We start from the raw sequence: 66,516 nt of genomic DNA on the forward strand, positions 1-66,516 counted from the left end.
TTTTTTATTGTTTCCACACCTGACCCTTCCCGGTGGAAACTTTTTTTTAAGAAAAATTGGTTTAACGTGTTTGTGTGGGGCCCCCTCCTTTACAAACCCCCCCCCCCCCCCCCCCCCCCCCCCCATGGCTGCCTCTCCAACGGCCTTCCCTAGCCCACATTCCCCCACCAAACGGTCAACACCTCACTTTGGCCTGACCTGACTACGTCTCGGGCCAGCCAACCACCTCGCAGCTGCTGACCTCCAATCCGAGTCTTGCCCCAGACTTTTCGGACTGCCAAAACGTGCCGATGCGACCTCGCATTGATCCGTGTCCCCTAACAGACGGCACCCGCGGCTCGGTAGTCTAGGCAGCTGTTGCGCCTTCGACCTCACTCACCGACCTCAGGGCTCGCTCATCTTGCTTGGTCGGTGTATCGACACTCCCCAGAACGCAATGAGCGTGGACGCGGCCGCGGCGCGCCCGCGGCTGGCGGCCTGCATTGTCTGCCGACGGAGCAAGATCAAGTGCGACTGGACACCTGGTGAGGTGCAGTGCAAACGGTGCATCCAGCTGGGCAAGGAGTGCGTGCGGCCCCATGTGCACGTCGGGCGGCAAAAGGGCATCAAAAAGTACGTGCGCGCTGTCCGTGCAACACATGGGCGAGTGGACTGACTTTGAGGAAGCAAGCGCGTAGGTCTCGACAAGGCGCTGTATCAGATTGAGCAGGTTGTGAGACGCGGCGGGAGCGGTGACACGTCCCAGTCGGGGGATGGAGGCCGGATTGTCGCGCGGCTCAAGGAGCTGCTGGACGAGGCGCAGGCAAGGGAGCATCTCACAGAGTCATCGGCAAGGACCAATCAGCTGGACTACCAGCACATGGACGAATCCAGTGATGCCGAGCCGCTGGCTGAGGACGGCAGCCAGGACGACTCCACGCCAGATATGCCACCGGCGAACGCAGACACGCTTGCCATTGACGACGCGGAGAACCCGCTGCAGTTGCTGGCGAGAGCGTCGTACTTCCAGCCGCCTGAGGAGCCGCGGAGAAACGACGTCGGACATATGCCGACAGCCACTTTACAAAATCAGCAGCAACAGCCGCCGCCGCCAACGCATCAGCATCAGCACACCCGGCAGCCGCCGCGCGCAAGGCAGCACACGCACTCGGACAAGGCAAAGGAAGCGCGCGAGCTGCAACAGTTCTTCGGGTCGGCGGCCAGCGTCAACCTGGACATTGGCGACGACATTGATCCTCTCAGCCTGGGCCTCGTCACAGTCGAGGAGGGGGAAGCCTTGTTCCGCTTCTTCTACGATAAGCTCGCACATACACGATGGGGCCTGGACCCCCGACTATACACATTGAGCTACACGCGGTCACGCTCCGCGTTTCTGTGCACATCCATCATGGCTGCCACCGCGCTCTTCTGGGCCTCGGCCGGCGCTCTGTCCAAACGCCTCTCAACCCACGCGAAGATGCTGGCCAACCGCATCACGCCACACCGCCTCAAATCCGTGGAAATCGTGCTCGCCTACCTGATCAACGTGCCTTGGATGTTCCCTGGGTCGCACTCTACCAACGACGAGACGTCGGCGTACATCAGCATGGCCATGACGATTGCCATTGACCTGAGTCTACACAAGGTGCTGATGCCGCAGGACTTGCTTGGCCACGGGACGGGCGTGACCGTGGCGCGTGGCGAGTGTCTGGACCCCAAGACGGCATTGGCTATGGACGGCTTCCCGGACGTCGACCCCCTGTCGGAGCAGGGCACGCTCCTCCTCCGAAGCCGCGAGCGGTGTTGGATCTCGCTCTTTGTTCTGGAGCGGGGCATGTGCCTGGCGAGAGGACGGCCATTCCTGGTGCCGGTCACGCGTCTGCTGAAAGACTGCGACATTTGGCACAAGAGCTCGCTCGCGGAAAAGCAGGATGGCCCGCTGCTGTCCATGGCGGTGCTCCGGCGTGATCTGGACGCGACGTTTGCGACGGTGAGGGCGTACTGCGATGGGACACAGGGGGTCAGCAGCGATGGCAGCCTTGCCGCGCAGTCGTGAGTTCTTTCGTTCTCTCAAGTCTCCTCGATCATACACTGACGCTCAGCAGTATCGAATCAACAATTGAGAGCTTCTTTGACCAGTGGTACGCCAACTGGGGCGCGATGATCGGCGCAGGGCCGGAGCGGCGCTTGCCTCCCTACGTCGAGATCCTCGTCACCCACACCCGTCTTTCCATCTATGGCAGTGTCATCAACCATCCCACGGCCCCTCTCGAAGTACGCCGTTTCTTCCGGACAGCGGGCCTGTCCTCCGCGCTGGCGGTCCTGCGCACAGCCATTCAGGGCGAGGCGCAGCTGCAGTCGATGCCCAACAACACGACAATCATGATCTCCTTTGCGGCGTGCTTCGCGCTGACGCTGAGCGCGTACACGGCTGGCGGGTCGACGTTGGCGCCCAGCGTGCGCAAGCTCATTGACGAGACAGCGAGCGTGCTCGAGAGGATCGGCGCCGTCACCGAGCACCGCAACGGTCTCTCCAGTCTCTACGGCCGACACTTGCGGCAGATTGTGCGTCGTGCCGCCAAGGGGGGCATCAAGGAAGGCCTGCGCATGCCAACGGCATCGCCCTCGGTGCCGACATCACTGGGTACGCCGCCCATCGCGACAGGCGTTGCAGCTACACAACCAATGGACCACCAGGCTGGTCCGCCTCTGCCGCATCAGCATCATCCTCCGCTCCCACAGCAGCAGCAGCAGCTCCTGTGGCCTGAAACGCTGCAGTTCTCTACCATGTCCGACGACCAGATCATGCAGGTCCTGAACCAGCCGGGGAACGACTTTGAGCCCTCGTTTGGTGGGCTATCCTGGGACGACATGAGCAACTTTGACTGGCTGCATTGGCCCGAGTTCGCGAGCTGACACATGTTCCCTTGCACTTTTCCCCGCACGAGTATAGAAGAGTTCGGAGAGAAAAGAAAAGCTGGGGAATAGGAGGAGTGCGATAACTACTTCTGGATGCCGACGTTGCCTGTCCCGCACACGGACGTCGATCTGGACTCCGAGCAGCGACGGGCATCAGAACAAGGACCGGCGAGCTTGCATGCACATTCTCCAAAACGAGGTGGCCGTCCTGCCTGCATTGCATTGGAACCCAGTATTTCTTCATTCCCATGATCGCATAGTCTCAGCAGCTGTTACCATGTCTTCCCTTCGCTGTCTTGCGCGCCCCAGAGCGCTGGCGCCGACCTGTCGCTTCCACAGCATCCGTCTGCTCCCACTGCAGCCCACGCGCCGCTTTGTCAAGACAAGCGACCCCGCGGCTGCCAGCAGGCGAGGTGGCTCCAAGCTGTTCAAGACCGCCGATGAGGCCGTCGCCGATGTGAGGAGCGGCTCGACGATTCTCAGCTCGGGCTTTGGCCTTTGCGGTGTCGCCGAAACGCTCATCTCGGCATTGGAGCGTCGCGGCGCGCAGGACCTGCACTCGCTGACGGCCGTGTCGAACAACTCGGGCGTCGAGGGCAAGGGTGGTCTGGCCAAGCTGTCCAAGAGCGGGCAGGTCAACCGTCTCATCCTGTCCTTCCTGGGGAACAACAAGGTGCTCGAGAAGAAGTATCTCACCGGTGAGATTGCCGTCGAGCTGTGTCCACAGGGCACACTGGCGGAGCGTATCAGGGCGGGCGGTGCTGGCATTCCGGCCTTCTATACGCCCACAGCTGCTCGTAGGTGTTTTCCTCTTCGCTTAAGTCCGCACAAAGGCTAACCAATGACCCGTAGACACACTTGTCGAGAAGGGCGAGATCCCCGTGCGTCTCGATCCCTCCGGTACCGTCCTCGAAAAGGGCCGCAAGCGCGAGACGAAGGAGTTCAACGGACGCACATTCCTCATGGAGACGGCGCTGACGGGCGACGTGGCGATCATCCGCGCCTGGAAAGCCGACAAGGCGGGCAACTGCATCTTCCGCTACACGACCAAGGCGTTTGGCCCCCTCATGGCCAAGGCCGCCAAGACGACCATTGTCGAGGCCGAAAACATTGTCGAGGTCGGCGAGCTGGACCCCAACGACGTCCACCTGCCGGGTATCTTTGTCGATCGCATCGTGCCCGCCACACAGGACAAGTTGATTGAGATGAAGAAGACGCGGGACATCTTGTCGTCCTCGTCCGACCAAGCCCCCAAGGCCAAGGACGAGGCGCAGGAGAAGAGGAACCGGATCGGGCGCCGCGCCGCCGAGGAGCTGAGAGAGGGATACTACGTCAACCTGGGCGTCGGCATCCCGACCCTGGCGGCCACCTTTCTCCCAGAGGGACGCAACGTCTGGATCCAGAGCGAGAATGGAATCCTCGGCATGGGCCCGTACCCGACGCCGGACGAGGTGGACGCCGACATTGTCAACGCGGGCAAGGAGACGGTGACGCTGGTGCCGGGGGCGTCGTGCTTTGACAGCGCCGAGAGCTTCGGCATGATTCGGGGCGGCCACGTCGACGTCTCGATCTTGGGGGCGCTGCAGGTCGCGAGCAACGGCGACCTAGCCAACTACATGATCCCCGGCAAGGTGTTCAAGGGCATGGGTGGGGCGATGGACCTGGTCGCCAACCCGGACAGCACCAAGATTGTAGTGGCGACGGAGCACGTGGCCAAGGACGGGCGTTCCAAGATTGTGCAGGACTGTAGTCTCCCGTTGACGGGGGCGCGGGTGGTGAGCACCATTATCACGGAGCTCTGCGTGTTCCAAGTGGACAGGACGGGCGGACGGGACTTGGTGCTGACCGAGTTGGCGCCCGGGGTCACGGTGGACGAGGTGAGGGCCAAGACGGATGCGCGGTTCGACGTGGCGGACGAGTTGAGGACGATGACGTGATACCCTGATGAGGAATGAAATAGATTTGGTGCGTTGTCTTGTTAAGTGAAGTGAAGTCTGGCTGCCTCGTTGTTCGTGTCAGCAACAGCTGCCTTGATTGTACAACAGCTAATGCATATGGTAGCCCTCAACAATCGACATACTCACTGGCATCCGGGCCACTCTCCCCCCCGTCTCGAGACCTTGGAGTCACGAGGCAGCGTCAGCGTCGGAGGCACGGACAGCTCCGCGGTCAGCGTCTTTGTGGCCCTGGCCAGCAGCGGCTGCAGAGACTCGGACTCTCTGTTCCGGAACGACGACAGCACGCGTATGAAGCCGTGCAGATACTGGTGACCCGTCGAGACCGCGTCCCTGTCGATTTCGGCGGAGCGCTGGAGCACGTCGGACACGCAGCACGCAATGGCGAACAGCTTCTGCTCCACGCCGATGCCGTGCGCCTTGAGGGCCTGCCGGTCCGCACGCGTCACCACGCCCAGCGTCTCCCTGGACACGACAAAGGGTACGCGTCGACTCCTCGCCGCCTGCGCGCCCTGGAACTGCCACGCCAGGAGATGCAGCCACTGCTGCGTCACGGCAATGTCGAGCCGCTGCACCTCGACGAGCTCGCCGTCCACGCGCTGCCCGGCCACCACGGCGGCGCACAGGGTGCCCTGCAAGGCCGCCTGGCCCGTGTCGGAGGCTACTGATGGCGCAGAGGGTCTCTCCCAGGTGAGCACGGCGCGGCTCGTCCTCCAGAGGGAGACAAACTTGTCGTCGACGCACTTGAAGAGGTGGACGAGCGAGACGAAGCCGAAGATGAGCTTTGGCTGCGGCGAGGTGAAGACCTGCGGCAGGGGGATGGTGGACCGCAGGAGGACGCTGCCTCTGTGCTGCAGCGCGTAGAAGCGCTCGGTGATGAAGAGCAGCCACGTCGGCGGCGTCGGCCTGATACGTGTCCGGGTCGTCGAGGGCGAGGGCGAGGGCGAAGCCAATGGCCTCCCGGAGGTAGTAGCCGGCCTTTTGGGGCTGCTTGACGTTGTCGTGGTAGACGAAGAGAAAGAAGGACGTCATGATGGTGGACTCTGTGGGCGCGCTCATGTAGTCCCACGCCTGCCGGGCCTGGAGGGCGTGGTCGGCCCATACTTGGCCTGGGAGATGGTGCTGCTCCATTGACGTTGCTGACGAGCACAGGGCTGATGATGCGGAGGAACTGGAGGGGCGGTTAATGGTCGAGGGGTCGACCAAGTTGAGCTGGGCGGTGATGGCTGCGCTCAGCGAGGAGACGAGGGCGTACTGGTCGCAGGACGCGGTGCTGTCTAGCTGGTGCCCGTCGAGTACGGAGAAGACGGGATATAGCCTGTCAAAGTAGAGCTGCGTGTAGGGGGTTGAAGATGTCAGTGGGGACTCTCCAGTCGTCTGACGGTGCAGCAGGTGTTGGAGGTACCATATCAAAGCTGGGCGTCTCAGTGGTGCTCGCGTCCGCGGCGAGGTCAAAGAGGAGGCCGTTGTTCAGCGAGGGCGAGCAGAAGTTAGGGATGGGATAGGAGGACCGTGGGGTGGTGGGCCTGTCGTCTAGCAGGAACTACAGTCGGTACGGTTGGCTGTCTGCTATAAAGTCTGCCGTCGCCACGTCTGGCTGGAACAGTGCACGATATGATTCTTCTTCTTCGGCCCGCTCATATGTCCATGTAGCCGACCACGTCTGCGCTGCTGCGCCGTTGCCACGTCCAGGACTCTGCGATGGCACGGACGGGGTCACAGGAGGAGGAGGAGGAGGAGGAGGAGGGCATGGACCCTGCGGCGAGCACCGAGGTTTCCTTGGCCTGCGACCCGCTGGCTTTGAGACGGTCCTGTACGAACACTCCACCCCGACGAGCAGGCCGGTCTTGCAACTGGGCTGGCCATTGCAGCGCGTCTTGCGCCTACGGCACCTGTCGCAGGCCTTGCGCAGCGCGGGCGCGAGGAGCTCGGAGGACGAGCGCAGACTGAATGTGAGGCTGGCCATTGTCGGCTGATCCAGGGTTCCGTGATCTAAAGAGGTAACTTTGCGATTAAATGGACATGGGGATGCAGAGCATTGTCAGGGCAGGTCGAAGGCGAGATTTGATGGATTCGCCGTGGGGAGCTCCGACGTTGGAGTGCGGAGAGACGCGAGACGGACCCGGAGAATGACCAGAGACCACGAGGCGCTGCTAACTGTATCAGGTAATACGCCGGCCCCTGGTCTTATATATGCAAATTCTAACTTCTCGGCTTGATCTGAGTCGGACCACAGCCTACATGTACAGAGGGACGTGGTTTGATGTCTTGCCGCCTGGGCCCTGGAGTCGAGGAAGAGGCTGACAGGGTCTTGTTGGCGCTTCGGCAACTGGCTTGACTGGGCAAATACGTCTCTATATGCCTTTCATCGCTTCTAGACATCGCGGAGAAGCCCAGTACTGAAGCTGTTCATTCACGAGTCTCTTACCCAAAGTATCAAGCATCCAATATGAAGGCAACGCCTTGTATCCAGATGCGATACAGCAACACCCAGCCGCTACCTCAACGTCCACTTGCCATCCCAGTGCTCGTCAAAGTCAATCTGGCCCAGCTGGCCCCTCCGCCAGTTGTCATTCTCAAAACCAAACTTCTCATCGCCCACGTAAAAGTCCTCAATGACGAGGCCAATACCACCAGGCGACTGGGCGCCCAGCTGCACTTCATTGCCCTCCTCATCTATGAACACCCGAAACGTACTCTTACCGACGTCCGTGACCTCGGTCGGCAGCGTCTCGATCCAGATATTCTTCATGAGAAACGTATCAATGTTGAGCGGGTTGATGCCCACGAGATTGGGGCATATGCCCTCGCACCGGGCGTTGGTGACGCTGTAGTTGGACAGTGTCTTGCTCACGTCGGCCGTGCGCGTCGACGCCTGGTCCAGGTAGGAGACGGCGGAACCGGCGATGCCGCGCGGCCAAAAGACCTGCTGCGTCTGGCACCGCGTGTGGACCACCTGGACAGCGTTGACGGTGACATTGTCCACATCCCGCGTATACCAGCCAAACTGGATCATGGGCGCATTGTTGGTCTTCCAGACCGTCATGTGCTCGCACAGCACGTCGCTGTAGTACGTGTTGATGCTGTCGGACAGCGAGGGGTGGTTGAAGCCCGTTAGCCAGTACACACCAGGGGGAGTAGAGTGTCGACTTCTTGACCTGCGTGAGGTCGGTGACGAGACCCTCGGGCACCGTGTACGTGTCCCTGGTGAGATCTGGCACATACTTGTCTGCGGGAAGGGGCTCATGAAGACGAGGAGCGCGTTGAGCGGCTCGACGCCCAAGATGGGATTCAGCTCGTCGGCGTACTCCTCGACGTAGCGGGCCCCGTTTGGGTTCTTGTTCTGCACGTAGTGGCTGTTGGTCATGTTGCCTGGGTCGCCGATGCGGTACTCCCACAGGTTATCGTTAAACTCGACCAAGAAGCGGTGTCCATTCTCGTTCAAGGGGACGGTGATCAGCACGGCATCGCCGTCGACCTCGACGTCAAAGTCCAGCGTGGTCGGACGGATTATCCCCTCCGAACCCTCGACGGGGCCGCCCTCGCGCCGTGTCACACGGACAATGGTGTCTTGGGTGGTCAGGTACTGCGTCCAGGCCATGTCGACGCCAATGTCGACCTAAATCTCAATCTGGTCCTCGACGTCGCAGAACGAGGTGAGGTCGTCGGGCTTGCAGATCTTGCCATGGCCGTTGCGGGGGATGGACTCGCAGAAAGGAATCAAGGAACCTGTCTGGCGAGGAGGCAGAGGCCACCTGGATGTCGTAGAGTCTCGACAATGGCGGCTGCTTTGACCATCATGAAACATGTGGATTCATTATAAGCTCAAATCCATCCGCTTCTTCTTTTCTAGTAATTGACCGACGGTACTTGCGTCCGTCTGGCGAGTGACGGACCGACGAGAGTTCAGGGGTTGGCGAGTCGGTAACTTTGGGCTCTTTGATTCGAAATGTTCCGGGTAGCCCAAATGCAGGCGAAGCCGGACGGAGAGCTCTGGCTTGGGGGAGAAGAAGACGACGTGGCGGGTGGGGGCCACTGTGAAGACTTGTTGGATGAAGGTGAGCAGTTGTGGTTGTGAGCATGGGAGGGCCCGCGACTTCGTCGGCTGAGTGACGGTGCTATCTGTGAAGATCTGATGCCGTGTGACCAGCACAGCCCAAAAGAAAGCATGCTTAGTGTGCGGCGTCAGGAAGTCATGTTAGCAATGCCTCGCTTGAAATATGCAGAACAAGTCACACATAACATGTTGAGCGTCCCCAGGCTCAAACAGATCCATGGGGCATCGTTCGAGGCACAAGTTGAAGCATGCTTGCCGTGACTGCAGACCTCGTGTGCCATTTCGCGCCTACAGCTGTATCTGAAAACCGGTAGCCATTGAAACCCGTTTTATATCGGTCGACCATGATCCTTTTCTCACCCATCAAACTCCCTCATCTGCACCAGGTGAAGCGTCCTACTAATTCGGTCACCATCACAAGCCCATCTAAACGTTGAGCTCGGCAGTAGCAGAGCCGGAGATGTACTCCTGGTATGGCGCGAGGGCCTTCTCCACAGGGCCGGTGGCACCGCAGTACTTGTCGACAATCTGCACGCTGCGGCCAATGTACAGCTCCGGCTTCATCATTTCGTCGAGCTCGCCCCAGATGGGCTTGAAGTACTCGCTGTTGCGGATGCGCTCAATCAGGTCGTTGGGCTTGCCCTACAGGGGGGTGGGTTTGTTAGCAATCCGACGAAGACTCAAGTGGAAGATTGAGAGTGCTCAGGGGAATGGTGCACGTACCTCAACCTTGACCACCTTGGCCGCTTCCTGCGAGAGGACGCGAATGTGCTCGTGCGCTCTAAGCCATGGTCAGCACCGACACTCGAGAAAGTTCACCACACCACGCACTCTTGACGGGAGGCGCCCTTGGCAACCAGCTTCATGATAATCTATCGAATTTGTCAGCAAGTGACCAATTCCATTCCCGTGCGAAGCAACGTACCGCCTCGGTCAGCATGAAGGGTAGCTCGGACATGTAGTGGGCCCTGATGCTACCCGGGTACACCACCAAGCCCGCTGAAACGTTGTCTAGGCCGATCAAAATGGCTTCTGCCAAGAGGAACATCTCGGGAATGTCAATGCGGCGGCAGGCACTACTTTGATGTTAGCAATGACCAACTTGGCAGCTTCATCATGCACTTGCCTGTCATCCAAGCTTCGCTCCATCCACTGGGTGGCGTGGGTCTGGTTGAATGTGACCGTCTTGGACATGAGGACGCGAGAGAGCGAGGAGACGCGCTCACAGCGCATCTGCGGGGGTCAGTCAATTGCCCAAAAGAATATTCGGTGAGAAGGACGAACCGGGTTCTTCTTGTAAGCCATGGCACTGTGGACAAGTAAGTATAAGGAGTAGCATGCGCGAGCTTGGGGGACGTACCTGGAGCCAATCTGTGACTTTTCGGAAGGTTCTTTGCGGAAAAAGAGTCAGTATATTCTGCCATGAAACGGGGTGCAGGATCGCGAACCGTCGATTTCCTTCCAGGAGGCAAGATGCCTCAAATCGCCCGCTGAATCATGTTAGCATTGGTAGAACGGTGGGAAGCGTACGAGTAAGTACCAATCTTGGAGGCTGATGCCCCGATACCGGCAACGGCATTGGCGACAATGGTGTCAACCTTGCGAGTACTTTGTTGGTGAGGTCAGCAAACGGTCTTGAACGGCACGATAAATGCGGATTCGGGTGCAGAAACATACTAGGTCTGCGTCGAAATGTCGTAGCAGCTGGGGAATCCAAAGCGTTGACAGAGCTTCTCATTGAGCGCGAGGCATTTCTCGTGGTCCCCCTCGAAGCTGTTTCTGCGGTCAGTCGAGTGCTCACATGAGCCCGTGTTCGTGGAGCTTACATCTCCAAGAAAGAAGCCTGGGTTCCGGTTGTCCCTGTTTGCTGTCAGTGTCATGCTAGATGCCTGGGCAGGGGTGGACAGGAAGCGTCTACGTACCCTGGGCGCCACGGAACCGCAAGCCCTTGCGAACGGCCTCGAGAGCTTCGAGATCCATGACCAGGTCCTGGACCCATTGCGCAGCTGATGCCGTTAGGTAAATGGAACCTAGCAGGCTGGCTGGACAGTGTAGACTTACAACGACGTCCAACGGTGATGGGCCTGGCGGGACGTCAGCTTCTGGGTATCAATGGCAAGGCAAATACGTACTGGGCGCTCTGGAGATGAGTGTAGGCCAGTGTCGGCTCCGCTGCAAAACGACACACGTTAATAATGTCTCCTCCAACGATTGCGATGAACCAAAAGTGACACCTACATTTCCACTGGAGAGAGAAAGCCTGGAGGTTGGAGATGACCTTGGCCATCTTGTTGATCAAGATGTCGAGAGCATCACGCATGAGAATGAGCTCGGCGTTGTCCGTGACAAAGCACGAGGTGGCGCCCAGATGGATGATGCCCGCGGCAGCTGGAGCAACCAGGCCAAAGGCGTGGACGTGCTGATGTGAGGTTCAGCGATTGGAGTGTGTTGTCACGCAGACAATGTAGACTTACAGCCATGACATCCTACAGATCCATGTCAGCACATCGATTCACCCCTAGAACAAAACCTAGCCTAGAAGGATCGCAAACTTACATGACGCCTGATCTTCTCCTCGACCTTGGCCGCCTCAAAGTCCTTGTCGGTCACGGTGAGGGCCTCGCGCATCTGCTTCAGGGCCTCTGGGGTGATGCTCGTGACGCCCAACTCCAACTCGGCCTCGGCAAGACCCAGCCAGAGCTTACGCCAGGTGGAGTGCCTGGACCTCTGGCTGAAGAGAAACGTAAGCTCCTTGCTGCAGTAGCGGGATGTCAGACTGGTGCTGTAGACATCAAAGCTGCTCGTTGTCGAGCCTTGGGCCTGTTGTTGGAGGTGCTCAATCTGCTGCTGCAGCTCCTCGATCTTGGCCTGGGCGGCCTCGTTGGTGGGAGCCATGTCGAACAGAGAGGGTTGAACAAATTCGGTTGTCTATTCCGTCCAAGTTTTCACGAAGACAGTGGTGAATGGGAAAATTTTGTTGAGTGGGCATGCAGATGGCGATAATAATTATTTAAACTCTCAACCATTGACTGGAGTTTTGGTGCGGGGAGTCACTGAACGGCGTTTTTTCGTGACGGCTCGGCTTGAGCTGCCCACTATGAGGCCTGTGGCTGTGATAGCGATAGGCTCACTCGGCTGGCTTGACATGACCCCCAAGGTAGTTCTACTTGATTGTTTCCCATGGTAGATGATATTGCATCGAGAAGCTACTTGATCGTCCTCGTGCAGTTATTAATCGTCATGAATTTATCCCTGCAGCCACAAAGCCACACGTCCCCCGACCGTACCAGCCACAACTGGCCGGCCCTGAGGCTTGAGCCACATCACATCTTAGTGGCCGTTATAGCGCAACATGTCGAGCGATCGTCCAGCGGCGCGTAACGTCATTTATCTGATAGTCCTATCTTGTGATACTCCCATTTTATTTGCACAGATTTCAAAGTCCCAATTGTCATGACCGTTTTTGGGTTGTTGCGCTACGATCTTGATGACACGTTTAATCCGCGGAGCTGTCACGAAAAACGCCGTCGTAGAGGACTACCCGGTACGGCATCCGACGGTGGGGCATCATCACTCACTCGTCCGCAATGACCCGACAGTGCCATCGACCCAGCTACAAGATCGACCTAGAGCACATTGCCGACATTTACGTGTGTGGCGGAGGCGCCCGCAGCCCCGAGATCACCAGGTACTTCAAGGCCGAGATGCCATAGGCGGAGACGTCTGAATGTACACGAATATTTCAGGTCTATAGTACATAGTCAAGATACTTTATCCGGCATGCTACGTCTGTAAAGGTACATGTTCAAACAGCCTCGTGGAATAGTGCGAGTCAATACCTACCCAAATGACATGTTGTCGATAGTTCTGAGTTTGTCTAAGCGGTTTGTGGTGTAGGTTAGAGTGTATTGCTCAAGTGCGTGCTGCTATGCTGGCCTTTGGATAGGAAGTCTAGCCCTTTTTATACTTTTCTTTTCACCCAGACCACGCTGTACTTGATACCAGGATCGCCATACGAACGTAGATCATGAAGAAGATGGCGTCAAAGGAGATTCCAAGCGTCCAGAGACAGCAGGACCCTACTTACATACGTACGCGTCTCACCTACTATCGCCCAGTGCCGTTGAAGGCAACGCAGATCATGCTCAACATGAACAACCGCTTCTGACATGAGGTAGACTTACTTGTAGGTGAAGGTCTCGGTGTGGCGGTCAATCTATTCATATTGCTATTCACCCAGCTGCATGGCCATCCTCTTGACATACCGGTGCTTCACTTCTTGAGTCGGATATTAGGAACAATGGTGCCACGGTTCAGTGTAGGGCATTAGATATCAATTAATATTACGCAGATTATGTTCAAAGACAGCCATGCGTATCCAGGGCTAGTTCCCAAAGATCCTATAGACACCCCACGTCCAACTTTCCTGGAGTCCTGGACTCTAGACTAAGCCGAGCAGTACGACTTGCACATGCCGTCGACGGTGACCTTCTTGTTGACGGCCAGGCAGTCCTTGTACTGCGCGCGGCAGCGCTTGCTGGCGGCCCACTTGGTGTTGGCGCCCTTGCCCCAGCACTGGAGGGCGTCGCAGCCCTTCTTGAACCACTCCTTCTTGTCGTCACGCGCGGCGCAGGTGCTGGGCAGGCCGCTGCCACCCCACTTGGAGGAGCCGGAGAAGGAGAAGCTCTTGCTCCACCAAAAGGTGCGTGCCTCGAGATCGCTCGTCTGCTCCTCGGCATCGTCCTCATCGCGACGGCCGTGGCCGTTGCCGCGCCACGACGTGTTCTCGCACGACTTGACGTAGGTCTCCTTGCATTCCTCGTACTGCTCCTCGCAGGCCTCGGCGCAGACGTTGGGCCGCTTGTGCCAGCTGAACGAGGGGCAGCTGCGGCTCTTGGCGTTGTTGTAGAACTTGAAGGGGTTCTTGCCAAAGTCCTCCTTGATGTCGTTGCAGCCGACGACGGGGAGCGCAATGTCGGCGACGGGCTTGTCGGGACCGTAGCCGTATTTGTCGTTTGTGGGCTGCTTGCAGATGTTGGTGGGCTCAGGAGGGCAGGCGGTCTGCGTGGGGACAATGGTGGTGGTCATCATGGTGGTGGTGGTGGCCGCGCAGGGGAATGTGGTCGTCTTGGTCGTGGGCGCCTTGGCGCCGGCGCCGGGCTTGTACTTGTCCCAGCACTGCTTCTTGGAGCACTTGTTGAACTTGCAGTCCGAGTCGCATGCCGACTTGACGTTTGAGCACCAGCGGGAGAACTCGAAGCACTGCGTGACCTCGGGCCACCCGGCGTGCTTGAGGCACGAGGCCACCTGGAGAAGGCACGTCTTGGCGGCGGACTTGCAGCCAGACTTGTCGGTCCAGTCGGGCAGGGCAGGGGCGCACCACTTGCCGCACTTGAACTCGCAGTCGGGGGCGACGGTGCTCGTCGCGGTGCAGATGGCATCGGTCGTGGTCGCGGAGACGCTGGGGCCGGTCGTGGTGGTGACGGCCGGGGGCTCGACACCACAAGGGGCAGGGCCAACCAGGCTCTTGGCGTAGTAAAGCGTCAGACGCTCGGGGCCACCGCAGTTCACAGAGTCGTCGCCCTGGCAAGGTGTGTTGCACTGGTTGGAGTCGGACTTCTCGGCTCCGGCGCCGAGGTCGGTGCCGCACCAGCACTCGTTGCCAAACTGCGTGCCGGCGTAGGGAAGACCCTGGGCCAAGCAGGCGCTCAGGCAGGTCTCAGTGGTGAAGGTGCCGGCGTCAACGTCGACCTTGAAGGCGAGGGCACGGTCCTCCGAGTCGTCGGTATAGCAGCCCAGCGACTCGTAGTCGTCCAGGCTGACGTCGGAGGGGACGGTGGAAAAAGTAGGGTCCTCGTAGATGACCGTCTGATCAACGCCACCGCAGATCTCCTCGTTGTCGCCGCTGCAGGGGATGGAGCACAGGGAGTCGTCGACCTGGGGCGCGTCGTAGGAAGAGCCGCAGTAGCAGACGCCCTCGTACTTGATGCCGGCGTAGCGGAAGCCATTGCCCTTGCACTCGGAGGTGCACTGCTCAATGGTCATCTCTCGCTGGTTGGAGAGCGAGCGGTAGATGAGAGCCGGGCTGGCCGAGTCGTCATCCTGGAAGCAGCCGACCTTGGTGAAGGGCGTGTAGTCATCTGTGCAAGGAGGGAGAGGCGCCTTGGGGCCCGTGGCCAAGACCAGGGGCACGACGGCCAGAGTGGCCAGGAAAGCCTTCATGGTGAAAGCGGGGGTAATTAAAAAACGAATGTTGTGAAGTGAGAGTGGTCAATAACAAGAAACGAGAGACTGAGCGAGAGTAGGCCGTTGACTAGGGGGAGGGGGAGCAGGAAAAGAGAAAGAGGCCATCACGACCAACTTATACGGACGGACGGTCGACGACTGACACTCTCCCCAGTGCCATGGGTCTCCCCGCGCTTGCACTTGCATGGCAAATTATCGAAAACCCACCTGCAACAGCTGCAACAGTAACACTCGTGTTCAGCTCAGCCTCGCCGCTCGCCATGTTCCGAAGCAGGCCAGGCAGGGCTGGGCCGGGCTGGCAGTCTGGGGGTCTGGGCTGAACATGCAGCTGAAGTGCATGAAATTGCTGACGCTACCGGGCTAAGCTAGTGCCCGTTCAGCAGATCTCATGGTCCTCTTGGCTGTTTTTCCGTCATAAACAATACCCTGTTGACGATCAAACAAATTCTCCACTGATGCGCGGCTCTAAAACGATTCATCCTTGAGACGACTGTTTTTTGTAGATCCCATCGATGGTTTTGGTCAATGTGACCAACGGCATCGTAAAAGAAGATCACAGTGCACACGGCACGACCACGCCTGACAACCCAATCTCCACAAGCACACTCGGAGAGATGTAGCGTCGTCCCTGTTCCTGCGTTAGCGTACAATATCGATAGTTAGTTGCCCGACTAGTTTTTCAGGTCTACCGCTCGACGGTCGCAGGCCGAGCTGGGCATGGAACGAGTAATGCATGCGCGTACCGCCCCAGAGAGAAGCCAGCGAGGATGGAAAGGAGAAAAAGTCTAGCCCCCGGTAGTAGATCTCGGCTCACCTGAAGATGGCTTTGTGCTGTCGTCCTCATTGGCCGACGCTTGTCAGTTCATGGCAACGCGTGCTCTGGTATAATACCGTAGACAGGAACCTTGTTGTGCAGTCGCTAATTACTCGCTCATTCTTACTCGACCGTGGCGTGTCGGCATTGTTTCTTTGACAGGAACGCGGCGAATCGTCATGAATAGTCTCTTGGGTCTGGTTCCAGGTCTGGTACCGGCTGCGCGTGGCCGTCGCCTTGCCAGGCCCTCGGCAATTGTTGGAGATGCAGCAACCCGGTGCTCGCGATGATGGTTCCGGATCCCGCGGTTGTGGTGGCCTGGGCTCGTTCGCCAAGCAGAGTCGACGCGGGCTAGCAGTGATGATGCTACCGTGGCGGTGGTCACTATGCACAATGGCGGCGGATGCGCGTAGAATGAAAAGGATGCGCCAAGGTGAAGAGGGGCCGACCGGCTCGCCTTTTTGCAAATAGGTCGTGTCAGGTGCTGGTGATAGTCTAAATCTAAGAAGCAGCTAATCATAGAGGAGAGGAGAGGTCCGAGAGAGAGGCTCGATGGTGGCTCAGTATCGCGTCGTGGACTCTGCTGGCGAGCAAGGATTGTCGATTTGGCAGCTGCCACGATGCGAGGCATCGCGAGCCCGCAGTCAGTGCCGGGAAGGAGCTGAGGGCAGCACTTATCTTACTTCACAAAGACAGGCAGCTGGCCTACCCTGCACTGTCGAAAGACTGATTTTGCTGCGTAGCTCAGGGGGCCCGGCTTACCATTCTCGTGATGATACTGTTCGACGATGATTGTCTCGTGATTGTAGAAGAAAATATGGCATGACAGTGTGCTGGGGATGTGGAAAGCCCCCTCAACATCACCTTGCCACCTTGAACCGTGCCAGCCACTCTCCCTGATCATGGTACGACCGCCCTCCTTGCACGACAACCCCAATCCCTCCCTGGAACGACACAGAACCCACCCATTCCCCCGTCGCGACCAAAACGTTTTCAAACTGCTTATCCGACATGCGGCGCCTATACAAGCCCAGCAGCCGCGGCAGCATCCTCAATTCCTGCACGGCATTGTTGAGAGGATGCAGCGCGAGGGGCCGCGTAGTCCAGCGATGGCGTCGACACCACAAGGGTACACTGGCGTTGTGCGCGCGCGCCTCCTCCCAAATGACCCTGAGCGGCGCGTCGAGATGCGCGATGCAGCTTGGTAGGTCGGAGGCGACGAGGTCTGTCCCTCCTATCGTATTGGCGGGCCGGCTGAGACATTCCATGAGTTGAATGTCCAAGGCTAGGGCTGTCTTGATGCCGTAGTTGGCTTCGAGGAAGGTGAAGTCGTGGCGCATGTCGAAACCGACAATCTGGTGGAATGGCGACTGGAGGATCATCTTGAGACTATTTCTCCTGTCAGATCCCAGCGTGGTGAATGCCTTTGTGCCAATGGTGTAAATGTCGATGATATAGGTCACTTCGGACGCGTCGCTAGTAGGAGCAACGTGCAGGAGGAGGAGAGCGACTGTCGCGGGAGGCACGTCTTTGGTTCCTTGGATGGAGATGTAGAGGCGGTTGGCGGAGGAAGAGAGATGCGGGTTGAGGACGTCGAGCATGGCCTTGAGCCTGTCCGTCGTGTTGACGAGACGCCAGGGGAGTGGCATGTTGGGCTTTGCAAGCCAGCAAGTTGCAGGTTCAGCCCTTGCGTAGAGATGCTGTGCAAGTGTGCTCGACACGAGCACATGGCAACTATCCCATGGGCCAAGGATCGCGTGGAAGTGAGGAGGAGCTGACTTGGCGTGCTGAACAATTTTCATGGTGCTGATACGAAGACAAGTTGCCACATCAGCAGAATGTGGCAGAGCTTCAGCACAAGCGTCAATTCTTACAAACATACCACAAAGGCAGCCAACGTAGCGTTTCCATCACTTTTCCTCCACCGGCCCCCAGTTCTCCTTGACCACGTCCACAATGACCCCATGGTCCTCCGCCTGCGCCAGACCGCTCACGACCACAACAGCGACGATACCCTCGACATTGGCGACGCGGATGGGGATGGCGCCGCCGTGGATGGCATACTGACCCGCCTCCTCGCCCAGCATGAACTTGCTGGCAAAGACGTCCTCGTTGCCCTCGAACTTGAGGTGCATGGCGTAGGTCGCGGCGCCCCAGCGGAAGACGGTGTTGCGCTTTCGGGCGACCCAGTTCTCGTTGTCCCTGTGGATGCCCGGGCCGGTGGTGGACTGGAAGACGGTCAGGCCGCTGGCGAGGGTGATGTTGATGAGCACGGGGCGGGGATGCGGCGCCAGGCGGGCGTAGAGGAGGTGGCCGAGCTCGTGGGCGTCCTGGGTGGTGAAGGCGTCAAAGACGAAGGACTCGCCGGCGGCGGTGAGTTCGTCCAGCTGTGAATTGGGTCAGTCGATCTTTGCGCCCGCGTGGACGAGCTTGTGTCAGGCTGGGGCCGCCGGAGTCTATACAGCACCTTTTTAGGAGGGAGAGTGATCTTGGCGGGCTCAGGAGTCTTGCGGCTTGCCACGAGGGCAGCCTCTAGGCCATGGCCAACTGGGTTGAGACGACGCAGGGTCTGTGTTGACATGTCGAGGAGATGGGGCGAGATGATGAGGCGAGACTAGAGTGAGGTGTAGTCTGTACTCTGTAGAGCTCTGTTGAGCAGCCTGAGCTGCCAGTCCAAGATCTAGGCAATTATCGATAGACCCCGCTGACGCAAGGCAAGGTAAGGCGGGGCTCTTGTGGCCAATTTATCCGTACAGGCACAACAAGTTCAGCGTGTCAATAATCTGATGAATTGGATACGTCAGCTATTCTCATTGTCTATTTCGGTTGTGATGCCAGTGCGACACGTGACTGAACGCGATCGTGGTGAAGTGACGGTTGGACCGTGAGGAGCAAGGCAAGATAGACCCTTGACCTGCGCCCCTGGCCCGTGTAATGTTGCGAGCGAAGCTACTTTTAAAAGGGAGTCTGATTACATTATTATCAACTCTCCTCAGAAAGTGTCTATAAAAGAAGGCTACTGCAAACTCATCAAACCACGTGACGTCACTGGACCACTCCCAGAACTATCAAGATCCAGCCGACAGGACAGAAGAGCGGAAACCTCTCACTTGCGCAGTCGCAGGACAATATACGCCAAGATCCTGTACCCAGCAATGATGCCAATCATGATGCCCACCCACGTCCCCTGGAGCCCCGTGTTGATCGCAAAGCCCTGCAGCACGTTGGTACCACGGAACCTACCCTCGGCATTGAGGTCGCTGGGGTAGCTGCACTGGTACTCCCCAGGTGCGGGCTCGTCGCAGGTATACGTCCGCTTCTGCAGCTCGTTGACCATCATGCCCTGGAAGACGTAGGCCTGGTAGTTGATGTAGTGAAAGACGTACTTCCAGAACGGGTTCAGAATGTCCATGGGCACGAGGAAGCCCCCCACGCACATCCACAGCCCGTTGCAAAAGGCAGTGACGGCGAGCGCGACGACGAAAATGTTAAAGATGGACGACACGAGCACCACGAGCGACTCGGCGGCCAGCAGGTCGAGAAAGAGCCACATGACCCACATGAAAAAGGCCGAGGCATCTTCGCGGAAACCGACGAGCCAGTAGGTGACGACGGAGAAGAGGACAGTGATGAGGAAGAGGAATGGCAGGCCGATGATGAAATTGGCCAGGATGAACACGCCCGGGCTGACGAGGCCGTTGGCGCGCTCCTGCTGGTACGTGCTCAGATCCTCCAGGAAGGCGGGCACATAGGCCACGGCCATAAAGGACATGAAGGCGCCGCCAAAGAAGATGGCGTTGATGTACGGCTGCACGTACTTTTGGTTATCGCCGAAGCGGAGGAAGACGGTGCCCATCATGATGGCGAGGCCCAGGTACATGACGACGCGGATGCCGTACGCGATGATGTCGCGGTACGACTTGATCCACGACCGGTGCAGCAGGGCGAACAGCACCGTCCACGGCTTTGGCTTCTCGACGGCGCGGTGGGCGACGGGCATGGGCGCCTCGGCGGCCTTTTCAATGGCGAGCTGCACGTCCCTCTGGCCTTGGGACGTGGACCACAGTTCCACCAGGCGGTCGGTCTGCTGGCGGATCCGCCCGTCCCGGTCGACGTCGGTGTTGATGAGGTCGAGGAAGAACTCGGCCGAGTTCGTCTCGGGGGGGATCTGGTGGCCCGCATTGGCAAAGTAGCTGGTGGCCTGCGCCGTGGGTCCAAAGTAGCACGTGCGGCCGCCCGAGAGCAGACAGAGGGTGTCAAACTGCTGGAAGGCGGCTGTGGATGGCTGGTGTATCGAGGCGATGATGGCAATCTGGGGTCTGGTCAGCGCCTCCGACGTACGAATAGGGGACTGTCACTCACGTTGTACTTTCGGCCGATTTCTCGAAGATAAGAGCAAACCTCGAGGCTGAGCGTGGAGTCCAGACCACTTGTCGGCTCGTCGAGGAAGAGGATCTTGGGATCTGTGACGAGGCGGCTCGCCACGCTGAGTCGCTTCTTCTGCCCTCCACTGAGCCCCTTTTTGATCGCCGTGCCCACAATGGTGTGCCGGTGCGCCTGCAGCCCGAAGCTGACAACGAGTTCGTCGACGCGACGCAGGGCCTCTCTTTTGGTCACGCTCCTACAAAAGAAAGATCAGCAAGTCATTCTGTCAATCCTGGACCGGTCGCACGTACGAGGGCAGCGCCATGCGTGCCGCAAACATCATGGTCTCCTGGATGGTCAGGCTCCCAATCAGGGCATCCTCCTGCTCGACGTAGCCGGACAGGTCACGGATGGAGCGCATCGACGCCTTGGCGCCGTTGATCAGGATGTCGCCCGTGGTGGTGGCGCCGCCAGCGGCGACGCGGTGGGCAAGGGCGTTGAGGAGGGTGGACTTGCCCGAGCCGCTGGGGCCCATGATGGCGAGCAGCTCGCCGGCGCGGACGACGCCGGACACATTATCGAGGAGGGCCTTGGGGGCGCCCGTCTGCCTGTCCTTGACCTGGACGTGGAGGTCGTGCCACGCAAACGAGGAGACGACTGTGTTGGCGACGGTGGTGTCTTGTTGGGAGTCGTTCCTCTCGAGGTCGACGCTGTCAGGCTGCATCGTCATGCTGGAGGGACGATGTGATGTGTTAAAGTCTTGGGCTGGGGGTCTCGATCTGGGGGGTCTAGGTCGAGTATGTAAAGTGAACGTGGAAGAGAATGAGCATGTGTTGTGCTGTTGGAGGTCAACAGGAGTGTCACGTCAATTTAGCCGTTGACTTGGACGACCCTGCATTAGTTTCAGTATATATGTTACCCGTGCCTACATTCGTCGTGGATAGGGAACTCGCGTTCGGGACCGTGAGCCTGTCTTCACCTCGCCGACTTGACCCACCCCGACGTGGCGGAGATCTCGGGCTCTCAGCAGTCAGCAGTCAGCAGCAGCACTTGTGCCACGGCGTCTGCCGAACCACAGGTCCTTTCGTAGATTTAGGTAGGCTTAATTGATTCAATTTCTCGTCGACTGTCGTCGGTTTGCTGGCGTTCTGTTGTCCCATGACACAACGGGACCGGCGGGAAGACTGGCGATGATGTGATGGCATCAATCAATCTCGACCCGTGCAAGTGAACATGAACAAACACGACCTCGAGAAACTTTCCCTCAGCCCTACGTAGAGCAAAATAGGCTGCCACATCAGCATGGCAGCATCTGACAAGCATTGAACATATGCAGTATCCCGTTGCACGGGCAGCCTAGCCAATTAGCTGACGGTGGTAGGACCCCGAGGAGGCAACTCACTCGCGGTAGTCGGCGACCAGCAAACTTTGCGCTTACTTCTTCACTAAAGGAATGCATAGTCGCCGACCGTCTGAGCAAGGTGGCTAGACCCCGAAATTGATCTGACCTTTCTTTCTTTGAATGGAGGATCACCATCCCTGCTTGTCAACGGTCAAGGGCTGATGTCAGTGATGTGTTTTCATTGCGCTTGCAGGAAGGTCGGCGACTGTTTATTGAAAATGGAATTAACAGAACGGAGAATTATAGAGTTATTCCCGGCATCTGTCCGATTACACATCAGATGCACATTTACAAATGATTGATTCATCATCCAGCCCTACCGAGGTGCGACCCGTTAACTGCATACAGGCGCATATGCGTTTATTGGTTCTGGAGCTCTGCAGCGACACTGCTAGTTGAGCTTCGAGATGATGCTATGGCGGACTTGCGGTTTCTGACGCGATGAAGCATCCATGACCCTGCTATATCGTTTTCACGACCTTTTTCCTTCTTCTGTAACACTTTCTCCGCAATTCAACAGAATGCCTTCAATTCAACAGAAGGAAGGCATTTGGCGAGACTGTGAGACTGACCCACGCGCTACTGACCTGACCATTTTCCCAATTGGGTAATTTTCGACGCCTGCGATACCCTCAGCTGGCCAACGGCATCAGAGTCGTCCTCAGCGGCCAGGGTCCAGTCAACAAAGCTCGACTGGCCATATAGAACAGGACGGTGTATATAAGGAACTGTAGAGTTCACCTACTCGTCTTTCCTCGCAAACTCCCTCGCTTCTTCGTGCTCAACACATGCACCCATCGCCAGCATGACAGCCGACACTCTCAGTCTCTCCGGCAAGATCGCCATCGTCACCGGCTCCGGTCGCGAAAACGGCATCGGCGCCGGCATCGCGTACGTCCTCGCGCGCAACGGCGCCTCCGTGGTGGTCAACCATGTATCGGATGCTTCCAAGGCGCGCGCCGCCCGTGTCGCTGACACCCTACGCGCGCTGGGCGGCCAGGCCATTGTCGTGCAGTCGGCGGTGGACACCATCGAGGGGGCCCGTCATCTCGTCCAGCAGACCCTCCTAGGCTTCCAGACGGACCACATTGATATTCTGGGTACGCAGCCTAGATGCTTCTTGGTAGGACGAGCAGCGCTGACCCAACACAGTCAACAACGCGGGCGTGGCCTTCTTCAGCCGCATCACAGAGGAGCCCAACGTCGAGGAGCTGGCCAAGATCTTTCAGACCAACACCCTCGGTCCCTTTTACATGGTGAACGCGGTCATTCCGTACATGCCAAGCGGGGGCCGCATCATCAACGTCAGCTCAACCAACTCCAAGAGAGGAAACGCCCATGTTTCCACGTATGCAGCGTCCAAGGCTGCCCTGGATAGTCTGACCTGGACATGGGCGGAGGAGGTAATCAATCAAACGTCTCTTGCTTCGTGGAAGACGTGACTTGCTGACGCGTGCGGTTCACAGCTTGGTCGCAGCAGAGGCCTCACCGTCAACTCGGTGGCCCCTGGCCCAGTCAAGACCGACCTCTACCCCGAGGGACTGGCGGACGATCTCATGCAGCCCGAGATTGCCCTGACACGTGCTGCGGACCGCGCAGGTACGATTGAGGACATTGGGGATGCGGTACTCCTCCTGATCAACGAAAAGGCCAGGTGGATCACGGGACAGTACATTGGCGTGAACGGCGGTGTTACGTACTGAGCGTTGCGCGTAATTCTCAGGCACTGCCGTAGCTTTATGCAGAGAAACAGCCATTGGCCTTGCGGCAAGATCACTTCTCCGTGCCCAGTCGAGCTTCGATATCGTGTCTCAGGCATGCCATTCCCTTCGCAGCAGCGGGGGCCGTCCATGCAACCTGGCGTAGGCCAGACAGCACGTCCTCCCATGAATGTAGTGACAGAATTTCCATTATTCCGATAATGGCGTCGAGGAAAAATGCTCCCGTTGGGCCCGGCTCCATTAATGCCTGGACGACCAGGACCCAGAGCTTGGTCAGCTCCCTTCCTGCCCAGTCGCCAGGGTCAGTGCGCGCCAGGAGATGTCGCGCATAGCCCTGGCGCTGTCGGTGTGTTGCACAGAAGAGCTCATCCTCCGATGTCGTCGTGATCACCGTGGATAACAGAGCCAGTGCCGAGAGGCGGACCAGCTCTGCCACGGCAGACAATCGCCGTCCGCTTGAGGCCAGAGGACCCTTACCCTCTCCGTGACTGCCTTGTTCCAACCGGGGGAGTGACAAGACGTCATGCGCGAGTTGGCATACCGGGATCATAAGATCGAGGGCCATCTGCTCCACTGAAGTTTGTGGCAAGCCGTCGAGCAATGCCACCAAACGCGATGAGGACTGTATCGCACGGTCAATGAGACATGCTGGCGAGTCGTCCGTTCCTCCACGGCGTACGGGAGCGTACGGACAATGTAGCTGTGGGAACCGTGGCGGCGCGTCACAGATCAGCGACCCGAGCACGTCGACGAGGAAGAGAGACTGGCGAAGGGCAGGGTGTGATTCGAGAGCCTCCACGCCACCATGGAGCGCAACGATGCTCTCCAGCCCGCGCATGTGCACCTCCCATCCTTCAAGATTGTGCGTCTGCAGCTGTGGAAAGTTATCAACACAAGGTGTCGGTGCATGAGACCAAACTTACATCAAAATAGGCCAGACAGATCACGGTGCCGATGACAAGGTCTCGATTCACTGCCCTGGCTGTTTTGTGCGTGATACTCTGCCGCACCAGACCAAGCGAGTCTGTGTACTGCTGGATCTCGCTGAGAGGCATCCGCTGACTGCGATTCTTCGCCATGCTGCCCCCTAGTGTGATTGACAGCAGACCATGTGAGACTGCATCCATGGCTCGAAAGAGCCGTTCGAAATTGGAGCATACTTTGACTTCCCCCCAGTGAGACGGGTTCCGGGGCAGCGGAGGTCGTTTAATTCCCCTGCGTGTGCCCTTTTTGCGGGATTGGCCCACGTTGAGCATGACATGACGACGGATCCTCTGCTGCGTCGCTCGATCCTTGATTTGCTCGGGGTCGTCGACATTTACGAATTGGAGGGCCAGTTGGTGTTGGCCGTCATCAGCAGTGCGGCAGACCTGCTGTGCCACCGCAGGACCCTGTCTGGTCCTGAATATGCCCTTGGCGGCCTTTTTCCTGCTCGCGGGCATGTTGACATGGAGGATGTCATCTTGTCCTCCAGTGAAAGTGTGGATGAACACTGATAAGGGGTGGCGGGGCTTAGTAATGAGTCAGCGCAAGTCAACTTCTAGATACCCTATCTCCTCATGTCGCTTCATGTCCTCCTCCCCTTCCAACTACGCCATATCGCCCATCTGGCATTTGGCTCAGGAAAGAATGTGCTTACACCAATGTGCTTATCAGCAATAAGAGATTCCAGGGTTCTCGAGTCGTCTCAGGGTAAAACCATTCCAGCCACGCGATCTCTCACGTCCCGTCTCTCCTGCTGTCTACGTACCTCTCCATCCTCGACAGCACAGATAGTATTGTGATAGCTTACTCTAAAGTTTCATCATCTTCCGTCCCTAACCACTCCGTAGCGTCCTCATCACCATCTCTACGTCCTCCGCATTCCCACACACCAGACCCCCCTTCTCCTCTGTCCCTCCCACGTCTCTATCGAGCACGTCGCGTCCATCTTGCGGATCCACCGCCCTGCCGCCCGCGCATTCCATCAGGAGCGCCACGGGTAGCAACTCGTACAGCCTACGCAGCTTTGGCCCATCACGCTCCGTCACGGGCGACACGTAGACCCCGTGCCCCTTGACAAACGTGTGCACCAGGTCCGGTACGAGACCGCCGCAGTAGCGCAGGTTATACCGCTCCCGAATAAAGTGATTGATGAGATGCATGTACGGTTCGCTGTACGCCGCGGAACGCAGATTCGCCGGCGCAAAGTATCTGGCCTTGGGTTCGCGCGTCAGGGTGACATTTTCACGCAACACGTCCCAGGTGCCGTTGTCCTCGTTCAGACCTAGCTCTACGCACACGCCGCCGCCGTCCTGGCCCGGGACCCGTATGGCCATGTACGCTGTCGTCCGGGGTCCGTAGACGCCAAACAGGCTCGCAATCTGCTGCGACGAGGAGACGCCCACGGCCGTGTCCCCCGCCCACACTCCCACAATCGTGCCCACGGTCCAATTGGGCGCAATGATGGAGCTACCGTCGAGCGGATCAAAGGCAACACTGTACCTTTCCACGTCTGTCTGCGCGCAAGGAGGAGCATGGGCGTGGGCGACGGCGACCTCGACGGGGTCCTCCTCTGAGCTCGCCACGACGGCGCTGGGGCATCCCTCGAGCGCGTCGCGAATGTGCTTCTCGCAGCTGACATCGACGTTGAGCTGGTCATCGCCAAACTGATTGGCCGAGCCAGCGAGGGCCACGCGCTGCGATGTCCGCAGGGTCTGGGCAATCTGGGTGAAGGAGGTGAGGAGGGCGGGTAAGAGGGACGTGCGCAGCGATGGGTGCGACGGGAGGAGGGCGTGGAGACGCGCCTCGACGGATTGTGTCGTCGACGCCATCTGTTTTGGTGTGCGATAATATGCCAACAGACACGCAAGTAGTCTGAGCGTGTCCCGATGCGTGCGTGCGTGTGTGGAGGGTGTGGAGGGAGATTGATTGATGGAGACCTGTCAGTGTCAAATGTCAATGAAGTGACAGAAAATGGACGGGTTGACGTCGTTGGCGTCTGGACGGACATGATAATTAATTAGCGCACGGCTCACTCGCGAGCCGCAGTTTGATGGAATCCGGGGGCGTTCTTGGCACGGATGTTTATCTACTCCGGCAAAGTCAATCATGCTCGGAACCGAGTAGTATTCGCTCTCGTGCCCTGAATTCGTACTAGTCTTGTCCAGTACCTATCACCTTGAGGTTATTGAATATGCCGCGATGGCCGCGTGCGATGCAAGAGGCCCCAGTGCTCCACGTAACTTACGAACTTACTAAGCCCAAGATACGCGACCAACCTGCTTGAAAACAACATGAAACTACTTGACGTTTCCCAAAACTCTAGAAAATTTGCTGCAAGCATAGCAAAAAGCAAGCATGAGGCGATGCCAAAGGTGTGCTGTCGAGCATCAAGGCTCAGGCTCAGGCTCAGGCTCAGGATAAGTTGCTCTGCATGAGAGAGATACGTAGTCCTAGACTGTCCTGTCAGACCCTTGCCATGTGTGTCAACGTCCATTTTAAGTTTAGTAGCACCGCACCAAAGATCTCTCGCATTCGTCGTCGATCGACTAACCCAGGAAGATACATATTGAAACCAAGTTTGGACGTGGTGACGCGTTGTGGGATGATGACTCTGGCACATCAATACAGCTGTCGGGGTCCCACCGTATAAGGCCCGCCTCATCCTTGCTATTACAGTCACTGTATGCATACATGTTTGGCATGTTAGATCTAAGAGTTTACCTAGATCCAATCTAGACCAAAACGCTCGGAAAGGGTATAGACGGTTGAACTGGCGGGGCGCAGCCCCTGGAATGCGCTGTTTTGTCTAAGATGCGGATATCCTCAAACGCACTGGAAAAAGGGTTCTTGGATGAGCCAGAGCTTGCCATGGTCTGCAACGGGTGCTTATCATCTGACGCGCTATCAGAAGGTTGGTTACAAACCGCTCCAAACTCCGTATCCGTTTAACCGTCACCGTCGCATAGGTCAAATTTAGTCTTTCTATCAAACGACTCCATGTATTTAGTCTTGTATTCAGCTTCCGTGTTCAAAGTCTCCATGGCCATGAGCTTCACACGTGTCCAAGCTAGGTAGGCTTAAACGATGGTTTCATTCACCTGGAACTGGGTGCTCTGTGTTCGCGTGTTAGATCTCCATGTCGCAGGATTAGGATCAACTAGTAGAACGCCACCTAGGAGAACTGTCAACGCCGACCCCCCGCTCTACAAATCTACGATTCCCTTCCTTGGCTTGGCAAGATGGCATTCCAGCGCCTCAAGCCATCATTCCTTCAAGTTAGCATTGTGGAAAGCCCATCACCCACCCTGGCCCCACTCACTTCTAGCTGTGCTTGGATAGAAGCCAAGAAATCATTTTCCCCATCGTGGCACGGCGGAGAGAGCAGCAACACCATCTGTTTGGGGGCCGGCGACCCTTTTTTCTCCCGGCTTGTCTTACCAAGCACGGTTTCTACGTCAAGATCAGATCAGGGGAATTCTCTACATCGTGATTGGGGGTCTCGGCATTCACGTTGAGCAGTCTGTAACATCGCACACTTGGGCCTTTGGCGCGCTAGCTACGACGGCTGGCGCTCAGAACACGGCAGTGGCCGCAGGTGCAGCACTACATAGCTGCCAAATGCCAAATGCAATTTGCATCATGCCTGATACGTCTCGCCCAAGAGCGTACAGTCAACGACTCGTGCTCCTACGGGTGGCCTAGCTCGTTTCTGTGACAGCGGTGGACGTATCGGGCCCTAGTTCGCGTGCGTCTTAGATTTAACGTTAGATCGGATGCGCCGTAGGCCGAAACCTAGTCTCAGTCAACCTTTTCGCAGCTGCTGTGCCGTCTCATACCGTGGGAACTGCTCCGGAAGCACTGCCGTGCTAGCACGGTGGCGCGAGTGCATACCCCTGAAGTGTAGCCAATATCATAGCATTTGATGTCCATGGCACAAGCATGAGGGCTCCTCACCACAGTGGTGCAAGACGTGGCAGGGTGTGTCTGGCAAGATGCTCCACAGATTTTGCTCCCGTCAACAGACTTGCAGGCGACTGCAATGATTGCCAAGTCCCAGGCAGCATCAGCGCCTAGAATCCAGGGTTGGGATAAAAACTCCAGCCCGGTCAAGCACCCATCTGGGGCTCTTACTCCAATCAAAGACAGTCATGTCAGCCTCCTCCGTGAGCACCCAGCCTCCATCGCCATGGCCTTGGCCAAGTCCAGCTAGCAAATGTTTCTTCAGTCACGTACCATCATGATCGAGGCATCCATATCTTCTCTTGTTGACGTACATCGTCCATCATCCCGCGCAGCTGGTAATCTACATGGCGGTTTCCTGGAATGCTGGCGGCCGTCGAGGACAGCTTAGCTGGCTGGCGTCGTGGTCGAACAGTGCCTTGGCATCCACCAGCTTGAGGCGCAAACCGCGACTGGACTGATTAGCTCTTCCGATTCGAGTAGCGAGTGCGAAGGATGAGCCATCTCGCCATGGTCCAGACCGTTGCGTATCCACGAGATCCCTGGTGCTTGCAGGATGGGAACGGCCCCGGCACTCGGACGTCCTGATATAAAGCTGTCCCAGAGTTCCCTGATGCACATTGTCGCATCTCCCCAAGATCCTCGCCAGTAGGATCATTGCCATACCAACTCTTTTCACAATGGCGCCCATCAAGTCCTTGGCGCTGTGGGCGACCCTCGCCACAGCTCGATCCGTACTGCACTTCAATGTCCGACAAGAAGGACAAGCCCCCATCCCCTTTGCCACTGATATTTGCTCCAACGGCGGCATATGCGTTGGTGGCACCTGCACACCCAACACCATTGGCATCGACCCGGCCAACTGCGGCGGTCCAGGTGACGCTTGTCAGTCTGGAGAGCTGTGCGTTGCCGGATCCTGCATTCCCCTCAACTTCACTGCACCCGGAGGCCCTGACTGCGATGACTCGTGCGGTGTCGGCCAGGTGTGCGACAGCGACAATACATGCAAGCCTATTCAAGTCGCGGTCGATCCTACACGCTGCGGCATCGACGAGACAACTTGCGCCGCCAGTGAGCTTTGCGTCAACGGCGTCTGCTTTCCACTCAACCTTGGCTCAGATGCCAACAGCTGCGGTGACCCAGCCGTGGCTTGCGAACCCGGTAACTGGTGCTTGGAGGGCGAATGCACTCCCTTCACCATTGGCACGGACTCTGCTGTTTGCAACTCTTCGGCTGATTGTCCCCTCCGGGCGAGCTGCAATGATGGCGTGTGCGCCAGCTTGAGTGTCGGCACAGACTCGAATCACTGTGGCCCTGATCGCGTGGCATGCGCGACCAATGAGCTATGTATTTTCGACGCCTGTGAGACACTCGAACTCCCACCTGCGGAGGACGACGACGAGGACTGTGGCAGCGATGGCTGCGGAGCTGGCTCGATTTGCTTGAATGGCGAGTGTACCCTCATCTCGATTACCACGGACCTCTCAGCCTGCAACTCAGGCGAACCCTGCGAGGACGGCAATGTGTGTATTGCGGACATCTGCGTTCCCGATCTGCTGTCAGAAGAGTCCGAATCGGACCCCGCCGTGGAGGTATGTCAGGACCCGGATGGCGATGATGGCAATGCGACGCCCAGTCTCCGCATTGACGCCTCCAATGGCGCGGAGCCCGGCAACTCGGACCCTTATAGTGCTGGCGGCTCTGGCTCTGGCGGTGCTGGTGGCTCTGGCGCTGGTGGCTCTGGCGCTGGTGGCTCTGGCGCTGGTGGCTCTGGCTCTGGCGGTGCTGGTGGCTCTGGTGCTGGTGGCTCTGGCTCTGGCGGTGTTGGTGGCTCTGGCGCTGGTGGCTCTGGTGCCGGTGGCTCCGGTGCTGGTGGCTCCGGTGCTGGTGGCTCTGGCGCTGGTGGCTCTGGCGCTGGTGGCTCTGGTGCTGGTGGCTCTGGCGCTGGTGGCTCTGGTGCTGGTGGCTCTGGTGCTGGTGGCTCTGGCGCTGGTGGCTCTGGCGCTGGTGGCTCTGGCTCTGGCGGTGCTGGTGGCTCTGGTGGCTCTGGTGCTGGCGGTTCTGGTGCCGGCGGAGATCCTCAAGGAGGTGACTCAGGCGGCGGCAATGAGAACGACAACGGCGGCGGTGACAATGGAGACGGCGGCAACGGAAATGGCGACAACGGCAACGGCAACGACAACGGCGACGGCGACGATGGAGATGGTGGGAATGGTGACGGCGGCAACGAAGACGGCGGCAACGACAACGACAACGGCGGCGGTGACGATGGAGACGGTGGCAATGGTGACGGCGGCAACGGTGACGGCGGCAACGAAGACGGCGGCAACGGAGACGGTGGCAATGGAATCCCCCCTGGCGGTCCTCAGTGCGACCCGCCGTGCCCAGCCAACTCCATCTGCCGGGCTGGCAGCGATCCCAGTGCCCCTGGGAGCTGCGCCCCCATCACCGATCCTGAGTCCTGCGGCGCCGTATTGCCCAGCCGCTTGTTCTTCTTCCGTCGTCAAGAGAATGGCGTTTGTCCGGCTGGGACCACCTGCGTCGACGGCTCCTGCGTCCCGATCACGGGCCCTGAGAACTGCGGCGCGGAGGGCCGAACCTGCCCTGACGGCTTCCTTTGCATCTTGGACAATTGCGTCCCACAGGGCGATCCCAGTGACTGCAATGGCGACACCTGCGAAGACAGTGAGATCTGCATCGGAGGTCTCTGCACACCAGTACCCCTCTCGGACAACTGTGGTGGCGACGACTGCTCCGACGACGAGATCTGCCTTAACAACAGCTGCGTGCCTGATACTCCACCGCCTGATACTTGCGGTGGCCAATGCTCTGGTGACGAGACTTGCGTGCTGGGTGTCTGCGTCCCTGACACCATTCCACCGGTGACCTGCGGTGACACGACATGCACGAGCACCGAGATCTGCGTCGACAATACGTGTGTGCCCAACACCACACCGGGCGCCTGCAATGGCCAGACCTGCACTGCCGACGAGACATGCTTCGAGGGTGTTTGCGTGCCAAACAACGCCGGTGGCACTTGCGGTGGTGCCACTTGTGATGATACCGAGACTTGCATCAACAACGTGTGTGTGCCGAATGGCGGCGGTGGCCAATGCGGCGATACAACCTGCACTGACCAGGAGACCTGCGTCGGAGATATCTGTGTGCCAGTAAGCACTGGAGATTGCGGCGGCACAACATGTCAAGGAACCGATATTTGTGTCAACGATGTTTGCGTACCGTTGACTGGTCCCAGCGACTGCGCCGACGATCCTTGCGGCGACGGCGAGACCTGTGTCAACGGTGTTTGTGTGCCCGATGCAACTGACAGCTGTGGCTCGAGCACCTGTGAGGCTGGTGTCGAAATCTGTGTCAACGACCAGTGCGTGCCCAACAACCTCCTCTGTGGTGGGACAGCCATTTGTCAAAGCGACGAGACATGCGTCGACGGCGCCTGTGTGCCTGGCCTGTGTGGCGGGCAGACCTGCGGCGCTGATGAGACGTGCATCAACAGTGTCTGCGTGCCTGACCAAGCCCCGGATCTCTGCGGAGGGGACACTTGCACATCGGACGAGCTCTGCGTGGACGACGTCTGTGTACCTCGTTCAGACCTCTGCGGTGGCATCCTCTGCCCGGACGGCACCGCTTGCGACAGTGAAGTCTGTATTCCTATTGATGATCCCGACGACTGCGACGGCGCTACATGTAGCGACATTGAGATTTGCCTCAACGGCCAATGCGTTCTCTCTGACCTCCTGTGTGGCTCCATCATCTGCAGTCCCGACCAGACGTGCGCCGGCGATGTTTGCATCGATGTCGGTGATCCGACGGATTGCGGTGGCGCACAGTGCACCACTGCGCAAGTTTGCCTCAACGACCAGTGCGTCCTCTCTGAGCTCATCTGCGGAACCGACACGGTCTGTGAGACAGATGAGACTTGCGTCGCCGGGCAGTGTATTCCAGTGGACACGTCTTGCGGGGACTGCTCTCCACCCAACATCTGCTTCGGCGGCGAGTGTGTCCTCCCGGATCTCATCTGCGGCGACGTCGTGTGCCTGGGTGACCAGATCTGCCAGGATGGCGCATGTTCACCTAGTGGCGGCGGCGGTGAGACCGGTTCCTGTGACGATGTCACTTGCCCGGATCCTCTCGATGTCTGCTTCCAGGGCGATTGCGTTCTTAGCACCAATCTCTGTGGCACTCCCCCGGTCCTCTGCGGACCTGATCAGACTTGCGAAAACAGCCAATGCGTTGACAACGGCGGCGAGACCGATCCTTGTGATGGTGTCACCTGCACTGACCCCGAGACATGCTTCGATGGCCAGTGTGTCGACTCCGACCGTGTGTGTGGCTCAGATCTGTGCAGCATTGCCCAGATTTGTAACTTTTTTGCGAATGCATGTGTCGATATCTCGACTGGAGGTCCCTGTGGCGAAGAAACGTGCAGCGATATCAGCGTGTGCCTGTTTGACCAGTGTGTTCTCAACGCCCGTGTCTGCGCCGACGTCCTGTGTGCCGAGGGCGAGATCTGCGGTGAAGACAACACTTGCACCGCCGCTGTCAGCGTGCCAGGGGATGGTACGTGCGACGGCAGCTGCGATGGCACTCTCAATGTCTGTCTCTTGGGTCAGTGCATCTTGAGCGCCCGCATTTGCCTTGGTACGGGACAAGTGTGCCCTGAGGGCCAGACTTGCAGCCTACTCAGCGGCTGTCAACCCATTGTGACGGATGTAGTCGATGACACTGTCGATACTGTCGATGATACTGTCGATGATACTGTCGATGATACTGTCGATGATACTGTCGATGATACTGTCGATGATACTGTCGATGATGTTGTCGATGATACTGTCGATACTGTTGATGACACTGTCGATACTGTCGATGATACTGTCGATGATGTTGTCGATGATACTGTCGATGTTATTGATGACACTGTCGATGATACTATCGATGATACTGTCGATACTGTTGATGATACTGTCGATACTGTCGATGATACTATCGATGATACTGTCGATACCGTTGATGATACTGTCGATACTGTCGATGATACTATCGATGATACTGTCGATACTGTTGATGATACTGTCGATACTGTCGATGATACTATCGACGACACTGTCGATACTGTCGATGATACTGTCGATGATACTGTCGATGATACTGTCGATGTTGTTGATGACACTGTCGATACTGTCGATGATACTGTCGATGATGTTGTCGATGATACTGTCGATGATGTTGTCGATGGCGTTGGTGACTCTACTGACGACGGCAATGGCGGCGGCACTGGGTGCGGCAGCGGCCCGGCCTGCAGCGATACCCAAGTTTGCGAAGGGGGCACTTGCAAGTCGTTGAGCTGCTCGAAACGCAGTAATTGCGTCGTCAACCTCAACGCCTGCGTTGGCCTTGCTGGTCTCAGCCCCTGCCAATGCATTGGGGGTCTCTGCACTGGAGGATCCCTGTCCGTCCTCCTCGGTGGCTAGCGAGTCAAGTCGCACTTCGCCTGCAGGATGTTTTCGAAGCCAGGGTATTTGAAAGTTTCAAAGTGGGTTCGGGGCGTTGGCCTCTGCCTTTGCTGTTCTCTTCTGGAGGCCCGGGCGTTTGTGTTTCTGTCAAGGTCGGGTTGGAGTTTTTTTTTTGGTTCATAGTGTCTTGGGCGCATGTAAGTAATGATGGATTTTTCTGCAAGTCTCAGACCGCAATGTATGTGCACCTTTGACGGTCATTGTCAAATGTTTTCGAGAAGTTGTGGACCGCATATTGTTGCAGACAACGGACATTGTGAACGAGCTTGATCCCACCACGTCGCGGTACGCGTAGCGAGAGAAGGAGAATCCACTGAAGCTTTGCATAGAGCGCACCATTGAGAGAGCTTTAATGAGAAGCGTTGTTGAACAGTGCGACGGGAGTATGTACGTAGATGTGAATGTCGATGCCATCGGTGGTGGAACTGATGAAAGGCGCGTCGTTGCAGCTGGAGCCTGGCGGAACTTGCGATTGGAAGTCAGGACTGGATTTGCGGGGGAAACGTGATGCCTGGGTCCTGCCTCAAGTCATGTCCCCGCGGATGTCGGGCCCCTCCCACAGCGGGTGCCCGGTGAGCCCTGAGTGAGTGAGTGGCTCATTGGGTAGTGACAGTGGTGAGGCACTGAGTCGTGACAGCCTCACCTCACACTACAACCCTCCTCACACCAATCCGATGCTCGCAAAGCCTTGACCTCGCCGGTCATCAACTCGCACCCTCGACCCGATTAGCGACAGTCACCGTGGCGCTGCGTGTGCAGACCTCACGGTAGACGCGTCGACGCGACGTGCGTCTCTGTCTCATGTGTCATCGTCGCGACACACACCTCCACCATCGCCTGCCATGTCCGCCCACCGTACGTCTCGCGCCTGCGACGGCTGTCGAATCCGCAAGGTCAAATGCGACGGGCAGCAGCCGTGCCACCAGTGCGTCCACTTTGACGTCCAATGCGTCGTCACGCCCGCCAGCAAGCGCAAGAACCCGATCCGCGGCCGGCTCGTGGCCAAGGTGCGCGGCGAGGAGCACCACCACCACCACCCGCACGAGGCGGGCTTCCAGGACGACAGCGGCCACTCGCCCAACTCGCCATCCGACGCACGCAAGTCAGCCGTCTCACCTGGGTCGGCATCATTCAGCCCTCGCGCCCTGTCGCTGTTCGACTCGCTGGCCTCGTCGACAGCCTACACACCAGCCTTTTTCGTCGGACTGCTTCCCCAGTTCGAGAAGCTGGTCTACCCGGTGAACCCAATCCTCGACACAAAAGACGTGGAGAGCGCCATTGCCAACATGCACGACAGCTTCGAGGACGCCGCCTTGGTCCACGCCTACGGGGCCGTCACCACCTTCCTCGCCCAGCCCGACAACAGGGTCTCCGGTCTCGCGAGCGCCCAGGTTAATGAGATGATGCAGCTGAGCCTTGAGGCGCACAAGCGCGCCGATCTCCGCATCGGACCCAACGGCCATCTCATTGAGGAGTCCCTTGTCAGCATCAAGCGCATCACCACCTGCATCTACCTCGAGATCGCCATGATGGCCTTTAAGCGCTTCGATCGCAGCTTCGCCCTGCTGCGGGAGGGTATCACCATGCTACAGACGCTCAAGGCCGACGATGCGATCCCGCAAGGCACCCAACGACCCAAGTTCCAGCGACTGTACTGGGAGGCCTTTATCCACGAGCGGTTCCTCACCATGCATTCTGGCTACCCTGCCATCCTCACACCTCTCGTGGGCCTCCCGGACCACGACGCCAGCTTGCCGCCCAGCATCCAGGTCGGCTTCAACCGGCTGATCAGTCTCTTCCGCATCATGGACCGTCGCTTCGTGGCTTATCGCGTCAACGAGGAGGCAGACGACGAGAGCATACCCGCGCTGGACGTGCACTGGGTCGAGAGCCGGCAGGCCGAACTCGACGCGGACGAGCACAACGCCGAACAAGCCGAGATTATGCTCAGGATGAGTGACGGCGCCGGCCTCAGCGAGTCGCAACACGCCGACATTTACGTCACGAGGCTGTGGATGCGGACCGTCGTCTGGCAGCTCGCCCTGTCGCGCGGCCTATTACGTTCGGTGCCGACGACGCACGAAGCACTCTCCCTGCACTTCCCAGCGCAGCGGCTGTCCACGCAGCTCCGGACGCTTGTGCTCCGGCTGGATAGCATGGCGAGCATCAGCACGCAAGGCAGCGGCATTGTGCAGAAGCTCTTTGAGATTACAAACACCATTGCCGACGTCCTGACCCTCCCCGTCGGGCCCGACAAGGTCGAGACCGAGTTGACAGCCCAAGTACGAGATTTGGTCTTCCTGGTCCATTTCTTACTCGGCCTGGAGCGAATCCGCGACGACCAGAGGCAATATCTCCTACACAAGGTTCGTTTACTCAAAGAAAGACACCCAAGTGTCGAGATGCGAGGTGTTACATGAATTCGATTATTATCATCATCATCAGAATTGTACCCGGTCCAGATCCTCCCATATTGCTATCGATTCAAAGACAATGTCAGCTTCGGCCCCCTCGACGAAGCAGCTCAGGTTTATGCAGTCGGCCCCGTTGGCGTATACCATGGTGGACAGAGCGAAGCGGTCGTTGGCGAAGATCTCGAGGACGTCGCCGTCGCGGAAGATTCGCAGATGCAGCTTCTCGGTGGACTCGACGCCGTTCTTCTCCGTCACGAAGAGCGTGAATCCGCCGCTGACGTTGTTGCGGACAATGTCGTCCTCGCTGTTTGACGTCTCTCTCTCGACCACGACCTCTTCATCCTGCGGCGAGAAGTGGAGGCTGGTTTTGTGGTGGTAGTCTTCGTCGTGGTTGAGGTAGAACCCGACGCGCTGATGCTGCTGATGCACGTTCACGACGGCCTCCAGCTCCCAGCTGCCCGAGGACGGATTCGGGAGACGGGTCCTGCCAAATACGCCTGGAATATTCGTGATGGTCTTAGGCTGTGTCCTGCGCAGCGAAGCTAGGCTCTTCAGTGGCCGAATTCCCAGCGTTTCGATACCCTCGGGGCTGACTCGCAGAGACTCAATCTCACCCAAAGGTGTCTTGAGCGTGCCAACCACATCTGGCACCTTGAGCAGAAAGACCTCTCTCGGAAGCGCAAGGCAGCCCGTCCAGCCCTTGGCCTCCCTCCTCGCCAGCGTGAGCTCTTCCTCCTTGATCCAGCCCCAGACGACACGTTGGCCCGTGATCGGGTCGAGATGAGAGTTGGCAGCATAGAAGCTACCATGGTCCAGCAAGCCATTGTACGCATGCTGCATGCGCGGTCCATCTGCTGTCTGCTCGAGAGTTCCGGCCATCCACATGGCGTACACCTCGTGTTTTGAGGGGTGCCCGCGCTTCTGGCCGCCTTCGGTTCCCATGAGCAGGAAATCCTGTGTCTCGAGCGTGACGACGTTGACACACTCCCAGTTTAACCCGAGATCGCCTGTCCACTTGGTCGGCCGCTGCGCGTCGACGGCTATCTCGCTCAGGGGTCCCAGGTATGACCACGTGGTGAGATCGTCTGGCGACACGGCATACACAAACGCATTGGGACCTTGGCCTACAATGCCACCCGAGACCACACCGTAGAGGCACTGTTCGCCCCGCATCTGATCCAGCGCAGGCCACTCTGCGAAGAATGGATCTCTGAATCCAGTGACTATCAGACCCTCTGGCTCGCCCTTGAGAATCGGGTTCAGGGGACTTTTTCGCCACGTCTGCCCGCCATCGCGTGAAGTTGCCATGGCCAATCCCGCGCAGTCTCGACTGTACGGTATGGTCCAGTGTATAGGCAGTTGGACAATGGATGAGTAGACAACCGTCAATTGATCCTTCTCACCACGCGGGCCCGTGGGCCAGAAGCACCCTGTGAAGACGCCCTTGTCGTCATAGGGCATGTCGGGCTCAATGGCAGGACACTTGCCATTGTGCCGCCATCGCAGGCCGTCTGTGCTGGTAAAGTGGCCCCATGTAATATCTCCCCAATCACAAGAGTTGGGATTCCCTGCGTGAGCTGGTCAAACCTGGGATGTGCGGGATCACGGGATGATAGACGACCTACACTGGTAGAAAAGATGGTATGTCCCCGTGGACGGATCATAGCCAGGTGCGCAGGGATCGTTAATCCAACCCCTCGGTGCTTTGAGGTGAAAGACTGGCTCGTGGTGCCATTGTGGCAAAGGATCGAGGGAGCCCATTCTTACTGCCTAGAGGTCTTGATAATGATGAGATGTGAGAATGGAGGAAGAGGAAGCAGCTGCCATAGGAAGACCAATACAAATAGATGCATCGTGGATATACCAATCGGGCATGCAACTATTATGCTAAATCCACGGGCCGACAGAAGATGGGGATGCTGCGCATGGCATGCATGAGAATGCATGGGGGAGGAAACTGGGGCCCCTCTCCATGTCGGGCCGGCGGGGGACGCTACGTAGTGGCGAGGCCGCGCGAGATTTTTCATGCTGAATAGAAGAATGAGCTGCAAATACTTCTTCAGTCAAATATATTGGCATCTTGAATTATGGACGCCTCTACTTGGCCGAGGCGCAGTGCGCAAGTCGTTCATTCCTTGACGACTGGACAAAGTCTTCTTACACCGAGACACAGTCTCAGAGTCTCGGACCGAGAGTTGGAGAGACCACCGAACGATTCAGGGACGCAGCGTTTCCTGTTTCCGATAAGAAAAGAATGCGTCGTGCTTATCGGGAACAGCCATTGATTCGAGGCCGTTTAAGTAGTATAAAGTATACGGGCAATAAAGCACGCTAACATCATGTTACTCATCCAAGTGCCTGGCCCAGTCGGTCTTTTGCTGTTCCAGATGCCCTGCCTTCTGTCCTAGGCCGCCACGCGTGGTCATCATGGACTTTCTCTACAGTATGCAGAGGTCGAGTTCGCCCCAACGAGGCATACGAAATGTAATGGGCAATCTTATGTCTCAGAGTGAACAACCAACACGCGTCCCAAGACCATAACCTGGGACATCGACCCCTCCAGTTCTCAAAGACACCGGATTGGCCAAGGCACTACCAGGAAAACTTCACTCAGGTTTCGATCATCATCTACACATCCCACATTAATCACAGCTTCCCGTCAGGCGCCTCATCCCTCTGCACATCCAACACCCACGCCTCGCTCGTCCTGACCAAGCGCCCCTGGACCAACTTATCTACCTGCGTCTTGATACCCAGCAGCGGCTGCTCATCATCCTCCTCCTCCTCCTCTCCCCGCCCTCTTCCCCGCTGCGCAAACAGCTCCGAGAGATTGTTACTCTTGACCACGTCCACACCTAGCCGCGCCGTGTGCATCGCCACAGCCACCACAAACACAATCGTCAACCCCATCTGCGCGGCCAGGAACGCCAGCCACGCCCATCGCACAACGACAAACGTCTCTGTCTGGAGTACCTGGCCCTCGACCTCACCGTTCGTCTTCTCTGCGTTGCGCATGTACGTCGTCACGCTCTGCGCAATGGTCCCTGTCATCTTGCCCAGATTGGCCCACAGCATGTCGTCCCGCTTCACCACGGTCATCTCAGAGTAAACCTCATCGTCGTCCGTCCCGCGATCAAACAGGTTCATCGCCATCTGCGAGTTGATCTCGCTGTAGTCTCTGTCCATGCTCCAGCGACTCGACCAAGCGCCCTCAAACGCCCGTCGAAATGTTCTGTCGAGAGATGAGTAGGCGAACTTGCCCGAGATGCGGAACTTGGCCTGGCCGTCCTTGTCGGTCAGAACAAGCGTATTTGCCCCCGGCTCCTTGATAATCTCCTCAATCTTGGTGACCGAGTCGAGCATGGCCGTCGTCGCATCGCCGTCCCGGGCCGTCGTGTTGTACGTGTAGACGCAGAAATGCTACAGTACCTCGGCCGCGCGGTATCGGCTGCTCGTGTTCTGGGGCGGTACCTCATCGTTATTCCAGATGAAGAAGAATTGTGAAATAGTCGCAGGCAGCAGGTCAGGATTCTTCCACCCTGCCACCGAGTTCCTCTCACGGGGCCATGTGATCTCCTTCATGGCCTTGTCGATTGCGTCAGACACTTCCTCGTCGGACATGCCCGACGCGTCAGGTACGTCGAGTGTGGGCTCAAGGGGCTCCGGGGACGTCGCGTTGACGGTCTTGGACATATCGAAATCCGCGAGCACCAGGTCCTCCAGGAACACTGTGCCGTTGAGAAGGAAAGCGTGACTTTCGTGTCGCCATACTTCTCTTCGGTCTCCTTGCGCGTCAGTTCAGACGTCACATTCTCCATGCTCACGCACAGCCCGAGAGAGTGGTACACGGGGTAATCGCAATTACCGCTGGGGCAGGTCGGCTCAGGGACCGGCCAGTGGTCATCGACATGCAGAAAAGTCGCCTGCAGAGCCGTACGCTTGAGCACCTCGAGATCGCCGCTGCTGTCCCCCTCGCCCGTCGTCGATGGATACACACTGGCTCTCCTGACCGTCGCGCGGCCGCTCTTGTCGCTGACGGCGAGTCGCGACTCGTACGACACGGCAGACTGCGTGAGAAAGGACGTTGCGAGACCAGAGACCAGGACCAGGGCCGCCACGTGGCTCAGCGGCAAGAGTCGTCCGTGCAGGCGAAACAACAAGCGGAGGGAGCCCCAGGGCCCTCGGCTGGCTTGGTCAAAGATGAGGAGGTCCTTGATGGGTCTCTTGCCGGTCACGAACCAGTTCCACTTGAACTGCGAGATGCCCTCCGCGACGGGCAGGATGATGATGGAGCGACACAGCGTGGCGAGGAGGGCGACGATGGTGTTGAGGGTCAGGCCCAGGGGCCATTGTGGGAGTCTTTTGCCATTGTATGTGTCGAGTATGATGACAAGTGCGACGAAGAGCCCAATGGCTAGCAGAATTTCGCCCGCCTCGGCAGCCCAGGCCTTGAAGTGGGAGGACAAGGGCCGGGAGGGCCGTGGCGGCTGGGCGAGCGAGTCGACTGACGATACGTGGCGCATGCCTTGTTCTGAGGCGGCCTTAAAAAACGCGGTCTCCGGGACATTGTAGTCGGTGGTTACGTATGCTGTTCCATCGTGAGGGGAAGATGTTGTCGGGGGCGCTTCCCCCAGGGCTCTCATCTCGATAGTCCTGTCCGCTGCGCGTTTGCGCGATCTGCTGAACGGATTCATTATGCGACTGGTGGAGCAATGAAATACTCCCTTCTCGTGAGATGATATTCACGAAAAGACGTGAAGCTCTGTCTCTATGCTGTTAAAGACTAGAATCCATAAGGATGACTTTTGAAGTGTGATGCGCCCATGGCTGCGGGGGTGTTTGCCCAGGCAGGAAGGCGGACCATGCATAGAGTCAGCCTTGCGTAGGATATTAACAGCAACTGACAGTCGGTGCCGACGGATTTGAATTCATCAATTACCGATATACGCCCAATACGTCGCTTGTGTTAAGTGGTCGTGGCGTCTCTTTACATTGCTGTTTATCCGAGAGAAACCAATCGATATTGAGGATTCAAGGCAGCTCAACACTCTTTCCCAAATTTTTGTTCTAGCGCTGTTTGGTCGATGCAATATAACTCTACTTGATCCTTCTTTGGCAACGTTGAGCAGACATTAACCGGAAGAGTGCGAGCTTCACTGCACGTACAACTTGCGACCGCCGAAAGTTGTGGCAGTATAGGGCAGGTGACTTCAGGCCGTTCAGGAGAGACCTGCAACATCAGTCGTAAGGGCGATTCATAGTTGACTTCACCTTGCTGAAGATGATATTCTACGTTAGAGATAAGGTAAGCAGCACTGGATCACCGTCATTTAGACTGACTAGCGGTTGTGGGATGAAGCACATACATGCGCCTCTGATACGCTCGAATAGAAACATGACAAACAGAAGCCAGACACGTCAAGTTCTCGGCTCGGCAGTGAACTCTCGTTTCTTAGACTCTGCCAACTCGGACCGAGCCATCGGTATCATGCCATTGTTTCTCATACAGCACCAATTCGACAGTACTATCATGAGGGCGTTTTTGCCATGACTAATTAACTTGGGCAGCTTCGAGCAAAAGAGAGCGGCTCGTGTGAAGATCACAGACTGTCCTCGGCTCTGAACAGCCCGACTCCCGAAGTCGACTCCTGTAGGATGAAAACTGGAGCCAGCGTCATCTACGGAGTAACAAGAAGCATGAATTCAGAATAAGACCGAATTACAAGGATGATTGCCGACTGCGGGGATGGCATGGGGAGTCTGGGGTATATTTAAACACCAGCCGCCCTCTTCATCGTAGACGCCTGTGCTCCGTGCTCCGTGCCCCATACACCGTTTAATCGCCTCCTGACAAGATGCGCATTCTCAATTCCCTTGTCGGCACCGCCATCCTAGCTTCCTCCGCCGTCGCCGCGCCTCCTGGCAAGGGCAGGACGCCGCAGTTCTTCAACGCGGCGCGCCACCCTGGCGCAGACCCTCATGTCATCTGGGACGCCACGAGCCACCAATACTACGCCTACTCCACCGAGGGCGCCGACCCAGGATACCACTTTGCCGTCTACAGTTCTCCGGACCTGGCGACATGGCACCGCCACGAGGGCGGCGTGCTGCGCGCCTGCTACGACAACGACATGAACAGGCTGCCGGGTGGCCAGGCGTGTTGGGCGCGCGACTGGTACTGGGCGCCCGAGACGTACCACAACGAGCAGACGGGGTGGTACTTCTTCTTCTTCGCCGGGCGGATGACCGAGGACCTGACGGCGGACAACTTTCGCTACGCCGAGTTCGAGGAGCCCTCCAAGATTGGCGTCGCCGTCTCCAAGTCGCCCACCGGTCCGTTTGAGGAGATTGAGGACAAGCCCATCGACTACTGGCCGTTTGACCCCAACTACCACGACGTCAACCTGATCATGAACAAGGACCAGATGCTGCCGCCCCAGAGCCTGGAGGAGGGACAAACGGCGCCCATGGGCACCTTTATCCCCACCATTGACGTGAACATCTTCTTTGACGAGGACGACCGCGTGTACCTGTACTTGTCGCGCAACGCCTACCGCAACTGGAACTGGGACGACGAGCTGGGCAAGTACATTGAGGAGTCCAATATCATCGTCGTCGAGATGGACCGCACGTGGTGGGACGATCCGACCGCCTCGACCATGCCCGAGATCATCGCGTCGCAAAAGGACGTGCACGCCCACGACGCACCCAGCCTTCCCTGCAACATCACCATGTACAACGGGACCGGCGCGCTCGGTGCCCCGCCGCGCAAGGACGGTTGGCAGACGGTCATCTCGTACGGCGCCGATCCCCAGGCATGGGAGAACTACCACGTCAATGACTACGAGGCCTTTAACGGTACCAAGAAGGACCGTCGTTGGTCCGAGGGCAGCACGCTTCTCAAGCGGCTGGGACAAGACGGCGAGCCCATCTACATAATCCTGTACAGCGCCAACAACTACGAGGCGTCCAACTACGGCGTCGGCTACGCCATGGCCGAGTCACCCCTGGGCCCGTTCGTCAAGGCCACCAGCAACCCCATACTGTCACAAGACCCAGACGCCGCGATACCAATCTACTCGACCGGTCACGGGAGCGTCGTCGCCTCGCCGTCCAAGGGTAAGAATGAGCACGTGGGTGCGCAGGACGTCACTCTCCGGACCCCCAAGGGCGCGGAGCTCTTCTACGTGCACCACGGACGCAACGACACCACGGTCGCTCGATCCCTCTACACGACGCGGATGACATTGGACGAGAAGAGTGTCCGCTTCGGGTCGAACGATCTCATCACCATGCATCTTACCTCGCAAGACCAGGATCTACCCAGGGGAACGTACCCGCTTCACATGGAAGCGAGCTGCTCCCAGAAGGGGCAGGGGAGTGTGGTGACTGTGCGGGTCGAGTCCAAGCCGGGCGCTGCTTTTGATCTCACAGAGGGATCCAACAGAGTGGTCGGGCTGCCCGGCGATGTCCAGGCCACAACAGTGACGGCAGGGGACGGCGAGGAGGGTAGCTTTGCACTCGATTTTGGACAGGCTGGCGAGAAGGACGTTGCGTATCAGCGATTGAGTGTCAATGGGAGCTGGAACACGGTGATAAAGCGTAAGGCTGGCTGTAAGAAGTAGACAAAGGTGCTTTGGTGCAGGTCGTGCAGACGGATTGACAAGCTGAGCCCCTTTTTGTTGTGCGTTTCATTCAATTCTCACACTCCCAACAGTCCAAATGGTCATTTCGGTTGAGATCTGGATAAGCAATTGCCTTCTGCAAGTCGTGCCGCCAAGCGTAGAACAAGCGGAGAACATTGTGGCTTGCCGTCTGCTTATAAATGTCGTGCTGCATCAGGCAACGTAAAGCGAGACTTGGTGGATCAGCTCCCGAGTTCGCAGCCTGAGAGATGAACACATGGAAGATTCCAAAAAAACGGAGCTCGCGATCGGGTGCGCGACGATTTGTCATTGCCAGTGAAATGCATGAGGTCACCGGCGCCATGGGAATCAGCATTTTAAGCGGCGGACGGAGAAGGCACAACCATAACTCGATCCCCCGCTGGTGCCAATTACAAATAACGTTCTTCGAGCATTCCGTAACTCCAGAGCCAGGCAGGAGCAAAGGAGATGGATGGCTTGAAGCCTCGAACCCCACCATCCGCCCCTCGGCACGTGGAAGGAATGATCTCATCGACATAAAGTTCACCTCTTCGCCGGTGCACTGACAGCTGCTCATCGACCTCTTCCCCTCTCACTCACTCATGACATCTCGTCTCTCTCACCTCGCCCGACATCTCCAGCCATTGAGAGGCACTCCCATCCCACGAAGGAGCTTCAGCACCACCACACCAGCAACCATGGCGTCCAAGACACCCACCGACATCACCCTCTACACCGTGGGCACGCCCAACGGCATCAAGGCCTCCATCATGCTCGAGGAGCTCAACCTCGACTACAAGGTGCACAAGATTTCGTTTGACAAGAACGAGCAAAAGGAGGACTGGTTCCTCGCCATCAACCCCAACGGCCGCATCCCCGCCATGACCGACAAGGACGCCAGCGGCAACACGATCCGCATCTTCGAGTCGGGCGCCATCCTCGAGTACCTCGCCGCCACATACGACAAGGACCACAAGGTCAGCTACCCCTACGCCAGCAACGAGCACTGGGAGGTCACCAGCTGGCTCATGTGGCAGATGGGCGGCCTCGGCCCCATGCAGGGCCAGGCCAACCACTTCAACCGCTACGCACCCGAGAAGATCCCCTACGGCATCAACCGCTACGTCAACGAGACGCGCCGCCTCTACCGCACCATGGACACCCACCTCGCCCAGGCCCCGCACGGCTACCTCGTCGGCGACAGGGTCACCGTCGCCGACATTTCCTGCTGGGGCTGGGTCGCCCACGGCTTCTGGGCCGGCGTCGAGATTGACGACTTTCCCGCCCTCAAAAAGTGGCTCTACAAGCTGCTCGAGCGCCCTGGCTTTGAGGCCGGACGACACGTCCCCACGCGGCACACTGCTTTTGAGCAGATGAAGAAGAGCCCCGAGGAGCTGGAGGAGGACGCCAAGGCTGGCCAGAAGTGGGTGCAGGCTGGCATGAAGCAGGACGCGAAGCAGTGAGTGCGAGGGCTGGAGGGTGATTATATAACTAGGATAAGCAGGAGCTCAAGTCTGTCCCTCATCGCCGTCAGCACTAGAGTCGGTGCTGACCGGGCCAGTGAATATATATGTATTAAGCACAGTGAATACTCAAGTCCCTACTTGTGTCCTTGCCTTTGCCTTCGCCACGGCCAGCTTCCCCCGGACGGGCACATTCTCCTCCCGCCCCAGCTCAGGAAAGCCCTCCAGCTCGACGCCGCTCCGGAACACGAGACAGTGCGAACTGCCGCCAAAATGGAACATGCCCAGCTCGTTGCCTTTCTTAATGTGCTGGCCCTCCTGCACCGTAATGTCACACGTGCTCACCTCATCCATACCAATAAAAACACCCGCCATGAGCCCAATGTCCTTGTTGTCCGCCTCGATGAAGATGACGGCCCGCGTCGCCAGGCTGGACAGGTACCCCTGTGCGAGGCCGATGCCGCGCTTGTCAATCTTGTCGCTGCCCGGCGCGCCGACGCCCTCAAACAGCGGCTCGGAAAAGTACGTGCCCTCCTGCACAAAGGCCCGCTTGATCATGCCAGAGACGGGCGCGTGCCAGCGGTGGTAGCTCAGCGCGGACAGGAAGGCCTGGTACACCGTGGCGTCGGCAAAGTGCTCCGTCAGCGGGTCGTGCGCCAGCATGTCCAGCAGGGAGTACGGCTGGCCCTTGGCGTAGAAGCGGTCCCGCAGCTGCGCCTTGTAGGAGATGTTGAAGACCTTGCTCTCGCACGCGTTGGCCACCACCGAATCGTCGTCGGGCGATGCCACGGGGCGCGCGTCCGGCCGCAGCTTGCGCGTGAAGAAGTCGTCCCAGCTCTGGAAGCCGTAGTGCTTGGCCGAGGGGTCGCACTGGTACATGTCCTCGAACCTGTGCGACGTGCCGAGCGGCTTGTTGGCCACCTCCATGAGATCGCTGAGTCCTGTCTGGCCAAACCACCCACCGGGGCCCGCCTTGAGGACCTCGGCCGAGGCGGGCGTCTGGAGGAACTTGCCCCATTCATTGAGCACCCGCCTCAGCGCCTTGTTGACATCCGGGTCCAGGAATGCGGCGTAGCCGCTGGGCGTGCCCATGGGGTAGTCGAACAGGGCGCACATGGGTACGCCCACGACCCCGACGGCCTCCTCTGCGTCTGTCCACTCGGGCGCCTTGCCCACGATGCGGTTGAGGACCTGCAGCAGGGTCTCATAGTCGCGGACGGCCGGCGCGCTGCCGGTCACGTCCATCTGGTAGATTGGCTGCTTGGGGATCTCCTCGAACATCTGCCGAAAGTACATGTACACCCGCGTGTTGTTCTCGATGAGCTCCTTGAACGCTTGCAAGGCGGGCGTCAGAGGCTCCGCGGGGTGTGTTTGGACGTGCTCGGTTTGGCGTCGGATGTATTCATGGTGGATGCGGTGGTCTGCGGGCAGCCAGGCGCCAGGCCTTATTGCGAGTTAGTCAAGCTACACATTGTATCAGACTGATCTGGCTTGCCTTTTTCGACGATAGTGAGAAGGGATGTTGTGGTGGTCGCCATGCTGGTGTACCATCTTGGCGGCTGGTGTCTGGTCGTTGGATTGATGCGATGCAACGTGTTGCTTGTGCCGTGACCGTTCCTACTGAGTACTCCTTAGACAATTGCTCTTGATACGCCTCGCCATGAACTTCACCGTGCCTAACGGCGTTATATAGCCTCCCATCTCGCAATGATGTCAGACAGATGCGATCGGACCCTCCCAAGACGGCCGGCTCACGGCAACGCCAGATCTGCCGTCCCATCCGGTTCCATTGACGAATGATTAGGTTCAGCGTTCCTGCAATGGAATCTGCTGCCCGTTCTCAGGACCAAGCTAGTTAGCTAGCTATCACTGCCGCGTCCGTGCCGCCAACATCGAGATTCGACTCGACAAGACTCGCGATCCCTCAATCTCGGAATGTCCAAATTCGTCACGCACGTCGTCACCCACGGTGGAGAAAGCTTTGGATTCATCTGCCTTTGCTCAATTGCTCTATTTCGCGCGCTTCGCTTCGCTCCGCTCCTCTGCATTGACAGCCCTCCGGCGAAGATGCGCTCCTCCATGCGTCCAGGACTCCCAAGTCCCTTCACTTCGGCCCCCACGTGTGCAGCAGACCAGTAGGCCCGTCGTAGAAAAAGACAAGAAAAAGAAGAAAAAACTCCAGTTTTCGCTCGAATGACAGGAGAATGTGCGAGCTGACAAAGTACACAATAAGAAAAAAAGCGGTCGATTAAACAAGTGTACGCGGACAACTGTCCAGCGAACGAACAAATGGAAAGCGTCGGTCGCTAGTGTCGGTGTGATGTGTGGTGGTATAAAGAGGATCAAAAAAAGCGAAAGGTGTCGTAAGGTCGTAAAATCGGCTTTTGCGCAAGCCTCCCCGTGTCTCGAGTGGACTTTCTTTTCCTTCCTGGGATTCTCGCCGTATGCTGTCACATCACAACACAGCACCCGCATCCGCCTTCCTTGGGCTCTTCCTTGGTCTCGGGAGGACGCTGCGCGGCTGGGCTTGACACCTCAATCTGCGGCTGGAACATTGGCGGGTTCGCGTTGGGTCGTGGTGAGGGCATCGGCGAGGTGGGCGGTTTGTCGGAGATCTTGGGCATGGTCGAGTAAGAGCCCTGCCGTATGCTGGGCGACTTCTCGACTGGTCGAAGCGGCCATTCGCCGTTCGAGGCAGGTTCAGCGTCGGCCGAATCAGCCTGCGGTGCTTGAACTGCTGCTGCCTCGGGCGGATGCAGGTGGGTCGTGTCGTTGAGAGGCCGGAATTCCTTGTCGTAGACGTTCCCATATGTGCCATCCTTCTCCCACTTCTCCTGCTGCAATCGTCGCGCGACTGTGGGGAGCAGCTGCTGGTCAGGCGGCAGTCGAGGGTCGGGCTTGTAAGCGTTGACCATCCATGGCGGATCACCTTCGGGTTGCTTGTTGGGTGGTGAGTCGCCTGATCTCGTCGGCGGGCGCGTGTTGCTGCCAGAGCCATTCCGCGTCTTGGGCCGCTGTCCAGCCTTGGCTCCGCTCGACATTTTGCGACCGGGTCCCGACGTGGACGCCTTCTTGGGCGACATGTCTGTGTTGGACCGTTTGGCGGCAGGAAGCGTCGGGTTCCGAAGGCTCGCCGATGCGCTCCTAGATCGTGCGGCCGTCTCAGGACTCTCGCTCATAAGCGTCCCCCTCTCCAGATGGTCGAGCGATATGGGCGCAGGGCTCGTCTTAGCCACTGGTATCCGCGAAGCCCCCCGCAAGCTGTTGCTGATAAAGTAGGCAGTGGCTTCCTCCTCGGCAATCTCCTCGGGGGTCCGCAGGTCCCAGCTGGGGGTTTGGTACTCGGAAGCCCTTTGCTCGACGGACGCCGAGTTCTTACGCGACCGCGTTTCTGAAGCGTCTGTGCCGCGCCGCATCGCGCTACGACTGCGGTCTCTGGCCTGCTTGCTGGGGGCTCGTGAGCGGGGAACGTATAGGCCAGCTGCTTGCAGCTCCTGGCTCTCAATCTTGGCCAACTTGTCGCGATGGATCCACTGGTCGTCCTTGGGTTCAAGTGCCGGTAGGAGGGCGGACTCGTTCTTGGGGGGTTCTTCGTGGAGGGCATCGTCGCTGGCCGACTTCATGCGCTGCGTGGCGAGTTGGGCATCATTATAGTCGGCCTCGGCAGGCAACTTGAAGTCGTAATTCTGCTCTGCGTCAGTCACGTTCCGGCCCAGGTCAAACTGTCTTACCTCGTCCTCCTGACGCGCCGGCGGGTCCCATGTGGTCGTCTGGGCAGCGGTGGCCGCCATTGTGAGACAAAGGAGCGGTAATGGTACGTAGAGAGTGTCGTGCCCACGCCAGTTCCCAGTGTTCGTCCTCACGACAACATGCCGTGGAGGAAGAAGCGAAAGGGGTCAGGCTGGGTCAAGCGAGGTCAGACGCGTGTTTGTTCGTGCTTACAATGATCGAGCGAGCGAGCGAGCGAGAGAGAGCGAGCGTAATAATTTGTGTCGGCGAGGCGTGTCTGTGGGTGTCGGGCGGCGTGGGCAGGCGGAATGATGAGGGAATGGCCGTACTGATGGGATGGAATGATGCTGGGGGGGGAAGGCTGTGATGGTGAATTTGGGGGAGCGAGAAGCGGCTGGTGGGTTTTGCGCAGGCAGCCAGTGGGCCAACAGAAGTGCCGGGGACTACGACAAGCAGGGGCACAAACTGCATTGATTATTCTATTTCTTGGCTCTGGCCGTCACTCGCTTGACAAGCTCTGTCAGAATTATGCTGCTTGTTCCAGCGATCGTGTAGAATTAATTACGACACGAGTGCTGTTGCCGTGAATTCATGGCCTCTTCATATTGTCTCGCATCCCTCGAAGCCGTGGGACAAGGGCCCAATGACGGTCCAGAGTCCAGACGGCCGCCGTCTTTGAGAACAGGAGTCGCACGCTTGAGTGGTCAACGTGCGGCGGGGGAATCTGTTTCATGCAGCTGATCTGCAAGCACTTTGCACCAACTCTCTGGTTCTCGCGGTTGAGCCTGTCGTGCCGCGGGACTACATTGTCGACAAGGTGATGAGCATCAAAGTCCCTTGAGCGACTGGATCCAAAGATTCGAGGCCTCAGTGGCTCTTCGACGGCGTCGACGCCAATTTCTGGCACTTTGCGCCAGTGCCGTTACGGAATTGCCCCGGCCCCAGCCGAGATTGCTGTCATCCAGGACCCTGGTCCAGTATCCCTGCTAACAGCGCATGCACGGCTGCTGCACCAAAACGCGTTATTACAAGTACCGCAGATTGTCGCGCGTTGTCTCGTTCCGGGATGTGACAACTTGTCATCGGTCACTCCAGCCTGCGTGCGTGTTCAAAAGAGCACAACATCAACAAGACGACTGGACGCTACCCAGACCTGCTTCGAGGCACAGACAGCGACTGGAGGGCGGCTTCGGCCCGTCGGGCAGGGCTCTGTAGTCTTCAGTCTGTTGGTCTGTTATCTTGATCAGCTCCATGTCGCCCCGCATGCTCGACGGCACTCGAGTCAAGACTCAAGACTTCATCCGATCCGCGACGTGCTCTTCTGGATAATCACACGGATTTCCCGGTCGACGTTGCTTAAAGACACTTGATTTGGGCTGCATAAGTACCTCCTGATCACCGGAAACTCACCATGATCGGACTCCGGACGAAGACTTGCAATTGGTCGCAGAACACCAGCCTTCCCTTCGTAGATGCGATCAATTTTGACGTTTCTTGCTCGCAAAACATGCCCGGTTACCACCAATGATCAAGCTAACCGTGTCAAGCATACACCACAACGTGGCTTTACCGCACTCGGAAAAATTGCTATATACCACAACGAAGCCGCGCATGTGTCATCCACGACTACTCATCTTCAGGAGACAGCGGAGCGAACAACTCCTGGTTATACACAGCGAGACTTTGGGTCACTCACTCCTCACCAGCGTGGCACAAAAGATTCTCCACATGTCACAACCATAATCAGTCAGTATATATCTGTCTCGCTGCCGATCGAACACCGCAGCAACCATAGAGCATGGTGCTTGCTGTCTTCTTCAAGGCAATCGTTGAATGCCAAATCATCGCCGCGAAGCAAATCAGACTGGAGAACGCCAAAGTCCATTTGCTGAAATTTCTGGTGAGTCTTCGGAATCTCTTTCTGTGAAAGGCTTATACTAATCCTCCTAGATTCGGAAAGTCGCCCATGCACATGCACACAAAACTGCCGACAAGCGTTGATTCCAAAGAGACAAATGTTCCAGTTGCCGCGGTGTTACTCGATTCAGGTTGATAGATTCATCACTAAGGAGGCAGAATATGCGTATCTGACTCTTGGGGCAGCCGTCGATGTAAAACATTCGTGGGAGTGTTTCCGAAGATATCGAGGTCTGCCTCACGGCCTTTGTCACGCAGCCATCAATCCTTTGCTCAGAGCTTTCGGGAACCCCAACGGTTGAGATTTCTGACACTTACACCAGCCGGGACACTGAATCCAAGGTGAATTGCGTTCGCGTTCAGAGCTCTTGACTTCTTGCAAGGTAAACTTGTTTGGCGATTCGCTGAAGCAGAGATGTATGAAACAGTGACAGGCCTTTAGCCCTAGAAAGCCCTTTACCAATCATCTAAATTTCCGACTCGATCATAGTCATCATGAGTGCATTTTCTTATAATCACTCCAGGTTCCTGTTCCAACATCACTCGCATATGAACGCGCGTGTGATATTAGTGTAGCTAGGTTCAGAGGGCCAGACTCATGAGTGGCCTCGCCTAAACGCACTCAGAATATCAAGCAGACCCTTTGATTTTCGGAAGACATTATATTTCTACATGTATCATTTACATGCTATGGGAAACAGAAGTAGTTGGCATTGTCGCCATTCGAACGTGAGTGATATGCCTACCCGGTGTACTCGTCGCATTTTTCCATCAAACTGGCCAACGTGACCGCGACTTGGCTGTTAACACTCCTAAGTCCTGACTTCCCTCAGTGTTGACGGATTGTACTCGCGATTTCGCCCTTTTCTCAGTCCTCCTCAAAATTACTAGACCAAAGTCTCATTTCTATTGTTCTCACCTGACGCGGACAATCTTCTTCACGATTCAGAATCCACCATCCCTGGTTCCCCTTCGAACACACCAAGAATCGACACGGCGCATACGGCACACCAGCCGATCAAGCACTATGTGTTACGGTAAAGTGTGAGATAATCGGAGGACCCATCCATGGCATCGCCAGTTCTACGTCGGACGCGCTTTGTCTGCGTGTCCGACACGCACAATACAACGCCGAAGTTACCCCCCGGTGACGTCCTAGTCCACGCCGGTGATCTCACCAACCAAGGGAGCTACTCCGAGGTCAGAGAGTGTGGCGCCTTTGTATAGAATTGACAGCTGATGGTTCAGTTGTCACGAGCGGTGCAGTGGCTTGAGAAGGCGCCGTTCGAGGTCAAGATTGTGATTGCTGGTACGGCGTTGGGCATCCTGCCAACTGAAACCCTTTCTAACATTAACATAGGGAACCATGACATTACGCTAGACAAGAACTTTCTCGCGGAACATGGCGCCCAGTTCCACAACCAGAACCCTCAATCTTACGAGGACTGCCTCTCCCTGCTCGCAGACTCCCCAACCATAACATACCTGGATCACTCTTCCACAACCGTTCGTCTGCGGACAGGGGCAAAAACAACATTCTCCATGTTCGGATCACCTTATTCGCCTAAACATGGTCTTTGGGCATTTGGTTACGACACGCTGGTATCGCCCACGGCGAATAACGACCTCCCAAGGCTCTGGGACGACATTCCGCTCGACACTGACATCGTCGTCACGCATACACCACCACGGACGCACTGTGACATCGCACCAGAGAGGGGATCAACAGGCTGTGAGGCTCTACGCCAAGCTCTCTGGAGAATCCGTCCACTTCTAGCGATCTGTGGCCACGTCCATTCCTCTCGTGGCGCGAGGCGAGTCTCATGGGATCTCACGGCCAACCAAGCCCCGTATCACGAGAGAGGCGTTGATGATTGGCAAGACCCGAGTCCAGAGGGGAGTCACAAGCTTTCTCTTGTTGATTTGTCCTCCCGCACTGCCAATCCTCTGTGCAATTATGGGAGTCATTGCGGCGCAGACGCCCACCGATGTCGAATGGGGCGTCAAGAGACATGCATCGTCAATGCCGCCATCATGAAGACAAGCTACCCACACAAAGGGGGCAAGAAGATGAACAAGCCAATCGTCGTGGATGTTGACCTGCCTGTCTGGGAGGCATTATGATAATGGTATGAACATCCATTCCACGATGACATGGCTCATCGCGATTGGGCTGGGAAGTGTTGCTACCCGACTTGTGCCATGTTGGCTTTACATCGGCACGACGCTGAAAATGGTTACGTGCATTGCTTTCAATGACAGTTGTCATTGATTTGGTCTTGGTGATCATCTATGCAATGAAGGCATTGTTGGCCTTCAATGGTTTGGTCTAATGGGTGAGTGTTGTGGGCACGTTGGCGATTGTTAGCCATAGCAGTCGATGAAGGCAGATCATAAAGATGGTCCGAACCCCTTGGCGTTCTCATCATCGTTATCGTTTCTCGCATGGAAACTTGTGCATAATGTCTGCCACTTGCGTGAGATTGAGCATGACACGAGACCTTCGTTGAGGCTTCAGCTGTCTAGGCCCGCTTGGGCGTCACCGCAACATTGCAAAATGAAATTATCACGAGTTACCTGCCTACCAGCCCACAGTGGAGGATAGTCAGTCGATTGAGCGACTGTTTATGCGTGCGTCACTATCGGTCGCCACTAAAGACGCCACATCTCGGTTACAAGAAGGATCCGTGAAGTGAGTGATGTGTGTTTGGGAAATACGCAGTTCGAGTCGCGCCGCGCGGCGACGTTGGTTGGCTGATAGGCTACCCTATACCCCGCCGTTGTCCACTGTCCGCCACCAGATATATGGCACAGGGAACTAGTTTAGTGAGGTATTCAAGTAGTCCAGTGCTGATCGAACACCTTACAGTATTAAATACATTGAAGACCTGGTTACGAGGCTGGGTAGCATGACTGACCTGTATGGTGCAGGTCGTGTGATTATGAATGCGAAGCCATTGCAGCTGTCAAAAGACAGCCGCCCACAACAGATGACCTTGACTGCAAGTGCAATCGCTGATGATGAATTGATAGCGTCCGCTTGTTTCGCACAATGCTATTAGAACAAGTTTCCGCCTTTGATCATGAACCTGTTCCCCGATCATAGTTGAACTTGAACCGCCGTCCCAACCTGTTTGAAGCCCGCAGTGAAGTCATCGGTCATCACCCACTTGTGCGACAGCCTACCACGTGCAATTCCTCCCACCCTCAGGAGGGACCTCCGTTCCGACGCAAGCGCCTGAGGCTCTTGTGATCATTTACCATCACATCTCTAAGACTCCTAGTCACCTTTCCCCACGCTTCGAGCCAGCATCCAGAAGCCGATCACCATTCCAGCCAAATGTTCCTAGCGCGTCGCCCCATGGCTGGGGTGCCCTGGCCTCGTTCCCCTCAAAATGGATAAATCCTCCCGCTCGACACATCCCCGTACGCAGGACATCCCAGCCTTAACGTGAACACTAATAAATAGCATTAGAAATAGCTCACGAGAGGTCCACTCCCTGACCGCCAGGACAGAGTATCGAAGAGAACGGGACAGAAGTGGTACCAAGCAAATTCCCCTCCTAGCTTGCTGTAGAGCGCCCGCTGTCTGACCAGTCACGGCGTCGTGGCTCGGCTGGCGGAGTGTTTCACTGGCCGCAGCTGTCACTAGCGATTAATTCGTTCGCGTCGCCGAATCGAAAGAAGGCTTCGAAGTTCTGGTGCACTTTATCCCTCCCACCCTCGTGGATAGTGCACGGTCCAATAGAGCGCGCCGCCCCGTCCGTCCCATTGCTGGCGTACCGCCTTAATCAATGTCTTTGTCTTAGAAGATGGATGGAGGTTCAGCACAGCATCTGAGCCCTGCTCTTGCTTACCTGTCAGATGGCTGTGAATCGGTTGGTTGTGTAGACGCGAGCACCACAACCACCCCTCCATCGTGTACAATAGGACGCAAAATGGCGGGGCGAGCTACCATGGCATGATAGGCAATGCAGCTGTTGCGGCCAGACGGAGATGGTGTCCTGCACCTGGCCAGAAAAGCTGCAGGTCCTCAGGACAGGACCTACAGGGACGGCCATGTTGCACTCGGCGATAGGTACGTACGAGCATCCGTAGTCAGTCGACAGAGCATTGCCAAGCCAAGCCAAACCAATACAAGCCAACAGAAAGCATCGACTGACCACTGGTGCGGCCTGCACCGGCTACGATCCCACTGGTGGCCAAGTCATGCACTCGCAGCGATTCCACCAGACCAGTGATCTTGCAGGAGGACATGAAGAGCCCGCGAGACTCGTGGATGGTTGTCAGACGTAGAGTGCTGGACGCCTCACGTGTGTAGCTGAAGTGTACGGATAGCTGAACAAACCATTGTTTCCAGTCGACGACGAGTATAGCGCAGGCTGAGCCGCGGTGATCAGCTGGGATAGAACTAATTTATGCAGGTGTACGGGGATTGTGAGCGGATAATAACTCGACGGCCAGATGCAGTGTGATGAGGCCATTCGGCAACCACGATTTGATGGGGGCAGACCAATCTGAGACCCATTGGCAGGCAGATGACGGGGTCAGCGTGTGGGCAATGAGCACAAGCTGAAGCGAGGCACAATGGCTTGTGGCACTGGCGACCACTCGAATTGATATGATGCGAAACAATGTGTACTTTGAGTCAATTAATTAGGAATGGTTTGGTGTGAGACAACCAGCAGCAATACCAGTGGGTGGTGAGTTAGCACTTGCCTTAGGTAGATCTACAGAGTACGATTACCCCAGGAAACAACAGCCTCGCGGATGGATTGAAAGCAGGAGCGCCAGGTGTAAGTGAAAGAGCTGCAACAGTGCTCAATGGAAGCAGAGACTCACTTTGTCTACCATTGTCCCTCAGAACGAATAGTCAGCTCGTATACTGGGTCTAGAAAAACCCAGCCTCCATCATCAACGAACAACAAGTCGTAATCATCATCGTGGCATTGCCTGGCAGCCTGCGCTGTCGCAGATACCCTCCGCTCGCTGGACCAGTCTCATTCTCAAACAGTTTCGATCTCCAGTCGCCTCCATCGTCGCCTCTCCACAAAGGCCATCACCTGAGCAGAGACCCTGCCTCCAGTAGGAATTGGCCCTTTGCACATTGAAGCCTCTCGTTGGCCTTGCTCGGGGCCTCGCGCTGCCTCACCGCTTGTCCTGCTGAGCGCTGCTGCGCGAGCTACTGCGATTCCCTGCACTGCAAGACCGTCGCCTGGACGATCGCGAGAGGCCTTTTATTGACATGGAATTGGTATCGATCCAGGCGTTTATTATCGAAACAGTCTTGCCATTCCAATTCCTGTGTCGAAGTCAATCAATGTGCAAGAAGAACATTTTCGAGACCAACGACCACGTGCCCACCTGACGGCTACCGACGTGCAGCTATCGCTCGCCACCCGCTATAATCGCCAGGCACACATATTTCCCACCGCGAAGCTTTCCAAGCTCCCGCCTGGAAGCATCCGCAATCCGCCACCAGGAACTAGGCCAACCCCAACCAGTGTCAAACACTAATTAGCGACAGTCCGCCACCGGATGTGGGCGCAGCATTGACAGCTGCCCATTGTCTATCAGATTCTTGTCGAAAATCGCATCTTTCCTTTTTTTGCCTCCTCTCGACGAGCCTTCGCCTTCGATAAGCGCACCCGCCTGATTTGGAGTCACTCGCTCGCTATTGGTGTTCGGCGAGTACCTCATCCACCGCGCCACCGGCAAGCAAAAGCCTCGTACCTCCTGGACGCCTGCGCCACGCGGAGGTACTTTACAATTCCCTCAGCTTCTGTGCAGCTGCCCCGACGCGCCTGATCCATTCACCTGCAGTGCCCTGCGGTGCTCTGTTGTCCAGCGTCAGGCCATCTGAGGGCCGACAGGCACCTGGAACTGGAAGATCGGTTCTTGGCCTCGGACTGGAGCCTTGAGTGGGAGGGGAAGCAGGTATCCCAGGGACATCAATCCTCTCGACGTCACCGGAATCCAGTTTGTACACGTAGACGGACAGAGCGAGTTCACGCGCAGCGTTCCAGAAGTCCGCGTCGTGATCCGTCACCATCCGACCTTCACGATTCACGACTAAGCATTGCTTCACCCACGACTGGAGTCTCATTCAGCAACATCTGTCAGCACTGTCATAGCAGCGACTGGACTACAAATCAGCGACTGCAGCGGCGAGCATAAAGGACGGCCGTCTCGACCTCTAAAAAGCGCCAAGCCCGCATCCACTGGGACCACCCCAAAAGTCACCTATTGCTGCAACCCAGCACGCCCACGACTCGTCACGGCGACCCATCCCTGCAGTGGCACCACCACCCTCAAAAGTCACCCACCCGACCCGTTCAACCACCTCTCTCGCCCCCCTCTTTTTCTGGCGTCTGATCAGGGGACAGCCCGCCAGCCAGCCAGCAACAGTCATCAGCACCTCTGACCTCATTAGCAGTCGGATTCCTCAAAAGGAACTCGGCCTTTTTCACGTCGCCTGCACAAGCCAACTACCGCCGTCCATACCTGAGCAGCTGGCTGTTTGTGGTACACCTTTCTTCACGACGACGACAACGACAACAATAACAACACCTCCCCCGACAACAAGGACCTGTCCAGCATATTCGTCCCTTTAATTACGGTCAACGGATTCTAACTGCTGCTGGACTTGAATTTCTTGTGCAATTCATTCCAGGAACAGCAACAAGGCAGATAGACCCAGTCTAGTTCTCGACCGAGCCCAAACGCCAGACCGCGTCGCATCAGAGGACCAGAACGCCCGTCCCCTTCCAAGGACAGCAGGACTTTTTCCGTCATCCAAAGACAACCATGACCACCCAAATGGACCCCTACAAGGTCCTTGGCGTTTCCCAGGACGCTCAAATACAGGAAATCCGACAAGCCCACCGCAAGCTCATCCTCAAATGCCACCCCGACAAGGTGCAAGATCCACAGCAGAAGGCGATCAAGCAGGACGAGTTCCAGAGGGTACAGGAGGCCTACGAGATTCTCAGCGACGAAGTGCAGCGTGAGAAGTACGACGATCAAATAAAGCTGGCCGAGCTTCGACGCCAATACCAGAACAAGCCCAACACCTCGGCGCCCCGCTCGTCAAAGTACCCCGACATCGAGATTCGGACAGCTGAGCCTCGCTCCAAGTCGTACCGCGAAGGACCTCCCCCGCCTCCCCAAGGCGTCAAGGTGGCTTATGCGTATTCTCGCTCCCACGACGACATGCGCGGCCCTCGCTACTATGAGCCTGACGTGCGCATGCCCCGCCGCGGCGAGAGCTACCATGAGCCGAAGCCATCAAAACGCGAGGCGGAAAAGGAGCGCGAGAAGAAGGACGAGAAGGAACGCCGAAAGCGCAAGGAGGCCAAGGAGCGCGAGAAGCGAGAGCGCGACGAGGAAGACGCTCGGCGTGCGGCGAAGAAGGAGGAGAAGCGGCAGCGAGAGCGCAAGGAAACCAAAGAGAAGAAGCTGAGCAAGGAAGAGAAGCGCCGCGACCGTGAGCCGCAGCACCCCTACATTGAGGATGATCTCTACGACGAGCCGCAGCCCATCCCAAGGAAATCCAGCCGGAAGCATGAGGACCCCCGCGAGCGATCATCTGGCCGAGACGAGTTCAAGCTGCGTCGTGCAGCAACAGACACTGCTACCAAGGTCGACGCCGCGCGAGCGTACATTAACAGCTCTCGTGATGTTCCTGGTGTCGAGCGATCGCAGAGCTACCACGGCCCGAAGCCACCGGCAGCGCCCACCCCGCCCCCTACAGCTGGTGGCGTTCCCATCTTCCCGGTGCCTGAGGACGAGGCGATCCATCGATCATCGGCACGGCCTCGTCGTGGTTCGGCTGACGCGCCGTACGTCGCACGGGAACGTCCGATGCACCGGTCGTCCCAGGATCCCATCCGCGAGGACCCCAATCTCGCCCACGACTCGCCCGCCGCTCGGAATGCCGCACGGTACGCGGAGCACCCCATGGGCAGCTCGCCACCCCGGGCGGGCGTCAGCCGCACGCACACGATGCCCATCCCCGTGCGCCCGGGGCCCCTGCCCAGGAGAGCCGAGACGTTTGCGGAGGACCGCTCGGCAAACCGCGGCCGCGGTCGCTCCAAGATGCACGCCCAGTATGATCTGGACGAGTCCGAGGAAGAGTACTACGAGGAGCCTCGCCACTCGGGCAAGCACCGCAGCTCGAGGAAGACGCGCTCCCCGGAGCATCCCACTGCGGTCCACTACAAGGTCACAAACAACAAGACCACGCTGCAGAACCAGCAGTACTACGGTCGGGATGTTCCCGAGCGCAGCCGCTATTATGACGGCGGGTACTCGTACGAGCCTGCCCGGAGTCACTATCCTGCCTACAAGGAATCCAAGCCGATCCGGGCCGACGACGTCCAGTTCAGCACCTACCACACACGCGGCCCGTACGGTACCGCTCAGGCCTAGGGTTCCTCAGCCCGTCCGCCGCGTGAAGGGTACATGCCGTGCCCACCAGCATGGGCTTGAATCCCCTCTTACTTCTTCACTGTTCTGCGCTATGAGAACAATCATGTCTTTATGAACCAGCAGTGCGCCACTGCTTTGCTTGTGCTTTTGTATTTTCCAGTTTAAGCATCATACACGGGTCTCGCATCTGGCGGCAGGTTTCCCACGAGCCCTGCCGTGTAGATGTGTTTCACTCGCATTGTATGGGAGAACGTGGCGTCCGGGAAGCGAAGCATTGGGAACTCGCGCGACGAGGTCTTCCCCATTTGGCGGAAATTGATCGCAGAGGAGACATTTCCTACGGCGTTTATTTGGAGTTGGATTTTGTATTTTTGGATGGACTGATATACCATGACTACCACACTCGTTTCACAGAGTGGCGGATAGAGGGAGGCATTTTGCGCATCAGACAACTTTCCCTCTCAAATGAGTAGATGACAATATACCTACTTGTACAGCAAGGATGGCTGCCGTGAATTTGCTGTATCTTTTAGAAGTTTGCAGCGTGAGGTGTGATATGGACAGCTCGAGTCTAATTGGCTGTACTGACACTGCGACGCAGATTTATTGGAGAGAGTGAAGTCGTCATCGTAACACTATGTGGCGACGTCTCCCGGCGCGTCCGTGTTGCAGCCCGCCTCGGCGTCTCCAGCAGTACAAGCGATAGCGACGAAGATCCGGTGAAGCCGCCGCATCCCACCGCATCGGCGCGGAAGGGACATGATTGTGTAAAGCATCGTTCACCCCCATACATGGATGGGATCAGATACAAATAGATAAATACACCAGGCAGATTCACGCGCTGCTTCCACCAGCCATGGGTTCATGAAATGCCATTATGTATCATGGCATTCGCCAGTGAACGTATTCCGCCTATGTCTTCCACGCATCTCCCCATGGATGCATAATAATGGTCTCTGCCCAACCTGCTGCGCGGAAATCATGCTCATAATAGATAGCATAATGGCATTTGGCAGTATTCCCAGTACTCAGGATACCAGCCGATTAGAAGACCCAACTTATTATAGGTACCGATGAAAGGAGGCGACTTAGGCTATTGAAGGCAACGCAAGGTGGACACAACTTGGCGAAGCTGATTGACTGCACACACGCCTTATCTTGTTCTTGAAAATCTCTCCAGGCCTCGCGCAACGTGACGCCAGGAATATGGCTCATATATAAAAAGTAAAGGTTGACATATTTTCTCCAGCCAAAGACTTACGGCACTGGAACCTCGTTATGCGGAAACGCTTGTTTATTGGCTCGCATGGTTATTGCCTCGGCAAAATTTGACGATGTAGGGTTGTCCAACTTTGATAGCAAGGTTCTGCTCTTTGAATATTAAAACATCTTCACCAATCTTCGGACTACCTTTGAACAATGGCATCAGGCGTAGGCGAGAGTGATCTCAAGGCTTCCTTCTTCTGGAAGAAAGAGGTATCGCGGAAGTCCACCTTGCTCAATCATGGGTCTGGAAGAGATGCAGAGTTGATAATAGGTGAGGTCGCCATGCTGTGCTTTTTTCCACGATGGACATGATTCAAGTGGTAGACCAAACAACGAAGAGCAAGCTAGAGTGGGCACAACGGAACTGATGCAGGTCTTTTACTCGTTCGGAGCCGTGCAAGGAAGGGAGGCAAGGGCAAAAGGTGCACGAGGGAATTGTGTTGGGTCACCAGCGTTCCCGGAGTTGAGATCTTCCGATCCGGGGGCCTGCCACGTGAGTGGTTGTCCCAGTCGATGGAAGCGTTTCTGGGCACACGTGCTCGCGGGAGCGTGCGCCAGCAGGCCCGTCAAGTCGCCGAGAACTCGACCGTGGTACACATGTTCGACACCCATCACATGTATTTAGGACTCGTCTCTTGTTCTCGCGCGATATGCCAGCCGCCATCATGGCAATCTGTTTGGTGACAGCGGCCGAGCGTATCTCCCGCAATCCTCGCAAGACATAGGGTATTTCGATTCGCGAGAGCATAGTTAACTAACAGTTGTTCCCCTGCATTCGGGAATGTGGCTCCATTCTCCCCGACTAACCGCATTTGGTCCCGGCCGGCGACCCGACTGGTTCATACTCTACAGACTATCCCTGGTCGACTTTTGACAAACATGGGTGCTTTACATGACCCAATAAGTGCATCGAGTCATGTTCGCAGCTTCAGAGAAGGGATTGACAGCTGGGACTTGGAAACATCTAACCCGAAGGCTGAGACGTCCGGTACCATGGGCGGCATCCACACGTACGTCCAGGACGCCAGAGTCGACAGTGGACACAGGCGCCAGCTCCCGAGGCACGATTGCCAGCGTGACGGACATGCTCTACAGTCTGCAGGCCTCAATCGACATACTGAACCATTGTGGTACGGATGAGCGTGGAACGTGGATCAGCGTCGCCCTCGGTCATTGTCGTCTCTCCATCAATGACCTCTCCCTAAGCGGCCGCCAGCCTCTGGCGAGTAACAATGGGCTGACCCACCGGGCCACGCCGTCGTCAATGGCGAAATGTACAACACTGAAAGGCTGGGGGAGAAATGCATTACAGGAACACGGCTGCCGTTTTGTAATCGAAAGAAGTTTTCCGAATCGTACCAATAGTCTTGGATTAGACAACGATCGGCCTCATCGATAGTCTCATCGACTACATGTACTAGTTGAGTGTCATCCTCTTACCCTACCACTTCAAATCTGGCAACCCATCAATCATGTTACTCTCTAAGTCTTCTTGAGATTTACGAAGCTGGCCCTTGCGATGCCTGTGGCAGACCAGTCCAATCTCCAACCTCTCCGCGTCGACCTTTCCGACAATGACTCACGCATGCTCAACATCGTCAACTCCACCATACTACCAGAAGAGACCGTCTGTCCTGGGCTTGGATTCCCTTGGAAGATTGAATGGAACACGCCCAAATCCCTCAAAGAGCAGTGGGTGTACGAGCTTGACTGGGAAAAGGAGCAGCGCGACATGAATAGGCGAGTGACTTCTCATCAACCACGGATGGCTGGGATCATCATTTCTCAAGTTCGGCCCCGTCATCGTCACTCACAAAGCGCACAACAGTGGCCGGAGAAGGAAAAATCCGGGCGGGGGCAAGTGGCCTTTGACGTCGTTGTGTCCTCAGTGCTCACTCCCAGGCTTCGCCTTTTTTTCACAGGCCCCCGAGGGATGGACGCTCATTGACACGACGCGAATCTACAGCACCCTAGTGACACAGGTCTTGGGATATCCCGAGTATGTCGTCCATGGCACAGCCCACGGTCCTGCGTCGGCGGAGAAGTACATTGACTGTAATCACCAGCACGCTATCCGGTTCCAACAGAAACCAGCCACTGATGGACAAAGTTCCCAGGGTCGGTACCCAATGCAGGCATTCCATCTTCCGTTGTGCCTTTATGTTCTAATGAAATCTTGCGTTGCGTGTCTCTTTACTCTCTAAAGCGGACATTCTAAGTACAACGTGGACTTCTGGCCGCGCGAGGTGGCCAGCACTGTTGGAAACTTGGTTGAATACAAAAGTCAATGTGCCGATCCGTCGTTTCTCCCATGCGCTAACATGGTTTATGTGGTGCAGCCCGCCAAGACGGTAGCAAATTTCCTGCCTTGGATAATCACCAAGTGTTGACCCACGACCTGCAGAGGATCGCGCTATACTGGTATCCAAGCTAGGAGCTTATTGTCGCCCCAAAGCTACCAGAGATTGAACATAAAAAGGCCGGAAACATTTAACAGCGCTTCTGGATTTAGTACTCACTTAGGTGGAGCTCTTATAAACTTTGGATATCTAATTGTCTCACCTCCCCGGCCCCCCTCCCCTTTTCCCCCTTTCTTGGGGCCCCAGCCACAAAAATCATATGTTGGTAGGCCTGGGATTTTAATAGCTTCGTAAATAATCCATAAAATATGGACCATTATCCGGGAACGTAATATGGAATTATCAACATTGTGCTTGCTTCAAGAAAGGAATTACAACATCTGACGAACAATAACTACGTTTTCACAACCGGGAGGCGAAGGCATAACCTTCTAGATACTACCAGCCTCCTTCCTATAAGAAATGACAGCCATATAGCCTCGATGGTTTCCCGATTCTGATTTTTATAATTTTTTTTTTTGAATTACCATGATCGTCATATTGTGGTCATATCTTGCAGGGTTATCGACTCGCGGCTATCGTGACAGAACATCTCCCGGTCAAGGTTGTTCGGAACCTACACTTCCGATTGCCTTGAATCATGTAGGAATACGACTGTTCTTTGATGGCTGGTGGAGCGGCCATGGTAGACGCTCCAACATTGATCAATAATGCTACACAATCCATGTCTCGGCGAATCCTTCGGGGTTGGCCCACGTCACGATTCATCTATCCTCGCCGGTTCCCGATCGATTCATGGCATTGACAGTCTAGTAAATTGCGGGATCGAAGATTGTTGATGCGGAGATGCCGCAACTTACAGATCTCGGCTGACATCAGCATACAGACTTATGCGACAGCCTCAATGTACGATATCACTTGGGCATGTTGAGCCGTCAGTCTGAGCATCAGAGGACGTGATTAGACTCCTGAATGACATCTCGATGGCATCAAATCCATGCATTCGACTCGAGTCGGACAAACAGGTGCATTATCAGTCATGGGGGAGCACAGCCGACCGAATCCAGGACTCGAGTATAAAAGGAGTCAACGATCCCGTCTTGGATGTCCACTCTGATCGAAACAGACAACTCTACCGCCTTTGACCATTTGCCTCACCTGGATCTCTACACACAATTCACAGCGCCAACGAAATGCCTTCTATTCGATCTTTCCTCGCTGCAACCTTTGCACTAGGTCTACTTGACCAAGCCGTGTCTCGGGTGAGTTGCACTACAATCTCAACATGGGATATCCAGGATGATCCTGTCCGCATTTGACTCAGTCAAACTGACTGAGAATCGCCATAGACCATCAAGCCCTCATCTGACCTTGCCTCGGGTGGCCTCGCCTCGGGTGGCCTGGACCCCGCTAAAGACATTGCCGCTCGGGACCCTGCGTACGCGAGCGACTTTACCATTTCAATCACAGACGCGTCTTTGAACGCGCCTTGTGGCTTAGGAATTTGTTGCTCCCCCGTTTGCAATGTCAGACTGAATGGTCCCGATGACGCGAGCTGTCTGAACAACAGCTATCAGAACTGGGATCAGGAGTGTATTGACAACTTTAACAACTACAACCCCGACGACAGACGCGACATCAACGGGTGCGAAAGTTGGACTATGCGGTGGGAAGGCGGTGCCACTGGTGATGGTATCTTTATCACGGCCGAGGAGAAGGCCACGGGCAGCTATATCCGGTTCTACGTGGATGACTGCGTGTCTCCCGACTTCGTCCCCGATCCCTACCAGTGCGTTTCGCCGGGAGGCCGGTGCAACGACAGGCCCTCGGGTACTTACATTGCGGGATGAGGGTCGGCTTGCTTGTCTGGACATTTGGGAACATACGCTTTAGGTAGATCGTTTCCGCTAAGGATGAGAGTGGCTCAAGTTTCAACAACTCGGGCGGGACCACTCGATGTTACAGAATAGCTTTAGAGTGGCAATGGCTATTTCGCAATCGTTACTCTCTTCCTCGCAAAAGTTGGATCTGTTGGAAATAATGCCTGTATTCGAAAACTCTGTCGGCCTAGACGTCTGAATTGCCGCGTGCTTATACTTGTACTTGCCTTTTTTGGCATCTGTCTGGATTATTCGTACGGATGCCTACATTTACTGTGGCTTCATGGACAACTTTCACGTTGACAGGGTTTTCTATTTTGTTTTTCTACTGTGCAGTATCATCCCAAGGATAATGCAGTTTGAATATCCCCGCGTCAACATCGAGATGTGAAGGGCGGTGCGCAATGAACATTTGTCTCAGGCAGTCGGAGATCGACATTCATCATCACGCTATTCTCCCATATCAAAACGTCTTCGTCTCGAATCCATCTAAGTTTTCAGACAGTGACATCTAAGCTACGTCCCTACGGAAATCTACGGTTCAGAAATAGTTCACAAATCTAGTTGCTCTAAGTCGATGATCTTCGCTTCAAGTTTGTCCAGGGCACATGAACACTGGTTGTCACTGCGAAACGGGGTTTCTTATATCAACGCTGGCATGCCAGCCTTGTCATGCAACACCCGGTGACATGGTGTCACACACGTCCCTATTCAGCCTGCAGATCAGGGACTAAAACACATGTAGATGTTGACTGCGGACTGAGGTATGGATGCCCCGCTGAAGATGCTGATCCGTTCTTTGCCTTTTTGCATAGTCGAACAAGCTGGTCCGCCCCTCCCCAAGGTACATTTATTTTTTAAGGCACTCTTTCTGACGCCCGAATATCTTGGTATTTTAAGAGCCCAAAATTGCGCAAGCGCACTCAGATTCCATTCTCAGCACCAAGATGAAGCTTCTCGAGGAGGAGGTCCACGATGTGAGTTCGAGCCATTTCTCGCTGCATCGTCTCGATCAGGCGGAGTGCTTGTCGCGGGCAACACCATTAAAGAATAAGAGAGGCTTCGATGGTGAGGTACGACTGTTACGGTACCTCGAACAGATCGCTTCCCTGGGGAGAAGCTGGCGATCCTCCCAACGAGAACCAGATTTCTTGAAACAAACCGTGATTTTCTGCAACATAATGGCTGATTGAGTATGGTTTGTGCATGATAATGATGCAGCTGGCGTCATGTCTCTCGTCATCGGTTCCGGTTGGGAGGCATATTCCACGTTACCTGGGAATCTCAAAGCTCCTCTTCTTGAAGCCGATATCCTCCTTCTACTCTGCATCCGAGGTCTCAGATTCGAGGGTGATTCCGAGACAGCCGAGCGGCAGGGGAAGAAGAGTCTCGCCATCAGGGTCGGCTTGCGTGTTCCACAAGGATTAGAACTGTCCAATTGTTATAATTACATCGCCATAACATGTGATTCAATCGGC

At 56.9% G+C, this 66,516-nt stretch overlaps 23 protein-coding genes across 23 annotated transcripts; 10 read left to right on the forward strand and 13 right to left on the reverse strand.

Moving 5' to 3' along the window:
- Positions 1-436: 436 nt before the first annotated feature.
- On the forward strand, positions 437-2,895 carry J7T54_007394 (uncharacterized protein; the record flags this gene model as incomplete). Its single annotated transcript, XM_051510200.1, has 3 exons — positions 437-612; positions 667-2,031; positions 2,085-2,895. The coding sequence occupies 3 exons, from the start codon at positions 437-439 to the stop codon at positions 2,893-2,895; spliced, it is 2,352 nt and encodes a 783-aa protein (XP_051358853.1).
- A 280-nt stretch (positions 2,896-3,175) lies between these two features.
- On the forward strand, positions 3,176-4,835 carry J7T54_007395 (Succinyl-CoA:3-ketoacid coenzyme A transferase-like protein; the record flags this gene model as incomplete). The annotated part of the gene is made up of 2 exons (XM_051510202.1): positions 3,176-3,695; positions 3,751-4,835. 2 exons carry the CDS (start codon positions 3,176-3,178, stop codon positions 4,833-4,835), a joined length of 1,605 nt encoding a protein of 534 aa, XP_051358854.1.
- Positions 4,836-4,978: 143 nt separating this feature from the next.
- On the reverse strand, positions 4,979-6,819 carry J7T54_007396 (amylase cluster transcriptional regulator AmyR; the record flags this gene model as incomplete). Its single annotated transcript, XM_051510203.1, has 5 exons — positions 4,979-5,699; positions 5,767-6,185; positions 6,259-6,396; positions 6,566-6,651; positions 6,741-6,819. The coding sequence occupies 5 exons, from the start codon at positions 6,817-6,819 to the stop codon at positions 4,979-4,981; spliced, it is 1,443 nt and encodes a 480-aa protein (XP_051358855.1).
- Positions 6,820-7,350: 531 nt separating this feature from the next.
- J7T54_007397 (Dextranase-like protein) lies at positions 7,351-8,454 on the reverse strand (the record flags this gene model as incomplete). The annotated part of the gene is made up of 1 exon (XM_051510204.1): positions 7,351-8,454. One exon carries the CDS (start codon positions 8,452-8,454, stop codon positions 7,351-7,353), a length of 1,104 nt encoding a protein of 367 aa, XP_051358856.1.
- Positions 8,455-9,336: 882 nt separating this feature from the next.
- J7T54_007398 (Adenylosuccinate lyase) lies at positions 9,337-11,805 on the reverse strand (the record flags this gene model as incomplete). Its single annotated transcript, XM_051510205.1, has 17 exons — positions 9,337-9,552; positions 9,634-9,691; positions 9,742-9,782; positions 9,836-9,986; positions 10,064-10,143; positions 10,195-10,219; positions 10,271-10,301; positions 10,359-10,400; positions 10,451-10,518; positions 10,588-10,683; positions 10,737-10,770; positions 10,833-10,916; positions 10,972-10,994; positions 11,043-11,082; positions 11,149-11,329; positions 11,385-11,396; positions 11,467-11,805. 17 exons carry the CDS (start codon positions 11,803-11,805, stop codon positions 9,337-9,339), a joined length of 1,521 nt encoding a protein of 506 aa, XP_051358857.1.
- Positions 11,806-13,356: 1,551 nt separating this feature from the next.
- Positions 13,357-15,132, reverse strand: J7T54_007399 (wsc domain-containing; the record flags this gene model as incomplete). Its single annotated transcript, XM_051510206.1, has 1 exon — positions 13,357-15,132. The coding sequence occupies one exon, from the start codon at positions 15,130-15,132 to the stop codon at positions 13,357-13,359; it is 1,776 nt and encodes a 591-aa protein (XP_051358858.1).
- A 1,698-nt stretch (positions 15,133-16,830) lies between these two features.
- J7T54_007400 (uncharacterized protein) lies at positions 16,831-17,619 on the reverse strand (the record flags this gene model as incomplete). Its single annotated transcript, XM_051510207.1, has 1 exon — positions 16,831-17,619. The coding sequence occupies one exon, from the start codon at positions 17,617-17,619 to the stop codon at positions 16,831-16,833; it is 789 nt and encodes a 262-aa protein (XP_051358859.1).
- Positions 17,620-17,880: 261 nt separating this feature from the next.
- On the reverse strand, positions 17,881-18,551 carry J7T54_007401 (uncharacterized protein; the record flags this gene model as incomplete). Its single annotated transcript, XM_051510208.1, has 2 exons — positions 17,881-18,357; positions 18,438-18,551. 2 exons carry the CDS (start codon positions 18,549-18,551, stop codon positions 17,881-17,883), a joined length of 591 nt encoding a protein of 196 aa, XP_051358860.1.
- A 525-nt stretch (positions 18,552-19,076) lies between these two features.
- Positions 19,077-21,065, reverse strand: J7T54_007402 (uncharacterized protein; the record flags this gene model as incomplete). Its single annotated transcript, XM_051510209.1, has 3 exons — positions 19,077-20,282; positions 20,333-20,591; positions 20,647-21,065. The coding sequence occupies 3 exons, from the start codon at positions 21,063-21,065 to the stop codon at positions 19,077-19,079; spliced, it is 1,884 nt and encodes a 627-aa protein (XP_051358861.1).
- A 1,477-nt stretch (positions 21,066-22,542) lies between these two features.
- Positions 22,543-23,440, forward strand: J7T54_007403 (uncharacterized protein; the record flags this gene model as incomplete). The annotated part of the gene is made up of 3 exons (XM_051510210.1): positions 22,543-22,837; positions 22,890-23,140; positions 23,204-23,440. The coding sequence occupies 3 exons, from the start codon at positions 22,543-22,545 to the stop codon at positions 23,438-23,440; spliced, it is 783 nt and encodes a 260-aa protein (XP_051358862.1).
- A 70-nt stretch (positions 23,441-23,510) lies between these two features.
- On the reverse strand, positions 23,511-26,271 carry J7T54_007404 (uncharacterized protein; the record flags this gene model as incomplete). Its single annotated transcript, XM_051510211.1, has 5 exons — positions 23,511-23,950; positions 24,000-24,080; positions 24,152-24,332; positions 24,382-24,969; positions 25,333-26,271. 5 exons carry the CDS (start codon positions 26,269-26,271, stop codon positions 23,511-23,513), a joined length of 2,229 nt encoding a protein of 742 aa, XP_051358863.1.
- A 2,811-nt stretch (positions 26,272-29,082) lies between these two features.
- Positions 29,083-33,083, forward strand: J7T54_007405 (uncharacterized protein; the record flags this gene model as incomplete). Its single annotated transcript, XM_051510213.1, has 2 exons — positions 29,083-32,980; positions 33,034-33,083. 2 exons carry the CDS (start codon positions 29,083-29,085, stop codon positions 33,081-33,083), a joined length of 3,948 nt encoding a protein of 1,315 aa, XP_051358864.1.
- A 16-nt stretch (positions 33,084-33,099) lies between these two features.
- Positions 33,100-34,134, reverse strand: J7T54_007406 (uncharacterized protein; the record flags this gene model as incomplete). The annotated part of the gene is made up of 2 exons (XM_051510214.1): positions 33,100-33,911; positions 34,122-34,134. The coding sequence occupies 2 exons, from the start codon at positions 34,132-34,134 to the stop codon at positions 33,100-33,102; spliced, it is 825 nt and encodes a 274-aa protein (XP_051358865.1).
- A 641-nt stretch (positions 34,135-34,775) lies between these two features.
- On the forward strand, positions 34,776-36,353 carry J7T54_007407 (uncharacterized protein; the record flags this gene model as incomplete). Its single annotated transcript, XM_051510215.1, has 1 exon — positions 34,776-36,353. The coding sequence occupies one exon, from the start codon at positions 34,776-34,778 to the stop codon at positions 36,351-36,353; it is 1,578 nt and encodes a 525-aa protein (XP_051358866.1).
- Positions 36,354-36,374: 21 nt separating this feature from the next.
- Positions 36,375-37,808, reverse strand: J7T54_007408 (uncharacterized protein; the record flags this gene model as incomplete). Its single annotated transcript, XM_051510216.1, has 1 exon — positions 36,375-37,808. The coding sequence occupies one exon, from the start codon at positions 37,806-37,808 to the stop codon at positions 36,375-36,377; it is 1,434 nt and encodes a 477-aa protein (XP_051358867.1).
- A 1,185-nt stretch (positions 37,809-38,993) lies between these two features.
- Positions 38,994-41,041, reverse strand: J7T54_007409 (uncharacterized protein; the record flags this gene model as incomplete). The annotated part of the gene is made up of 3 exons (XM_051510217.1): positions 38,994-39,767; positions 39,819-40,101; positions 40,176-41,041. The coding sequence occupies 3 exons, from the start codon at positions 41,039-41,041 to the stop codon at positions 38,994-38,996; spliced, it is 1,923 nt and encodes a 640-aa protein (XP_051358868.1).
- A 1,161-nt stretch (positions 41,042-42,202) lies between these two features.
- On the forward strand, positions 42,203-43,972 carry J7T54_007410 (putative xylanase 9; the record flags this gene model as incomplete). Its single annotated transcript, XM_051510218.1, has 1 exon — positions 42,203-43,972. The coding sequence occupies one exon, from the start codon at positions 42,203-42,205 to the stop codon at positions 43,970-43,972; it is 1,770 nt and encodes a 589-aa protein (XP_051358869.1).
- Positions 43,973-44,691: 719 nt separating this feature from the next.
- Positions 44,692-45,456, forward strand: J7T54_007411 (uncharacterized protein; the record flags this gene model as incomplete). The annotated part of the gene is made up of 1 exon (XM_051510219.1): positions 44,692-45,456. One exon carries the CDS (start codon positions 44,692-44,694, stop codon positions 45,454-45,456), a length of 765 nt encoding a protein of 254 aa, XP_051358870.1.
- A 129-nt stretch (positions 45,457-45,585) lies between these two features.
- On the reverse strand, positions 45,586-47,246 carry J7T54_007412 (Phosphatidylserine decarboxylase proenzyme-like protein; the record flags this gene model as incomplete). The annotated part of the gene is made up of 2 exons (XM_051510220.1): positions 45,586-46,900; positions 47,212-47,246. 2 exons carry the CDS (start codon positions 47,244-47,246, stop codon positions 45,586-45,588), a joined length of 1,350 nt encoding a protein of 449 aa, XP_051358871.1.
- Positions 47,247-47,906: 660 nt separating this feature from the next.
- J7T54_007413 (uncharacterized protein) lies at positions 47,907-49,247 on the reverse strand (the record flags this gene model as incomplete). The annotated part of the gene is made up of 1 exon (XM_051510221.1): positions 47,907-49,247. One exon carries the CDS (start codon positions 49,245-49,247, stop codon positions 47,907-47,909), a length of 1,341 nt encoding a protein of 446 aa, XP_051358872.1.
- Positions 49,248-52,170: 2,923 nt separating this feature from the next.
- Positions 52,171-52,879, forward strand: J7T54_007414 (calcineurin-like phosphoesterase; the record flags this gene model as incomplete). Its single annotated transcript, XM_051510222.1, has 4 exons — positions 52,171-52,302; positions 52,351-52,411; positions 52,463-52,770; positions 52,832-52,879. The coding sequence occupies 4 exons, from the start codon at positions 52,171-52,173 to the stop codon at positions 52,877-52,879; spliced, it is 549 nt and encodes a 182-aa protein (XP_051358873.1).
- Positions 52,880-57,909: 5,030 nt separating this feature from the next.
- On the forward strand, positions 57,910-59,532 carry J7T54_007415 (DnaJ subfamily B member-like protein; the record flags this gene model as incomplete). The annotated part of the gene is made up of 1 exon (XM_051510224.1): positions 57,910-59,532. One exon carries the CDS (start codon positions 57,910-57,912, stop codon positions 59,530-59,532), a length of 1,623 nt encoding a protein of 540 aa, XP_051358874.1.
- Positions 59,533-64,351: 4,819 nt separating this feature from the next.
- On the forward strand, positions 64,352-65,008 carry J7T54_007416 (uncharacterized protein; the record flags this gene model as incomplete). Its single annotated transcript, XM_051510225.1, has 3 exons — positions 64,352-64,420; positions 64,508-64,596; positions 64,729-65,008. The coding sequence occupies 3 exons, from the start codon at positions 64,352-64,354 to the stop codon at positions 65,006-65,008; spliced, it is 438 nt and encodes a 145-aa protein (XP_051358875.1).
- Between the last annotated feature and the right edge of the window lie 1,508 nt (positions 65,009-66,516).

Source organism: Emericellopsis cladophorae, assembly GCF_022114955.1.
Source record: "Emericellopsis cladophorae strain MUM 19.33 chromosome Unknown NODE_86_length_66810_cov_114_917642, whole genome shotgun sequence".
Classification (NCBI taxonomy): domain Eukaryota; kingdom Fungi; phylum Ascomycota; class Sordariomycetes; order Hypocreales; family Bionectriaceae; genus Emericellopsis; species Emericellopsis cladophorae.